Source organism: Alnus glutinosa, chromosome 8 (assembly GCF_958979055.1).
Source record: "Alnus glutinosa chromosome 8, dhAlnGlut1.1, whole genome shotgun sequence".
Taxonomy (NCBI): domain Eukaryota; kingdom Viridiplantae; phylum Streptophyta; class Magnoliopsida; order Fagales; family Betulaceae; genus Alnus; species Alnus glutinosa.
Window position 1 is genome coordinate 4,014,564 of NC_084893.1, and position 70,748 is coordinate 4,085,311.

Here is a 70,748-nt window from a genome sequence, read left to right on the forward strand (position 1 = left end):
TTGCGCTGAGCTTGTGGTTTACCAGAATGTGATGATGGTGAAGCAACTTTACTAAGCATGGCAGCAGAATTGTTGGTGAAATAGCCCACTGAAGCAGAAGCTTCACGTTGACGTTCTTCTTGGAGAACCAAGGCAAAAACCTTATTGATTGGAGGCAGAGGATCAATCAACAAAATCTGTCCGCGAATATGGGAGAAGGAATCATGCAAACCCATGAGAAATTGAAAGACATACTCATGGTGAAAATACTCATGAATGGTTTTCATGGATCCACAAGAACAGTAAGGAATGGGTCTGTAATTACTGAGTTCGTCCCATAGAGCTTTGATTTTTGTAAAATAAGCTCCAACCGAAAGATCATTCTGTGAAAGAGAGGAAATGGACTTTTGAATCTGGTAGATACGGGGGCCATTCTTCTGAGAGAAGCGTTCCTTCAAGTCAGTCCAAACATCTGCAGCATTATCAATATAAATGACGCTTGCAGCTATATCTTTAGAAACAGAATTCAAAATCCAGGAGGAGACCAAGGTGTTGCAGCGAAGCCAAGCCTGATATTCTGCACTGGATTCATCAACTGGTTTAGCAAGAGAGCCATTCAAAAAACCAAGCTTGTTCTTAGCAGTGAGTGCCATCACCATGGAACGACTCCATGTGTGATAGTTATCCCCATTGAGTAGCTGAGAAACAAGAACCGTCCCTGGACTATCGCCATGGTGGAGGTGATAAGGAGAAGAGTCTTCGATGGAGAAAGAAGAAGACATGAAGAAAATTTTCTGAAGAATTTCAGAAAGGGCTCTGATACCATAACAAGAAAACAGAGAATAATGGAGAAAAACTAATTCTCGTCGTATTGAAGCTCTAAGGCTGTGTGTGTATAAATAGGATTACAGAGGAATCAAAAATACAAACGGAAAGGAATATCTAAGCGAATATACAAGGGCCAGCGCATTCTAACAAGAAAAGAGAATATCTACAGCTCAGCTAAACGGTTGTGAGCTTCTAGAAGGGTCTAGAGAGAAAAAGAAAAATGCTTTGCTTAAGCTCCACGTAGGCTGCTTGTATGATTCTTTTTTTATCGTAGGCTTGTGATCGTAATAATAGACATGCTTCCTGAGATTGAGAAGGATCATAAGGTACTCAAAGCTAGTTGTGGAACAAAACCTTCTCAATTTGATTCATTGTCTTCTTGATTTATGTTCATTGACGGTGTAGTCTAATAGTTATTTTGCTTTAATGAAAGGAAATCATGTTAACGTTTGCTGTTGTTGAGGCAATAATTTATCTGAAAATTTGGAATCAATTTGTTGTTTGCAGCAGAAAGAGAGGTTGCTGAATAAAAGCAACATAGACAAGCTTGTTAAAGTATTTTCAAAATTAATATGTATATATATTTATTTTGTGTCTTGGGAATGATTTAAAAGGAAGGTGTTAAAGAGCATTAAATGAAGATAGTCCCACATGGGAAAAAGAGAAACTGAAGTTGGCATTTATAAGGACCAACACACTTTAAGCATTTAAAGTAATGCTTGGGTGTATACTCTAGTACGGTGCGAAGCACCGGACGCACACGCGCGCGCGCGCGTGTGGCAGTGGGCTGTAGGGCGCTAGTGGCGCTTTGATGGCGCACTTGGCACTTGGCACGAAGCATCGGAGCTCGGAGCGATCTAATCATGACCTTTCGATTATGGATGGTCCTGATCAATCGATCTAGTGGTTTAATTTAAACCATAGGATGCTTCTTAGGTAAACCCAGTGGTTGGATTTACTGGACAATCAAATAAATAAATTGTAAGGTCAAATCACATTTGATCTAATGGTTGAGATTAATAAATAACGATCTAATGGTTATTATTAATCAATCATAGACAATTATTTGATCTGATGGTCAGATTTAAGTGTCTGTTAAAACAACAGTTTATGACTGTTACTTAAGCAGTTATGGACGGTTGAATTAGCAGTTATTTCAATATTATACAGAAGTAACTGCTGTCCAGTTATCAGAAATATACAGAAATAACTGCTGTACAATGTTTAATAAAAGAAATAATAAAATTTCTTTTATCTTCAATGCCTTTTTTCTGATACCTTTTGTATTTAAAATTAAAAAAGTCTCTGTCTGTCTCTTGATATAATAGAAAAATCTGAAAGTGTTCGGTTATAATTTTTCGTAAGTGCAAAACGAGATTAAAACAAACAGAGTTTTCTGGGCTCCATTGTATCCTGGAGAAATATTTGCTGTAACTTTTTTTTTTTTGCATACCTTTCTGGTGGGGGCAAATAATTTCTTAAGGAAAGCGACGTTGTAACGCGCCTTACGAGCATTTCGTTTTTCTGCTTTCGATTATATTTTCTTACAAAGCTCTCCTTCTTGATAATTTTTTGACTGTGGATGGGCTTGGTCCAGGACGCTCCCTTCGTGACAGAAAACCTGTCACCTATACCTTTGGTAAGAGCATACTGTTCATACATTTTTCTTATTTAATTTGGGTCTTTTTCTAACCACTAGTGACTCTTTTGTGGGGCAGAATATGATACCTTGCATAGTTTTAAATCTAACTAATGACAGCATAAAATTATTGATGAAGCAAACGCAGAAATTTTGTTTCAACCTAGCCATTCTCTTAATTGTTTTCTTAATGAACATAACCATAGGTTTGCTGTATCCCATAATAGAGGATTGTTTGTCATTAGGAACTTTGCGAGGACATTGGTCTCCCAGAAGTTTTCTGCCTTTTTTCTTTTGCATAACTATTTTCCTTCTCCTTTCCTTTCTGTTTCTTTGCATCTTTGAACAATTGGATGGATGCGATCAATGCTTTGGGCAGACAGCATACCCCTGCTATGTTTTTGATGGGGCAGCTTCTCATGGTGGGCATGTATCTGGATTACCTGTTTCTGTCTCTATATCATTTAATCGGATGAACATATGTTATTGGACTTCCTCTAGCCCAAAATGCAGTTCAATCTCATTACCGCATGTACTGCCTATATGCAATTCAATTCAACAAAACCTTAAATTCAAGTTGGAGGGGTCATCTAGATGTATCTTTATTTTTTTGGTCAATCAGCTCTACCTTAAACCATATTCTATGTAATTATTGGAATATATGTTCCTCCCCACACACGCATCATTAGAGCCCTTATGTTATGGGCTTGTGAGTAAGGTATCTAGTATGAGAGGGAATTATGAAAAGAAAAAAGGGGGCCCGGGAGTGGACACTACTTTCTTTGGACGAAGCTTGCAAGGTGACCATGTCATGACAGAAAGATGTTTGTACTGCTTGTTGCTACTCTCATGTGATGGATGTATGAAATCTGATTGTTTGCCATGGTCTTGCAGATGATTATGACCGGTCCATCAACGAGGCTATCAAGATAACCAAGTATGGTATTTATTACGTAGGCATATAGTCGTATTGATTTACTATTTCCCTCCGTGTCTCTCTGATTTATGTTTCTTCATACCAATACGATAAACTCTTGACTTGTGTTATCATTCTTGCTTTTGTCTCAGACGAAAACAAGACAATTTCACATGCTTCACATGCTTCTCAACATGACAATTTCAGTGCCCCATCTCCCACATCACCTGATTTGGATGATGCTCAGGAAGAGGATAAAGCAGAAGCATTGGATAGAAGGTGTTTTTTTTTTTTTTTTTCCCTGATTTTATTTTTATGTGTTAAAACTCATCCCTGCATTGAGTAATCTGTATTGACTGTAGCAATCGGCGGAGACAGAGACCGCAACGGTATTCCGCAAAAGAGTTTGTTGAAGCAGTTTCAGATAATGAGGCAGACTATGACAGTGATGACGAGATAGTAGGCCAGGGGAAGCTGTTTATGATGAGGAATGTCTGAGGAAACGTAAAGAGAGGAGGAAGCTGTCTAGTAGTTCTGAAGGAGATGAGGAGTATCGTTGGGAGTTCGTTAGTCATCCAATCAATGTACAATAACCATTAACTAATATTGTAACTGATAAAATTTGCCCCATCAAATTTTCGAGCCATGTAGTTTTTATCTCGTGTTCATGACAATGATGTGCCATTGAGGCTGAGCATTTGGGTTGGTTGGGTCTGTTGATAAAGCATCAGGTTAGAAACTGTTGTGTTTATTGTAATGGACCATCCTCCCTCTTAAAGGTAACTAATTTGCATCTTTTTTTTCTTTCTTTTTTCAGTTTCACTTTCTTATTCTCTGCACTCTTCAATTGTTTTTGTTTTCTTCTCACGTTTGACGAATTCATTGTGTTAGAGATGCTGCTTGTCAGGGATTTCTGCATGTTGTTTTGGCGCAAAATGCAAATTATATTCGTATTTCTTACAAGCGATTAACCATAACCCCATCATATTGGCACTTGGCCACAGGAATATTTTACACGAAAATTGTTTCCAAATTGTGCTATTTCTAATTCACAATTGTTATTTAGCTTCTTCGTTCACTTGAGATTCAACAGCATCTTCCACGGTCGTATCTTTCTCTTTCCCGTCTTCGTGTTCCTTCTCTGCTGCTTTTTCCTTCTTTGCTCCCTTTTCCTTCGCTTCCTCGAGAGCCTGTACTAAATTAGATAGGCATGTCTCTGCATCATCCGTTGGATTGTTTTTCAGCTTCTTCGTCCAATTGAGATTGAACAGCATCTTCCACGGTCGTATCTTTCTCTTTCCCGTCTTCGTGTTTCTTCTTTGCTGCTTTTTCCTTCTTTGCCCCATCTTCCTTCGCTTCCTCGAGAGCCTGTACTAAATTCGATAGACATGTCTCTGCATCATCCAGTGAGGACTTTGGCATAAGGTTCTCCGCAACATCAGCAGGAGTGATCCTGGTCTCCCCCATCAACCTCTCAACAGCATCAAACATGGGATGCATTTCAAAATCCAAGTAATTCTTTGCAAGCACCTTGAACCCCTCAAAACTACAGTAGGAGAGCTCAATATGCTTGTCCATTCTACCCCTTCTTATGAGTGCCGGATCCAGCTTCTCCACATAATTGGTAGTGAAAACAATCAGCCTCTCTCCTCCGCAAGCAGACCACAGCCCATCAATAAAGCTCAACAGCCCTGAAAGAGTGACTTTGCTGCCGTCTTCCTTCGCTTTTTTCTTGGCAATTTCTTTATTCAACTTCTCGTTCTCATCATCTGAAAATTTCTCTGTATTCTTCTTCCTCTGACCAGTAAGATCAAGTGAGCAATCAATGTCCTCAATCACAATGATAGACTTACTGGTCGTCTCGATCAAAAGCCTCCTCAGCTCCGTGTTGTCCTTCACTGCCGTGAGCTCAAGATCGTAGACATCATAGTTCAACAAATTAGCCATTGCTGCAATCATCGTCGACTTCCCAGTCCCCGGGGGCCCATAAAGTAGATAACCCCTCTTCCACGCCTTCCCAACCTTTGCGTAGAAGTCCTTACTCTTGCTGAAAGTCAACAAATCTTCAACGATCTCCCGCTTCTTCTCCGGCTCCATCGCCATCGATTCAAAGGTTGCCGGATGCTCAAACACGACATCACTCCACATGGCTTGCTTGTGGATGGGAATCCTGTCATTAGAAGTATTTGTGTAGAGCTTCCTCTGCCTTTTACTTGATATAATCTCCTTCCCCTTGCTCAGAACATGCTCCAAGTATGACTCGGTGATTATCTCACGGTACTTCTTATGAAACGTGATCGCGTAGAGCCATTTCTCTGACAGCCACCAGACTTTAGCGCCTTGAAACTCGTCGGTGACTGTCTCGTACTCGTCCATACTCAACACCAGGCTTCTTATATCTTTTCCCATCTCGCCTTTGAGCCTTTTAGCGTTCTTGGTAGAGTTGGCGCTGAGGTAGGCCTTAATAGCCGCATAAGCTTCGCTACTCCTGAACCTTCCTCCCCTGAACTTGTGGAAGGAAATCTGAAGATAGGGATAGAAGTAGGCCATAAGTCTGCGTGTATATTTTTCAAAGAAGCCGTTAAGCATAAGGGGACAATATTGGCGGATGATCGTCCACGCAAACATGAAGGTGGCTATGGTAGAGCCCATATTTGCCCACATCCCTGATAGTGCACTCCTTCCTTTTCTCTGCTTGTTAGTCATGATCCCCATCATGGTTGCCCCTGCCGCCGGCAACATGTTTGTATGATTCTTGTTCTTGATGTTTTTTTTCGTTCAGGGTAATGAAGGTTTTCCTCGGCTTTATATGAGAGAAGTCAACAAGGGGGTCTTCGGGTGTTTCCTTTTTATTTCTTCTCCCTTATGTAATAAGAGCCAAACTTTTTGACCTTTCTTTCAAGGAGTCGGCTTTGCCTCCGGTCGGCGAATAATATATTGGTGGATGACTAGTGCTGTTGGCCACTATTAAGGTCTTTCTTTGTTATTTCTTCTTTCTTCTTTCACCTAACCATTATATATAGTTGAATGCAATTGGGATGTATTACAGTCATCCTGGCCTGTCCATAACTTTGGATTGAGACAGGCATTCCACCGGATGCAATTTATTTTATCAGGCTGTTCATTTAAAATTGAACACTTAATTAGATTGTGACAGCCAAAAAAAAACTTGCCAACGTCAAATTTGGGGGTGGCTGAATCATTGGCGTGGCCACATGATGGTTTAACCATTCTCTTTGGCCAGTTTGGAGGTGATCAAATCATCTCCTTTAACCATCGGGGTGATTCAACCGCACCCATCAACCAGTTTGAAGGTAACCGAACCACTCTCTTTTGGCTAAAAGGTGGTTCGACCAATGTTTCATTGGCCATGTTTGAGGGATGCATGACTGAGCCATCTATGCGGATAAAGAATGATTCGGCCACTTTCGAACTACTTTGCGTGACTAAAAAGGTGGTTCGACCACCTCGATAGCTAAATCTGAACCGCTTTTTTATTTTATATTTTGTGTACTCACTGTCACGTGCAATCTCTATCGTCCATTTTAATTAAGGTCAAGAGTACCCTAAGACTTAAGACTGCTTTTTTTTTTTTTTTTTTTAATAAAAAAATTACCACATTGAATCTCAATCTGAAGTATTCTACACGAGAGGTGACCAATCCACTGTACAAGGCAGAGCAAAGGTCGAGAAATGGCGCACGAAGTGTTGGCCCATGGGTTTAGATGTGTTTTTTTCTTTTTTATTTTTTTATTAAGTAAACTTTTTTGAGATTATTTATTTATTTTTTTGTCTGAGATATATCCGAGAACAACATGAAGGAAATCAAGGTGGGTTTTTTATACTCTTTATTCTTACTACCAAAAAAAAAAAAAAAAAAAAAAAAAAAAAAAAAAAAAACACTTTATCCCCCGAAGTATCCATCCATTTGTATTTTGGCGTCCAATATTCAAGAAAGGGCAAATGAACTCCCAATTTAGCCAACTTTGATAAATATTACCTTCTGTTCGCACGTGACCTTTTTAAGCCCGCATCCTACCACTTTTGCCCCTCCTCCATTCAGTGGAGTGAGAAGTGGCCCATTTGGTAACAAAATGTGACTAGCTTTTTTTGAAACTTTAGTTGCATACCAAAAGAAAAAAATAATAATAAAAAAAAAAGAATGAAAAAGAACATCAATAATAGCTGCAGAAGACCAATCAACACAAAGGCTGGAATTGTTTAAAGCTTAAAGCCAGAATGGTAGCTATTAGCTAAGGAATCTCCTTCAAGCAAAATCTGAGAAGAAGACGAGAGGGAGGCATGTTGGCAAAGAAGCTAGATGACAAATTTTGGAACGACTGTGGTGCATATTATATTATATTATATTATTTTTTTTATCTTTAAATTATCTTTCATTTTTTAGGCATTCTCAAATTATATTTTAAAGAAAGACATAATTACAAACAACAGATAAAAATATCACAAAACTCATAATTACAAATTTAGGCCATGTGACGACTATGCCCATATATATACCAATTTAAGATTGTTAACCACGCATGGTTGTCCAATGCCTCTTGATTTGGGTGTACATACGGATGTGATTATTTGTAATATTCGCATATATATATTCAAAAAATGTGAATTTCATTTTTATATATATGTATCCGTGTAATGTTTTTACTAATCGTATCTGCGTGGTTATTAGGATTATAAAATTAGGTTATTATTCGATTTCCGCATATTAATTAATGAGCTTATTTTAGTCTTTTGGGCATTCTTTGAGTCTATTAGGACATATTTTAAACTATTTCGAAAATAATTTAAGCTGGTTTTTAGTGTTTTGGGGTCGTTTTAATTTTTTTTTTAAACCTTAATCTTTTAAAAATATATTAATTTCACATTACTTTTATCTTTTTGCTCAAGTGTTACATGAGAAAGCAATACAACCAACAAAGCAATGTAAACATAACCTATACCTACTCTAAAACCAGTGGCGGAGATAAAGGAGGGCTGGCAGGGGCGCTTGCCCGGCCTAAATGTTTGAAAAAAAAAATCATCTAATTTTTTAACCCAAACTCTATTCTGCCCCTACAAGGCTACAAAACCCTAGAAATTAAATCAAAATATCTATTCCCCTGTATTTGCTCAAAAAAAAAAAAAAAATCAAGACAGTTTAGCCTAACGGTAACAGCAATCTTAAAAAATGGAAGTTACTCTCAAATTTGGTCTGATATTAAACTAAGAAAATCTAACCCAAAACAAAAATTAGACATCATGAATGATTGACTCGTCTCAAATCTTCCTCTACACGCTACTACAATACTAGCAAATCTTCCTCTACACGTCTTAATTCCGCCTCTACTAAGATAGATTCTTAGCTCCGCTACTGTCTAAAACAACGTCATTTTGGTATGAAACACTAAAATAATGTCATTTTGGTGAATTTATTAAATATAATATTTGTTATATATAAAGAGTATGTGGAAGCGATAATAATTGTATCCGCATACCTCTTTAAAATCGTTATTCGCGTCTGCATATGCGGATAGTGATTTTTGTTAACTACATCCGCATGTGCGGATAGAGGATGCGGCGGTTAATATTCGCTCGCGTTTACACCCCCTAGTCTCACTACAAAAAATTAGGTATTTAGGGTCTTTTTTTTTTTCACTACCTTTTGCGAAAAGGATGTTAATTGCATAGTATCACTGCCTTTTGCAAAAATGGCTCCTTTAGCTAAGGATAAAGTTATATATTAATGAAGCCTTTGAAATTAGAGTGTTTAGGTCTTTTTTCCTACTACCCTCCAAAGCCTAAAAGCTGGCTCTGCCCCTGGATGTAATGTAATGTACAGAGTTTGAACTACTTTTTTATGAATATTACATTGCCTTATTAGAAAGGTCTCATAATTCTCTTGAATTTCGTCATTTAAAAATATTATGCAGTTTACTCATTGAAGAGATAGGTCACTTTAATTTGAAATCCATTTTCGTGAATAACTTCTTCTTTTTTGTCTTAAACAAAAGAAATTTAAAAAGAATAAATCCTAGCTAGCCATCTGATACGGTCAAGAAAGTTTGAATTCAATCTTGACCGTTCATTGGAGCAATATACGGTATATACCTTATATCTAGTGCCCTGAAGAATAAGAAGAAGAAAAAAAAATGGACAGTAATGCACTAAAACTGACGTATTTTATGATATGGTACTATTTTTAGCTTTGTTATTAGCTCTATTATGCAAGTGAAGTTTGGAAAAGAAAATTATTATGTATGCAAGTTAGAAAATAATAAAAGTTTTTTATATTACAATATTTTCGGCTCTATTATACCTGTTGGAAGAAAACTCTCTCTACGTTTCAAGAAAGGAGAATTCTATTTTACCATTTCAAACAAAAGTGAAAGTAGTTTTGTTTAGGAAGTTTTCTTGTGGCAAGCTATTATGATAAATGAGAATGGGGTGAAATATTGACACAATTGATAATTTGGAGAATTTGGAAGGGGGACATTAACACTATGGTAGTAATTTGAGGGAGTAGAGTATGTGTACTTTTTCCAAATAAATTTCTTGTTCTTCTCTATTGTGAATGACACATCGTTTAGGTGAGTTCAACAGAGTTAAACGATACGTCGTTTATCTAATGAAAAAAAAATGGTTTAGAAAGAAAGAGGTCAAGTTGGATATATTTGGTTTATGTGGCCTATCTTTCGGCCTAATTATTTGGTCATTGTTGGTCTTGTTTGACAACTCGGGCCCATTTAAGGCTCATAGTTGGCACGAATATTTGGCCCAAGTTGTTCGGCCTATTTTGTGGCCATTTTTGGCTCATTGTTGTTAAAGGCTCATCTCCGACTACCGTTGCCAATTGCCTCCGGCTGCTACCAATTTCGACAATTTTTCCGGCCACCAACTCCGGTCACCGTTTCCAGTTACCACCATCTCTGGCTATCACCTCTTGCTAGCCAATGTCGCCAGCTGACTCTATCTCCTTTCCTGACTTTCATGATTTATTATTAGGAATGATTGAATCAATTACTTGTGCATTTCTAATAATTCATAATGGTTTTTCACGAAAACTATTTTAGGCGAAAATTATTATTTCCAAATTGAGCATTTCTAATTTACAGTGGTTTTTCAGTTTCTTCGTCCACTTGAGACTGGACAGCATCTTCCATGGATGCATCTTTCTCTTTCACGACTTCATCTTTCTTCTTCGCCTCTTCTTCCTTCGCTTCCTCAAGAGCCTGTATCAAGCTCGATAGACATTTCTCTGCATCATCCATTGGGGACTTTGGCATAAGGTTCTCCGCAACATCAGCAGGGGTGATCTTGGTCTCCCCCATCAACCTCTCAACAGCATCAAACATGGGATGGATTTCAAGATCCAGGTAGTTCTTTGCAAACACCTTGAACCCCTCAAAACTGCAGTAGGAGAGCTCAATATGCTTGTCCATTCTACCCCTTCTAATGAGTGCCGGATCCAGCTTCTCCACATAATTAGTAGTGAAAACAATCAGCCTTTCTCCCCCGCAAGCAGACCACAGCCCATCAATGAAGTTCAACAGCCCTGAAAGAGTGACTTTGCTCCCGCTGCCCTCTTCCTTTGCTTCTTTCTTGGCAATTTCCTTTCCCAACTTCTCGTTCTCATCATCTGAAGATTTCTCTGTTTTCTTCTTCCTCTGACCAGTAAGATCAAGTGAGCAATCAATGTCCTCAATCACAACGATAGACTTACTGGTCGTCTCGATCAAAAGCCTCCTCAGCTCCGTGTTGTCCTTCACTGCCGTGAGCTCAAGATCGTAGACATCATAGTTCAACAAATTAGCCATTGCTGCAATCATCGTCGACTTCCCTGTCCCCGGTGGCCCATAGAGTAGATAACCCCTCTTCCACGCCTTCCCAATCTTTGCGTAGAAGTCCTTACTCTTGCTGAAAGTCAACAAATCTTCAACGATCTCCCGCTTCTTCTCCGGCTCCATCGCCATCGATTCAAAGGTTGCCGGGTGCTCAAACACGATATGACTCCACATGGTTTGCTTGTGGCTGGGAAAGTACCTGTGAGCAGGAGTATTTGTGTAGAGCTTCCTCTGCCTATTCCTTACTCGAATCTCCTTCCCCCTACTCAGAACATGCTCCAAGTATGACTCAGTGATAATCTCACGGTACTTGTTATGAAACGTGAGCTTGTAGACCCTCTTCTCCGGCTCAGGGTAATATGGCGTGGACCTCGTTGCTGAGGACGCAACGACTTTGGTTGACAGCCACCAGACTTTGGCGCCTTGAAACTCGTCGGTGACTCTCTCATGCTCGTCCATACTCAACATCAGGCTGCTACTATCTTTGCCCATCTCAGCTTTGAGCCTTTTAGCGCTCTTGGAAGTGTTGGCGCTAAGGTATGCCTCAACAGCTGCATAGGCTTCGCTACGCCTGAGCCTTTCTCGTCTGAACTCGTGGAAGGAAATCCGAATATAGGGATAGAAGTAGCCCGTAAGTCTGCGTGTGTATTTTTCAAAGAAGCGGCGAAGCTCGTAAGGACAATATTGGCGAATGATCATCCACACAAACATGAAGCTGGCTATGGTAGAGCCGATATTTGCGCCCCACATACCTGTTAGTGCACTACTTCCGATCATCGTTGCCGGCAACATTTTTGGATTGGTGATGTTCTTTTTTGTTTAGGCTAATGGAAGGCTTCGATCCCTCGGCTTTATCTTGGGAGAAGTCGACCAGAGTTGGTAGGTGTGAGTTGTGAGTTGTGAGTTGCTTTTGTGACGTAAAGAGCCCAACTTTAATTTTACCTTTACCAATTTTTTATTTTATTTATTTATTTTTCAAAAATTAATTCTCAAATGATATGTTAATCATGATGAGATTAACATTTTTTAAAAATGTGTCAGGATGGTGACTTATCATTTGAAAACCACTTTTGGGGATGAAAATTTGAGAAGTAGAGCATTTCCATTCTTTTGAAGCATCAGACACGCATCTTCAGCGATATTGGTTATTTTAGGCTTTAACTATTTAAAATACACATTTTTCTATTTTAGATACTAATTTTTTAATGTAAACTCCAATAAATTATCTATCTCACTCTTTATTTTCTTTAAATATTATTTTTCAATGTATTTTTTATTGTTGTTACAAGAAATTTGTGCATTGGCTTCTAAAGTGACTCTATTATGAGCCGGCCATACGAAGAGTCTGCTGAAGATACTCTTAACCATTTTTTTCAAGTAGCCAACAAGGAGTATGTCGCTTCTCTCTGGTCGGCAGAGACGAAGGTAAAAAATCATATTTATGGCCTTATTTGATAGAATACAGAACAGAACAGTACTGTTTATGCGTTTTTTTTATTATTATTTTATATTTTTCACCACCAATCAACATAAAAACATTCCTACTTTTTTCACTTTTTATATCACATCAATAATTTTTTATTACTATTCAAATAAAAAAATTCACTACAATATAAATTTTTTTCACTTTTTTATACAAATTCTTTTTATTTTATATCATATCATTACTTTTTACTAATTTCAAAACTAACAACACACTACTCTGTTCTGTTCTGTTCTGTTCTGTACATGTATTTATCAAACAAGGCCTATATTACAATTTTTCTGTTCTAATCAACTTTTGATTATTTATTTTTGATTATTTATTTTTATAACAAAAGCCAAAAGAAAACGAGCCACGGGACAACAATACATATATTTGTTAATAGAGACAACAGCCTCGAACAAAAGAAAAAGGACAGTTTAATCACGTTAAAAAAACAGTATCAACTTAATCAGATAACACCTAGCTAAGCTAAGATTGCCTTAGCTACCCATCCTCTATTAGCATGCATGAAAGAAGACCACCCAGCAGGGAAAAAAAAAGAAAAAAAAAAAAAGTGATTTTTTTAACTAAAATTTAGTTAAAATTTGCTTACACATTTGAGTGTGAGAATCGAAGAAATTAAAATAAAGAAAAATATGAAATACTGTCATTTTGAAGGATTTATTGAGAGTGTCGAATCCTCACAAGGTGAGAGAATCGTTTCTTTTTCTTGTTCTATTGTGTTGAGTTATTATTTTCTCTAGGTCAGAGTGTGGGTGAGTGTTCTTAGGTTGTTAATACTTAGGTTGTTAATTTAGAGCGTTGTATATATAGGAATAGTTTTACCGTTTCTTCCGTTAAGAACACAATTTTTTATCTGATTGAAAGGACAAGATGCAACCCCACAATGGAAACAAGCACAGTAAAACAATAATTATACAAATATAAAAATTATGGGTAATTATTATGAGTGTACATGCGGATACGGTTATTTGCAATATTCACATCCGCAAAATGCGGATATCACTTTTAGATATCCGCATCTGCGTTTTTGACCGCATCTGCGTAGTTATTGTGGTTATTATCCACTATTCGCAAATAGATATTGAGCCTATTTTAAACGCTTCTAAAAATAATTTTTATTGATTTGTACATTTTTGGGTGTGTTTTGAAAATATAGTGTAACCCCAAAAATATGTAGAACCTTGAACCAAAAAAAAATAGAAGGGATGATGGATACGACCTTAAAATAATCATAGTAATCAATGTTCACAATAAACACTCTTATATTTTTTTTTATCCATGATTCAAAGAACATAACAATCGAACCAGTAAATATAAAAAATCATAAATTACAAATCCAACATAAAAAAATAAAAAATCCAAATTCAAATTAATAACATAAAAAACATAAATTGTTTATTTATATATTATAATTAATATATTCAATACAACACAACACCATCAACATCAACTCATGAATGTATTATATTTATACAATTTACATATATATATAAAATCGATATTCGCATATGCATGTGCGTATAGCGGATAGCGGATGTGGGCGGTTAATATCCGTCCGCATGTACATCTCTAGTAATTACCTTTTACCCCTATGAACTACCACTCATTTACAACATGGCTCAATGAACAGACACTAGTGACATTCTGCGGCATTGAACTACCATTTTGTTACCAAACCCCCTTCTTCCCCCCCCCCCCCCCTTCCCGATTAGTCAATCTCCTTAAAAAACTTGAAATGATGCAAATTCCCTAAGTTTAGAAATAAAATTTACATAAAATAACCTTAAAATTAAATAAAAAAGTATCAAAATACCAACAAAAGAAAAGAAAAGTTTCAGGGGTGATGGTTGGACCACTTCTAAGTGTTGTTTTGGGGTGGTCGATCCACCCCATGGAGGATGGTTCGACCACTCCGAAATGAGCCTCCCCCAAGAATTTTTTGGGGTAGTTCAAGTAACGCTTAGTGGTGGCTCAATCAGCCGCTCCCTATGAAGGGGATGGGTGGATCAGCCACCCATAGGATCTGGTATATATATATATATATTTATTAATTTAAAAGTTTATTTTTTGTGTTTTTTCTTTTTTGAAAAAAAAAATTAACTCTTAAGTTTTACTTTTTTTTATTTAGTTTTTAATGGTAAGTTTTCTATGTTTTTAATGTTTATATTTTTTTATTCCATGGTATTTCCGTCTTTTAACGAGATTTAACGTCTAAAAAACAAAATATTCAGTTTGATTTAACGAGATTTTTCAACGGCGAGGGTTTTTCATAACAAAATAGCAATTCAATACGGCCAAGTGTCACAAGTGTTAGTTCCTGGCTGGGGTCATGTTATAAATGAGTGGTAATTTATGAGGGCAAAATGTAATAACCCTAAAAATTATTGAAAAAGCACAAAGTACATAAAAATCACAACTACAAATTAAGACAAATTTAGGTTACAAAGTGAAAACTTTTTAAACACCTAAAATGTAAAATCACAATGGGATAATCAAATCCAAGAGATCACTAAAGCGTAGAAGATTAAAATACAGGCAAAGTAAACTTCCGATCCATATAAAATACTTTGACCATGTATATGTATGAACAACAAGCTCCTCACTTGACTCTACCCAGCTCCCCGCTTGCCAATCTTATATAAGTGTTTCTCCTTACAGATCTACCGATAGACTCCTTTGCGGTGAAGGTGGTATATGGTGTAGAAGAATGCTAGAGCATCTTCTGGTGTTCTTCTAGTGTTCTCTTGGGATGACATAAATGTAATTTTTTTTATTCAAAAATTACATTTATGCCATCCAAAAGGACATAGATATAATTTTTTAATTACATCTATGTCATGCTAGGAGAATACAAAGAGATGTTCTAGCATTTCCCATATGATGTACGTGGTTTGGAAGAAAAGCTCCGACAGAGAGAAAGCAACAAGAGGTGGTACTGTATGGTGCGGTTCCCTTTATTTTGTTCTCGGGCCTATGATCGCTCAGCTGTACGTTAGCAGCCGCGATTGTATAAGGGAGAGCTCAATCCCCCTGCCGACGTAGCTCGATCTAATTGGTTCGTACTTCATAGTTGCAACCTCAACAAGTGTTTGATCAATAGCTTGTCCTCCTCCTACATGTTCTTGACTTTTTAATTTGATTAGATTTTTTTTTAATAGAAAATGATTGGTTTAATTATAACACTTTTCCTTAATAAGTGAAATCCAACATTTAAAATATTAGACAAAGACTCGAACTCAAGGTTGTAGCTTTAATTCAATATCATCACTTATTCCAAGTAAATTATTAATTAATTAATATTCTATCACTCTCTTTGACTAGAATTGTACCTGATGATTTTAGGCCAGCTATAGATATTATTGAGATTGTAGTTAATATTTTATCTCTGTCAATGATCTGCCTGTTGATAAAGCAGTCAGGTTAGAACTGTTCGTTGGGTCTATTGTAATGGAAGTTGGAACCATCCTCCCTCAAAAGGTAACTAATTCTATCTTTATGTATGCTTCGCTTTCTTATTGTTCTTGAATTTCAGCATCTTTGAATTATTTTTCTTTGTTCTCATGCTTGATGAATAAATATATTTCTGTGTTGAAGATGGATGCCCATATAAAACTGCTTGTGTTACTTGTTAATTTTCTCTTTCGAATTTTGGAATGCAAATAGTTGGTAATTTCTACAAGAAAGTGATCCCCCATCATCTGGGCACTTGGCCGCAGAAACCTTTTACATGAAAATTATTTCAAAAAACATGGTTGCATCTTTGATTTACGAAGGTTTCTCAGTTTCTTTCTCGACTTAATGAGACTGATCAACAGCATCTTCCACGGTTGTCTCTTGCACGTCTTCATCTTTCTTCTTTGCCGCTTCTTCCTTCGCTTCCTCAAGAGCCTGTATCAAGCTCGATATACATTTCTCTGCATCATCCGTTGGGGACTTTGGCATAAGATTCTCTGCAACATCAGCAGGGGTGATCTTGGTCTCCCCCATCAACCTCTCAACAGCATCAAACATGGGATGCATTTCAAAATCCAAGTAATTCTTTGCAAGCACCTTGAACCCCTCAAAACTACAGTAGGACAGCTCAATATGCTTGTCCATTCTACCCCTTCTTATGAGTGCCGGATCCAGCTTCTCCACATAATTGGTAGTGAAAACAATCAGCCTCTCTCCCCCGCAAGCAGACCACAGCCCATCAATGAAATTCAGCAGCCCTGAAAGAGTGACTTTGCTGCCGCTGCCCTCTTCCTTCGCTTCTTTCTTGGCAATTTCTTTATTCAACTTCTCGTTCTCATCATCTGAAGATTTCTCTGTTTTCTTCTTCCTCTGACCAGTAAGATCAAGTGAGCAATCAATGTCCTCAATCACAATGATAGACTTACTGGTTGTCTCGATCAAAAGCTTCCTCAGCTCCGTGTTGTCCTTCACTGCCGTGAGCTCAAGATCGTAGACATCATAGTTCAACAAATTAGCCATTGCTGCAATCATCGTCGACTTCCCAGTCCCCGGGGGCCCATAAAGTAGATAACCCCTCTTCCACGCCTTCCCAATCTTTGCATAGAAGTCTTTACTCTTGCTGAAAGTCAACAAATCTTCAATGATCTCCCGCTTCTTCTCCGGCTCCATCGCCATTGTTTCAAAGGTTGCTGGATGCTCAAACACAATATGACTCCACATGGTTTGCTTGTAGCTCGGCCACTTGTAACCGGGGCTATTCGTGTACAGCTTCCTCTGCCTATTCCTTACTCTAATCTCCTTCCCTTCCTTCACAACATGCTCCAAGTACGCTTCAGTGATTACATCACGGTACTTGTTATGAAACGTGAGCTTGTACAGCCTCTTCTCCTGCTCAGGATAATACGCCATAGACCTCGTCGTCTGCGACGCAACTTTGCTCGACATCCACCAGACTTTCGCCCCACGAAACTCATCCGTCACTCTCTCGTGCTCGTCCATACTCAACACCAGGTTGCTGCTATCTTTGCCCATCTCTGCTTTAAGCCTTTTGGCGCTCTTGGAAGAGTTGGCGCTAAGGTACGCCTCAACAGCCGCGTAGGCTTCGCTGCGCTTCAGCCTATCTCCCGTGTACTCGTGGAACGAAATTCGGATGTAGGGATAAAAGAAGCCCGTGAGCCTGTGGGTGTACTTTTCAAGGAAGCGGCGAAGCTCATATGGGCAGTATTGCCGTATGATCGCCCACAGAAACATGAAGCTGGCTATGGTAGAGCCCATTGTTGCCCACATCTCCGTCATCGTTGCCGGCAACATGGTGGGTTTTTGCATTGGCGGAATAAGAATTGAAGGCAGCTAGCTTTTCTTTGGGTTTGTGTTTGAAGCGAACAAAGAGAAAGAGTAGGTAGGTAATGAGGAACGGAACGGCTGGTGTTTATATATATGCAGATGGGATTTTATTTTTATGATTTAGAAAGACAAAACAATTTAAATACTAATTCTTTTTGCTTATGGTTTAATCCGATTGGATTTGAATACTAATACTTTTTGGGTGGCACCATTGATGCCTTGATGGCGATCATTGTGATGGAAGGACTACGTGGACGGTGCTCCACAACTTTCAAAATAATGTAGAGCAGTGACCAATCGACCCACGAAAGTGTCCTTATGGGGGATACGTGTCATGCACATGAGACACCCAAAGCCATGAAATGGGCTTAGTGTTGGCCCTTGGAAATGGAGTTGGATTTTTTATTTTTTATTTTATTTTTTATTTTTTATTTTTTTATGTGGGAAGTGAAAATTTGGGTGATGTTGATTGACAAAGAAGATGACAAATTTTGGAAGGACCGTGGATCCTTCCTAGGGCTGTTTTTTAAATCTTCAAATCATGCTTGACCTTTTAATTAATGATTCTCAACTTACATTATGTTTGTTAATCATTCCTAATAACTCTTGTGGAAAATTTCAAAGTGGATCCCAAATTGACTGTTAGCGTGAACTTATCCATCTGGTTATTGCACTCTTCGAATAAGAACTCATTTTCTTAAAGATTGTTACTTCCGTGTTTTGGTGGGTCTCTGAGATCTTTTGGATGACCTATGTTATATTTATTTGAAAATGATTTTAATGTAGTGAGAAGTGTATTTAATTTAATGGGACCCACATTTGAGAAAATATTATTTATAGAGTATACGTGCTTATTTTGTGAAAATCCAAATAGACGTAAAGTCATACTAAAAAAATAAAAATAAAGAGAGTGATTGTGCATCAGATAGAGTTTTTTTTCAAATTGTGTTGGATGAATAAGGTTGGAGGAAATTCTTATCGTTTGTGCATCCGCCCCTCTCCTTCCCTTTAGGATATCCGCACTATATCTTTTCTTTCTTTCTTTTTTTCTTTTTTTTACACATTTTTTATCAAAATATTCTTACAATAAGGTAGGAATACAATTTTATAAAAAGTATTTTTCATCTTGAAAAGTGTTTTATATTTTGAATGTTTGTTAATATATATATATTTAAAAAAAAGTGAAAATTAAAATTGATTAGAAAAAATAATAATGGTCGTTATGTTTTTTTTTTTTTCTTAAAAAAAAGGATGATATGGATAATTACAGAAGACTTGAAAGCAACGTTACAGAACCCACATCATGCCCAGATGCAAATTTAAAATTGAAATAAAGTGTGTGAGATATTTAGTGACACGAAGAATCTAAGAGGTCATCTCATGCCTCTTGACGGGAGGGAAAAGTTTGGTCATGCTTTTTTTTTCTTTTTCTTTTTTTTTTCTTTTTTTTTTTAAGTAAAAGTAAGGATTAGGATGCTTTACTATTGTAGATTCTTAAATTACGTAATTTTAGTAATTTTTAAATATCGAAATGTTTAAAAAATGTCACATATTAAAAATATAGTATGCTACAATTGAGGATTGAGTATATTTTCATCATGTTCTTACTTGCTCTCGATATTGTAAAAAATAATTTGAATGAAAAATTATATTTTGATTTTATAAAGGAAAAAGGTTTATGTAAAAGTGAAGATGAACCTTTTGGAAGGAAAATTTGTTATGGTTGCCTCGACAACATGCTACATTTTTAATAGATTGCATTTAGCAAATGTTTCGATGCCTAAAAATAGCCTAAATTGCATAATTTGAGAATTTGGAATTAATTGTAGATTCACATGTGAATTAAATGCATAGCAAAAATTAAAGTTTATTTAGTGGGATTGGATACCACCACCATACTTGATAGTTAGTTTATGAAATAGTTAGCACAAAGCTTACTAGTGTAGGTGTTAGCTAAAGCTAGAAGACAACATGAAAGCTTGAATCGAAACATCCCCATCTTCTCAAAAGTGGAAAAATCTCTGTCATCAAAGCTCTATCAGTGATTAGGTTGTCTGAATTTTATAAAAATTTGAACGATTTAAAAAAGAGGGCGGTTGTAGAACTTATTTATTTTGAGTAGATGAATCTTGCATTTTACGTTGCCAGACCATATAGGTCTTACAACCCCTTCTATTTAAGTTATCTGAATTTCTATCTTATAACAATTTACATGTGTTCCTTAGCATATGTGATTCTCATTTTTTTTTTTTTTTTAATAGCATTAATAAGAAAACAAATGCTTCTCACATGCTTAAAGGTCACGTATCACTTTTTAAAAGTTGTGTTGTAAGAACTCATACAATCCAATTTTTAGGAAAATTTTGTCAAATTTGAATGAAAATGTTGTTGCATCTAGCTACTTTAATCAAAAAAATTGGGGAGTCGTTACAATTTTTACGAGTTTTTCGTTAAAATAGAGAGAAAAATTGTTGAGTCGAATGTGAGTGTTAATTGAGCGATACTATTTAATAGACTGTTATATGCATGCCATACAACTTGATGATACGACATTGAATATCAGCCTTTGAATCAAGACTCATAAAAAAGTAAAATTTAAATATTAATTTTTAGTGTCACATTATTTTAATTGTACGACAATCCTATAGGTAAATACCATTATACTCGTGCTAATCATTCACATTGAAGTTAAAGAAACTTGTTAAAAGCAAATTACAAGAAGGGTTAATATAATTAAAAATTGTTGTTCCAAGATTTCCGAGATCCTGAAAAGGCCAAAAGACAGCTCAAATGGGGGACATTCTTGCATAAAGATTCTCATGTAATTTGAAACTTGAAACTAAGCAGGAGCAGAGAGCAGCTGTTCCTAGCTAGCTCTCTTTGTTTTGATCTAATCCTCTTCCATATATGATTCCATCCATCTTTTTCCTTTCCCTCCTGTGGAACACTTTCTATTAAAGTATCTTCAAATACGTGGCCACCTGCAGACTAACCATCCTATACAGGACGAGTTTCCCTGAGTTGGCCACTTCAATTTGGAAAGAAGACAAAGGATCCAGTCATGTCACTCACGTGGCCATCAACGTTTTCTAAGTACATTGAGAGCGACTTCGGAGGAATCATTTTTCCCCCGCCCACTTTCTCCTTCATCATTTTATGATCAACTAGCTAGGGGGAACGTCAAGGGAGACTCTCTCTCTCTCTCTCTCTGTGTCTGTTTCTATGCATAATGCATGTCATATCATCACGTGTACAACTGATCGATTATCCATTCACCAAACATTTTCTGAGATTAATGTTTGATATGAATCTAACGTTAATCAAACATGTTTCTCCACACAATTCTGAATGAAAAGCAGGACTACTAGGTAGGGATTCATTGGTTGTAAGATTATAATCTTACCCATTTAGTTAAACTAGCCAAATCGCTTAACCCTAACATGACAAGAAAATTCTATGCATATATCAGATAAATACAAGGGGAGATTTTTCCTTTTGAAGTGGGCAAGTAGAACTGACAACCAATGGAACCCACGCAACCGCAACCTCCATGCCTTATTTATGAGAGAGGAGATAGTAATAGCCAATACAAAAACCATTGACTCCATAATAGTATAAAATCATCATCACCACCGACGACTATTTTTATTTTTTATTTTTTTTGCTTTGTTTTAGGGGGCCAATGCCAATCAACTTCTTAGTACATTGACATCTCACCCAACGAATGAAGCTCCGTTTGCTAACTTGTTCAGGAGGGTAACTTGTTCATGAGGAGGGTGTTTTTATTTTTAGTTTGAAAAAGGGGGTTTGATATGATATAAAGGTAAAAGGTAAAAATAATTGTAAGTGTTTGTGAATGTTTTATGTTTTTTGAAAACAAAAGTGAAAAGGAAAAAGCTTTATCTAACGAAGTCGTAATTTGAAACAAAACGATAAGCACAAACCCTAAAAATGATTTGGGTGGAATGTATGATTGGGAGTTGAAACATGTGAATCTAATGTGTATAGAGACAAGGGAAATTGCGTCAAAATCTTCGGGTTTTGCCTCCGAAATAGAAAAGGGATTGAGTTCTTAATTTTGACAACTAAAATTTTGAGTTTTGCTCTAGTGACAAATTTTTCGTCTAAGTCTTTAACAAAAGAGAAATGCTAGACCTTATTTTAGTGTTCTTCTGGAGTTCTTCTATGCTGACATGGTATCCCGATTTTAATAAAAAAAAACTACAACTTGATTTCTCTTTCATTTTTTATTAAAAAAATACAATGTGACATGTCATCATAAAAAAACCCCCAAAAAATCACTAGAAAGAATTCTAGCATTTATCTTAACAAAAAGCTTGTCGCTTGTCATATTGTCTACGTCGGACCAATAAAAATGTGACATGTGTATCTAAATATATGTAAACTTTCTACAAAGGCATTTATGCCAAAAAAATATAATAATAAAAGTATAAAAATAAAAGGAGAGATAGAGATCCACCCCACCGTCGAGATCCACCCCCTACAGAAAGTCGGTATAGGGTGTTGCCTTCCCCCCACCACAAAGAGACAATAGGGGTGGTTCCACCCTCACCCACCTCACAAAAGGGGTGGTGGGAGTAGAGATCCACCCCACAAAAGTGTTTAGGGTGGCCACAAAGGGGGTGGGGGTGGAGATCCATTCATCCACCCCATCCACCCTCTGTGGGGTGAATCTCCACCCCCACCACCTCTTTGGGGGGTGGACCGTGGAACCATCCTCTACCACTTCCTTATTTGGGTGGAGGGTGGTGATTGGAGGACTTCCAATTATTTTATTATTATTATTATTATTATTATTATTTACATAATTACTTCTATGGCAAGTTTAGATACACATGTTACATTTTTATTGGTTTGACATGAACGATATGAGAGGTTCCAAGTGTTCCGTTAAAGACTGGACAAATTAAAAATATGACAGCGGGTTTTATTTGTTGTTCAAGCAAAACTAAAAACTTAATCTTCAAAATTAAAAACTCAAGTCCTTATCTATCGCATCATAAAAGCAAAACGGGAAAATAAATTTTGGGACAATTTCACTAAAATTTATTAAAAAAAAAAAAAAAGAGGAAAGTTTTTGTACTTGATTTTGCTAGTTCGGTTAATGAAAAGGTTGCAAAACAGAAAATGGCATAGCTTCGAGTTGTGTAGAGGAGCTAGCTTAGGTCAAAGCACATCCTATGATGCATCCTATTTGCATCATAACAAATACTGTAGCACTGCCCAAGAGATAAATTACCATGATTTGGCATGCCTTCATTTGAATGGAGTCCAAAATGGATAATTGCGTGCTCTAATTGTTACCAATTTAAGTAGGTAATGCGGAAGATTTCAATTTCATATGAAACTTTATTCAGATAAATTTTGAACTGACTGGACACTTATTCGGACATGTGAGTCTCTTACAGGGTTTCTCACATTACCAGCGCGCCCAAATTAGTAGTGTTGATGCAATGAATATCAATAGTGACTTCAAGCCGTCTTTTATGGAGGAACTCTACCTGCATCTGCAAAATAAGGGACGGGGTGGTTAGAAGACTGGAAGCATTTCGACACCTAAGTCAGTAAAATAACAGAGTTTTACTAAAAGGAATAGTCAAGATAGTAAAAGCTTGTAAAAAAAAAAAAAAAAAAGGAAGAGAAAGTACCCTTTGGGTTTGTAGGGTGTATATATATATATAGGGGAGTGCTTGAAACCCTAGGCCAAAGAAAGGTTTGTATGTGGTGTATCTCACGGGAGTATTGGTGCATCCTGTTATTAGTCTTGGGCCAGGGGGCCAGGTGTAGACTCAACCATATGTACATATTTTTAGGCTTCTTTGGACTCTTTTAACAGTCGAGCATGTTTGTATGTAATATGGTCCTGTAAGTAGCCATTCGAACTGATAATTACGAAGAGCACCATACAAGACAAGGAACAAAACAATGAATAGGCCAAAGGGGCCATGACCCCCTTGATTTTCATTCTTTTTTCTTTTTCTTTTTTGAAGATTTTTTTATTAAGTTAAATATATATAGATATATACGTATACGTGTGTGTTTTAAGGCTTAAAAAATAAGTTTAACCTCCATCAAAATTAAGTTAACCTTTCATTCTTACTTTGAAAAGACCTCCAAAATGAGAAATCTAAGAATTACAACACAACTTGGCATTTACACATAAAAGAATACAATCATCATGACCAACGAGAATCAATTACACAATTTGGTCAGCATTTAAGAGGTTACAAACTTCTGATCAAACTCCTAGACAGAAATTACAAATTGAAACTCAAAAACTTCTCTACAAATTGTGTAAATAATAGCACAAACGCATCTTCACAAAAGGAAATTTTGAGGGCACAAACACATGCCCTTTGCCTTTCAAAGTCCGAGGCTTGTATTCTTGTAGACAAGCAATGTAGAGGCAAGCAGCCATAATTGCTTCTTGATTTCATCCTCCATGAGGTTTTTGATATTCTACTTTCTTATATATCTCATGGGCTGGATCCTAAGAAGAAAGAAAACTCAAAGGAACTTCCCATTCTCCTATTGTAAGCCTTTGTGCAAACAAAATTGAAAAATTGTGTGCTATTCTATTGATTCAATAATTGTTCGTTTCTTTCATTTAAAGACTCATACAACCTCAAATTGGCATTATCACGTATAGTCTTATACCCATGCTTCGACATGATTCGAATACGACATAAGAAATTTAGGAAGAGAAAAGATAAACGAAAAAAGTCTATCAAAATTTTAATTCATTATACGCTACTTAATACAATAGAAAATTAGGTTTAAATAGATTAGGCATTAAACCCTAACCCTAATCCTACGCGTACTTAGGCCAATGTTCCTCTAAAATAACATAAAGCCCAAAATAAAATAATACAACCTGTCTTAAAAAATAAAAAATAAAACAAAAATGCAAACTAATATAAAAATCTCAATAACGATCCAGCTCTCAATCATCCAACCACAAGGCTATGGGTGTGATATATGGCTCGTGTTTTGTACCCCACATCGTTGACAATTTTTGACATTATCTGCGAACTCAACGTGAAATTAGTCGATTAAGATTGATGGGTTTGACCCATTTAATTAAATTAATTTTGTTAAGATTAACCTATATAATATTACACCAATACTTCAACCCAAATCCAACTTGCAAATACAAATTGCCGTCCCATAAAGGACTGATCATGGCTATAAACAAGTAGCCATACAAACAAATTATCCCCCCCCCCCCCCCCCCCCCCCAAACAAAAAAAAAAAACAAAAACAAACAAACAAACAAATTATTCCAATTTTTTGAACATTTCTAATCATACTGATTAATGGTAAGATGAGAGGATTCTTCATTGCCCAACACCTGGTTGGTACATATAATTGGTATTAGATTGTTGCAATTCAATGAAAGATTAGAGATTAATGATCAATGTGAAAAGACCAAATTGCCAGAGCCAGAAAGGACCATCTATACTTGAGAGGCTTAAAAGTATGAACAAGCACACAAGTTTTGAATCTAAATGATAATCATTTCCATCTGCTGTGGTTCGAACGTAAATTACAGAGTTTGGATTGGTATGAATTTGTTCCCTGCACATCTAATCTCATCATCTTCCGGCATCAAAGGCCCCAAAAAGGAAGTGGGGGAAAGAAAGGAAACGAGGAGCTAGAAATAATGAAAGAATTTGGAAGGTATAGATGGCCGGAGATGACTAACCCAATTCCACAAAATGTACAATACCTGATGCTGACTGCAAAACTTGTTTCTCTGTGTTTTCTCTGTCAGATTCTGAAGGCATTGCAACCTCCTCCCCATCCGCCGCCAGAAAGCGAAGGCAGCATTATAAACATGAAGCAGGCCAAGAATCATCATCTCATGTTGCAGCACTGAGGCCTTCCCCGCGATTGCAATTTGCCCCACAAACAGATCATCTGCCTTGGAGACTGGTAATGAGCTGTATAATAATCTTCTATGCACCCAAACTGGCAGAAATTCAAGCTATGCACATACTCAACTGGTTTTGAGCTATTGAACTGCTCCACCCACATTCCCATACTCACATCTTCCATTTTAAACAGCTACACAAAGTTGTAATGATATCAATAATGAGCATAAACAAATAAAAGATATGGAAAAGTACAATCATTGACATGCTTGTGCTCACAAACACGCTGGGACGGAACCACGACTTCTCATCAAGGAGGGCCAAACATATAATTTTTATAGGGTCCAAACTTAATTTATAGGCCAACAAATAATACAAAATATATGTTTCTCAAACTCAGTGTCACTTACCCTTAATTTATGTTTCTCAAACTCAGATACGATGAAGTGTGCTACGTCAGATGACAAAATATAGCCTGGTCCATTTGCATAGGGTGGGTAATCTTCTTCTGGCCACTCCTGAAACCACCACAAAATGGCAGATTTGGCAAGAGAATCAATATCTAGAATGCATCTCTAAAATCCCAACAAACAGATAACGTAGCATAACAACAGTTACAAAAGTAATGGAGGGGAGTTCCTTTTAAGTAACAATAACACCAAATAAAAGATACTCACAACTCAAAACTACAAATGTGAACAATACTGATTTATGTGAAGCTTCATCGATATCTTCTTTTCACAAGCAAAATCCAGCCCATAAATTGTTCTTCATTGTGCTTCTTTTATTTTTTTTAAAGTAATCGAAAAATCCTTTTTTTCTTTTGATAAGTAAAATATATTCAAAAGGAGCAAAGGGGCGTAACCCATAAGTAATCTAAATATCCTTAAAAGCGCAACCCAAGTACACAATAAGCTTTTTTTTAAAATAAAAAATAAATGCAATGTTTGAAGTAAGACCTATCATCATCAACTCCACCCTTTTACCACCTAAGCCAATCCACAGTAGCTCCAGTCTGAGAATACTTAATGACAAGATGGTCCACCAAATCCACCAGTCGGTAAACTTATTTGATATTTCACGTTAAATTTTTTTTTTTTTTTGAAAAAAAAAAAAAAACTGCTATTAAACACGGAAACACCCCGAAGTAAAAAAAATAAAAACAACAAAAAATCAAAGTCATCAATCATCCCCATCTCTAACCAGTTCTATGACAAAAGGCAAGTCAGGAAACAATTGGACGGTAATAACCAGTAGAAGAGCTGACTACATCAGAGAGAGAGTTTTGACTTGATTCTTTTTTCTTTTCTTTTTTTTTGTAAGTAATACAGTGGACTTGATTGAAATAAGTAATATCATCTAAAAACAAGCATACATTGAGACAACAAACAAAGTTAAATTATATAGATACAATAAACTAGTTAATAATACTAGTGGTATCAGAATCAATAGGTTCTTCCATACCTCATATGTTACTGCCCATTTGCCAAAGCGCAGGGGCTTATGGTAGTAATTTATGTTCCCAATGTACAAGCTCCTACCCTTGGGCACTTTCTTTGCTTCATCAAAAACTGCATCCACTCTCACAAATGTGTCATCATCACACTTCATAATATACTTGGAAGATGCTGTGCGAACCTGTGAACAAAGAACAAAAGACATTAAGTGCAATGATCTTTGTAGAATAACCTACAAGTTAATATTAATTTCTTCAATTTGTATTTATTCCAAAACTCACCCCATATTCACAGATGGCAACAGTTTTCAAGACAACGAGATCATAGTTATCAATGTAAGGCACAATAACAATATCTCCAAAAAACTCTGCTTCTTTCTTCAATTCAACATTCACTTCCTTTCTTGCATGCTGTCCAAATATCAATTCAAAAGGTATTTAATAATCTCCAAGTAGAATTCCGTATTTTAGCCTACAACCATCAAAACTGCTAAACTGCAAGTTTTCCAAATTTGTTTTCACATACCAATGCTACAAAGAAACGAGCTACCACATTTGAAGACTTGATAAGCTTATGCTGCATCCAAGACTTCCTTACAGCCATCCGCTCGGCAAAATGGTTGCCAGCAGAGAGAATACCAATGAAAAGCTCCACATCCCCATCCGGAAGTGGCGGGGCCTTCCATCTGCTTGAAAACTCAAGATGTCGCTGTGGAGAAAAACTAGGATGTGATGCAGGTAACGAGGCAGCAAAGACAGAGTGGACATCAACATCCCCACTCACTGCTAGCCCAGTGGCATCCTCCAAAGTAAATCCCTGTTGACATTAATAAACAATCTTAAAAGAGATCCACATTCGAATTGAGAAAAAATGTTGCAGATAATAATACTCACAGTGCGATAAGGGAAAGAGGTGACATGCCTCCCATCAACATTAACATGATAACCCTCAAATCCAGCACTAATAGTTAGAACAAACAGCTTGCCTTCTGCAAATGCATATGGCCAGTCAACAGTAACCCTTTTTGTTCGGCCTATTAGTCGGTTCAACCACCATGTTGCCTTAGACTCCTCTGAGCCATTGTCATCATCTCGAATCCACTTCTCACACTTCACCTGACCATCAACTGCAGCCAGTCAAAGGAAATGCTCAATTTGTTGCTACTACAGTAAAAATGGATGAAGGAAGCCACGAGAAAATATTCCAATATAAAGTATGTTTTTTGGAACACTTTTATATGTGAGGGGGATAATGCAGATTTGAGAAGAACAAATGCCTAATGATGATAACAAATCAAAATAGAAACATGAGCGGGGAAGAGAGCAACCCACAAGATCCTCTATTTGGAATCTTTTTTCCCATTATGATACTTTAGAGTCGCTATGAGGATGGAAAGAGATGTTTCAAATCTTATAACTACCATGCCAATCCAGAACAGTTTTAAGATGCCATATAACCGATTCTTTTCTCCATAAGCACTACGAGCACCATATTTCAGTGACACTATGTTTCTGCATCAATTCAATCATCAACATGAACTCAAGTGAAAATATTTCACCTGCCTTCTCGGGGGTGATTATTATGAAGGCCACTTGGGCATAAGGGCCACAAACCAGGTTGCCCTTCCCCATCCCAAGTGAGGGTAAAGTGAGATAAAATCACTTCCTGTCAAGGGAATTTACTAGTAATGTCGATCCTTGAAGAAATTTAAACTCCTAATGTTCTAAACCCCCGAGACATCAAGAAAATCTCAAGCAATTACGACCTAGAAGTAGTTTTTGTAAATCCATCATGAATACTCGTCTCCTACACATTAAGCACCAAAATACTAAAACATCCTAATGAAACAGCAAGACACATTACACCGTGCTGCTGAGATAGAATACTTCCCCAAAAAACATTCAGTACATCTGCTTCAATTTTCTATGCCAAGTTTCAAAACCTCAACAAGAAGCACTTCGTTTTTTGATATCTAATCACCCTGTGAATAAAATGAAAGTTTCTTTACCATCCATAAACTCTTCACCAGTGATAGGTAACCTTTTCACAAGCTTTTAGCCCACAATAAAACTCTACCATTTCAAAACTACTTCATTTCATTTACCCAATAACTCAAACAGATGAAGCAAAGAAATCCCAACAAAAAGCAGTCCCATTTCAACAAAATCTTAGTCGACTCACCTGTTTCTTCATCAGCCTTAGACTTCCATCCCTCGCACCTCAACGCCGACCCCCACTGCATCCTATAGCATGTATTGAGCTCAATCACGGGCTTCCCACTCCAGTCCCCTTTCAACCTCGGATTGAAATGCAAAACTCTAGGTGGGTCCTCGCCCTCCACGGTCTTCAAGCCCTGCAACTCCACCATGAACTGCGACACCATCACCGAGTCCTCATCCTCCCTCATCAGCGCTATCTTCGGGTCGTGCTCGGCATGTGCCGGCCTCGGCTTCCCGACCAAAGTCACGTGCGAACCCAGCGTGAGCCCGCAAGGTAGAACCATGACTTGCTTGCGGGCCAAGAAATCCGACCCGGATACCGAAACCGAATGCGGGCACGCCTCCACCGACCGGTTTATTTGGACGATAAACTTAGCTTTCCCAGATTCAATCTCTTGCCAGAACTTGGTCCCCACTTCCCAGGCCATCCTCACCGACTTGTAAAGCTCCGAAGCCCCGTTCCCGCGACCCGAATCGAAAGTCTTAGGGTCGAAGGCCAAGCCGGACAAAATCTTGTACTCGGTGGGTCGAGACTGAGCCGGCTGGGGCGAGTGTAAGGAAATGAGCTTGTTGGGGCGAGTTGGGGCCTCTCGTTCTTCCAAGTCCTCCTCGGACTCAAGCCTAGGTGGCCGAGATAGAGCCTCCTGGGACAAAGCGCTGAACCCAGTCCTTAACACGAAGGGGATTTCTAGGGTTATCAGAAGTACATACAGAAGCCCAACTCCGATCAGAATCTGAATCGATCTTTGCCTGCTCAGAGACACGAAGAAGTCGAATTTTTCCAACTTCGCCCTCTTCATCCCCAATTTTAAAAACTAATAATCCCTGGAAACGCAATCAAAATCCCCAACTCTTCACGCAATTCACTGCGTTGGGTTTCAAATTTGAACACGAGAAAACTCTAGAATGATATATAGAGCCAGAGGGGAAGAGAGTTAGGTCAGCACGAATGGCCACAAGCGCGTAGAGCAAGGGAAACAGAGAGAACAAATTCGAAGCGGTTTGGGATTTTGGAAAACGAGGTCGGTGACGGAAGCAATTTCCAGGAAATGGAGAATTCTTTTTCTTTTCAAATTGAACAATTAAGAGCTTTTTGAAACGGAATTTGGGTGCTTTGAATATTTGAAAACGACGACAATTTAAATATATCTCAAGTGGTGTGGTGGGGTTCGAGCAGGGACTAGGGAGTGTTACTCGCGTCAAGTGGGGTCCCTTTCTTAACTGTGATTAGATGTATAAAACGACAGTGCCCAATGGGTAACGACTGCTGTCTAACCAACCTATTGGAACGACAAAGATGTGTAATTATGGGAAAATCAAGAGAGAGAGAGAGAGAGAGAGAGAGAGAGAGAGAGAGAGAGAGAGAGAGAGAGCAAATCGCAAGAAAGACAAACCTACCTCTTGTTGAGGTCTTTTTGGGTTGTTTATGGTTGTTAGATTTAAATGCTTGCGTCAGATGAATCTATGAATTTTAATATACTCTATCAATATAAGACTGTTGTTAAGATACTATAATTTATATTCTCATTAATGTTAGGGTTGATAATTTTTCGCACGATTCACGAACTTAATATGAAATTAGCAGGATTAGGGTTGAACGGTTTGGCCCGTTTAATTAAACATGTCATGTTAAGGTTAATTTTTATAGTCTTATGATCATGACTCGTGTAATGCAATAAGACAGTTCGTGTGAGCTTTTTTCCAATCAGGTGGAGCCTATTCTAGCTCTCACATGAGACTGTCAGCCTCTATTACTGGATCCCAATCAATAATTTTTTTTACAACTCTTGCAAATTATTTCGGTGATAAATGTGATGTAAACATGGTAAGTCCCATTAGTTGTTTGTTAACGGATATTATTTATATTTTACGAGTCACACTCTCTATGATTTTTAATCATGCACATAGGCTATGTTCAAAATGGTAAGAGTAAAATTTGGATTGGGCAGACCTCAATTTTATTTTAAATTTCTAAAAAATTTAAAAATTCTTCGTCTTGATCTATAACTGGATATAATTGTACCCAATTAAATTCACAAATCGTTTAAAAAATTATTACTTTATCATACACACCACAACCCCATTCAATAACTATAATATATTAATAATAACAGCGACGTAGCGAGTAGCGAGTAGCAAGTACGTACTTTTTGCTTTCCTCTAGCGAGTGGGATTGAAAATATTATTATTCATATTTATTTCCTATCGAAAGCTTCGCCTCTGCGCCTGAAACCAAAATGTATACGTATTTTCCTCTCTCTCTCTCTCTCTCTATCTCTCTCATATTTATTGCCGCATATATAAATTGTAATTTTAATTTTCTTGTTTATTTTACATCGGACGGTAGAAACAACCCATTAATTAGATCATAACCTTTTTTCTTTTTTTCTTTTTATAAACGGACGTAATTATCATAATTGTTGAATTGATTAAGTAAGAAAATTAATTTAATTTAATTAATTAGTGACAAATTTATCAATTATATTTTACACTTGGTTTGTAGAGACTTTGAGGCTCTACTAAAAACATCATAGTCTACTTACATTGATACGTAGTTACATGTATATCATATTTTTCTTTCCACTTATAACCTTAATTATACACCATATTCTACCGACTTATATGTACATTAATTATATTTATATAAAAAAAAATGCTAGAAATTATGTTTATTTTTTTAAAAAAAAAATAATAATCTTTGTCAGATTAAATTTTTATAAAATAATATTTTACAAGTAAAAAAATGAGTCAATAATTCAATAAGTAAACAATATTCATAACAAGTGTATGATTATTACATGTGAGAATCACACTTTCTATTAAAATTTAGATGTAACTTTTAAAAATATTTATAAAAATCACATGATAATTTTTTTAATTTAATTAAAAGAAAATTTTCAATTCAATTTAAAACAAAACTTTATTCCACTTAACGTCGTATCACTTTCTTCCTCCCTCAATTGTTTCGAAAAGTACAGCCAAAAAAAAAAAAAAAAAAAAACTGTTACAAAAAGTAATTCCTCCTAAAGTGTAACAAATTATTTATTTATTTTTTATTTTTTGTCGTCGTCGTCGGCTTCCACTTTGGAGTGGGGAACTACCGAACTAGTTCCACGACCTTATGGAGCCTCACTTTCCCAATTGCTCACTGGTTGCTCTTAATTTTTGTTTTCTCTTTTTTGTCCTTTTTTTTCTTTTTTTAATTTCTCAAAGTTGGTCACGGGTGACTTCTACCAAGAAATGATTTTTGCACATCACTTGTACATCCTTTGTACATCAGTTTTTTAAATCAATCATTGAATTTATAGGACCCACAAAGATTCACATGTAGGTCATACAGATTTAATGGTTAATTTAAAAAATTGATGTACAAAAAATGTACAATTGATGTGCATGTAACATGTCTCGACTTCTACCTTGGTTTATTTAGCAAATTTAGTCGGAAAGTTAATGATAACATGAGAATCAATTAGTCATATTGTCTAACATTTTTTAAATTGTCTGAGCCGAAACAATCGAAAGAAAAGATAATGATATAGAAATATAAAATAAAAAGTGGAATAAAGAAAATACGATTAAGAGATTTTATATGGATAAAGTCCAAAGGATTACGTTGTACTTTTATTTCTTTTTTTTGACATGTTATACTTTTATTTCTGGATGAGTATACAATACAAAATTAAGGTTCTATTTATAGAGCTTACAGATAAAATATATTCATAATCAAATCCCTTAATTAAGAGTGATTCAATATTATCAAATTCCTAAATTCAAGATAATCTAATCTTTATCAAAGGCAATACAATTCTCCTCAAATCCCTAACTTCAAGGTAATCCAAATATACTCTAATAACAAATAATTTGAAGAATAAGAAAGAGGATCATGTTCCATTTGTTAAAATTTTTATTTTTATTTTTATTTTAAATAAAAAAAAAAACATTAACAAACAATTCAAATATAAATACTCATAAAAATATAAAAATAATTTTTCATTTTTATATTATGGTAGAACATTTTTTTTTTTAAAAAAAAAATTCCAAAACACATTATATATATATAAAAACATGTCACCCAAAAAAGTCAAGACGGCTTTACTATTTGTTTAGCTACTATGAATATTCTGGTAATAATTTTCTAATTATTAAATGGTCTATTAAAAACAAAAAATTCGAAAATCTTTAGACTTTAGACACGAAGTCCCCCACCAGAAAAGAAAAGAAGACAAATTATTATTTTGCTACGAAGAGATTGATTGGTAAGAGCACTCCCAATGGATTATCTATTTGTAACTTTAAGCTAGAATAGATAATAAAAGTGTTAAAAAGAGACTCCATCAGCTTATGTATTCCAACTCTATAATAGATTTTCCTTAATTCCATAAATAGTGGAACTCTACATGTAGAGTTATACTATTCACTTATCTATTTTTTTTATTCTTTATCTCCACTTTTTTAGCTTTGCTTTTTTCCTTTTTCCCTCCACCACTCCACGTTCTTTTTTTTTTTTTCTTCCTTTATAGTGGAGATTTAAGAGAAAGTGTGCAAAGTAGTGGAGTTATAAAGCGGGACCCACGTGAAAAAAAAAATACTATAATAAAATAAATAAATTAAAAATAATAAAAAAAATAATATAGAGTTAAGAATAGATAATCGGATGTATAGTGCATTTAAAATTCATTAGCTAAACTAGACAAAATAGATTTTGATTAGCTATTATAGATTGAAAAATACATAAACCATTGGGAATGCTCTAAGAGCACTCCCATTGGATTATCTATTTGCAACTTTAAGCTAGAATAGATAATAAAAGTGTTAAAAAGAGACTCCATCAGCTTATGTATTCCAACTCTATAATAGATTTTCCTTAATTCCATAAATAATGGAACTCTACATGTAGAGTTATATTATTCACTTATCTATTTTTTTTATTCTTTATCTCCACTTTTTTAGCTTTGTTTTTTTCCTTTTTCCCTCCACCACTCCACGTTCTTTTTTTTTTTTTTTTTTTTTTCTTCCTTTATAGTGGAGATTTAAGAGAAAGTGTGTAAAGTAGTGGAGTTATAAAGCGGGACCCACGTGAAAAAAATACTATAATGAAATAAATAAATTAAAAATAATAAAAAAATAATATAGAGTTAAAAATAGATAATCGGATGTATAGTGCATTTAAAATTCATTAACTAAACTAGATAAAATAAATTTTGATTAGCTATTCTAGATTGAAAAATACATAAACCATTGTGAATGCTCTAAGTAACCCTGCATATCTTTAAGCACAGGGTGGCATAAAAATAGGATAGTTGATATTAATTTCATTAAACTTTTAATAGAAATTACGGAGGAATGAAATGGAGAGGGCCCGGTTAGGCAATGAAGTGTTAAAATTGCGACAAAATTGTCCAACTTTTTTGCTTAACCAAGCAACACGGTAGAGGAGTTCGCTCCGCCGCGTAAGATCATCAAACCTACCACGACCACCATTCACGATAACATATATCCACTTAACTTTGGAATTCAACATTTTTACATGGACTTAATCTATTAACACCGATACGAGGGTACGTAACTATATTGTTTCTTTTTGGGGTCTCACTCAACTTTCAATATTCAATGATTTAACACTGTATGCAATATCAAAACATTTTAACCCAATCTATGGTCGCCCGCCTTCAAACCCATGATGCAATGCCTTTTTATTTATTTTAAAAAAAAGTTTTGGTAAAGCATCTCCTATGGCCGGCGGACTAATCTTGGACAGCATATTGTAAAGACCATCACAATTTATGCTCCGACTTGATCGTTTGTCTTGTTTCTTAGGTTGTAGCAAATGCTTGTCATCTAACTAATGACTCTATCTTTGCCCATTGATCATATTGGTCACGTGAACAAAACAACTCACTTTTAACTTTTTGTATCACTTGATGTCCAAAATTCTATGTAACTATTTATTTTCTTCGGCAATAACGCTATTAATTATCTTTTCAAATCGGTGTTCCCAAAGGGCAGCCATTCGTGATACAATTAAGAAAATTATGATTCTTTAAGAATAGGGATATGTACGACTTGTTTAGAATATATGATATGATATATATTCTTATCTTATAGGATTGGTTATCACAAGATTGGATGGTAATCAATTTTGATTTGATTCTCATATTTATCTTTATTTTCACTTATTTTAATTTTTTATTATTATTATTATTTTTTAAATATGAGTTTTTTTTTTTTTAACTAAAGAATAAAAGTAAGATATAGCCCTTTCTTAATTGTGGATGTAGTTAATTCTTATTGTTCTCGTAGTTAATTTATTTTGCTCGGTATAATTTGAAATCATTAAAAATGTTAATTTTAATGATTAAATTCACAATTCTTTAGGAGGTGGGGATTGATTATATGTATAGGTGCATGTCATGTATATGCACTGAGACACCACTAACTTAATTTGAACCTTACGTTGGAAAGCAACAACTTTACTTAGTGCTAATCCCTTTAATCCCAAAAGTGATAGTAACTTTTATTATATATCGTAGTAAATTCTTCGTGTAAACAAAACTCAGTTCATATTTTATTGAGTTAATTAATTACTTTTATATAAATTTATACAAAAGGACTGGTTGAAAGTATCATTATATATGAATAAATTAAAGAAATTATAGTTTGGTCGGTTATACCTGTCGCTTACTCTGGAAAGTTCAAATTAAATGTATAATTTGAGGCTTAAAACTTGTATAGTTGTGCGTGCATGCCCACATGCTGGCCGATGTTCTTTTTTCAAAAAGAACATAACACAAGAATAAAAAAGAAATCCTATTTCCGATCCTTTATGTGACATATGCATACATAGCTTTATGTAATTATTATATATATATATATATATATATATATATATATATATATGCCTATAATACTTTTATAGTTTAATCCTTAATTAGTTGGCATTTGGCATAAGCTTCTTAATTATTCTTGACCTCATTATGACCATGCAGTTAGTTTGCGTTGGAGTTTTAATTACTACATGTAATTAAGAATTAAATGATGTTTCAACTGAAAATACTTTTGATGCTTAAGTCAATAATATATATGTAGTTTTGAATCTTAAGGCCATTTGGGAGTGATCGCAACCCACCCATGACTTTGGAGGTGGTTCAGTCACCTTCTATTTGGCTACCTCGGCTCTTCTTCTTCTTCTTCTTCTTTTTTTTCTTTGGATATAATCAAAATGCTTGAGTTTTTATATTTTATATTTTTGTGGTGTTAATTAAGTTTATGAGATGTAAGTGAAACAGATTATTTCAAAAGCTAGCATGTAATTGGTTAAATAGCAATGGCAAATATATTTTAACTGTCCCTTGCTTAATCTTACATATTAGTAGGGTTGTAAATGAGTATCAAGCATTGTTTATAAACAATTTTAGTTCGATTCGTATAAACTCGTCTCGAACTCAGTTCAATTAATAAATAAATCGAACTTGAACAATAATTATGGATCGAATTTTAACTAAGCCGAACTTAGATAAACTTAGCTTAGTTCGATTTAAGCACACGAACAATGCTGATATAACCGCAATTGACTTGACACACACACACACATACACACCTTATACCACCTTTTTGCCATCAAATTGGATATAATATATTCACACACTCTGAATCAGTCGGCTAATCTTATTAGGTGGCTTTGATACCATTTGTAACGTTTATGTACTATAACTTCAAAAAAACAAGTTAAGTTACAATTAGAACTCTCTAAAATCCCTTTTAAAATTCAATTTTAACTAGTAGGAAATCAATGTAAAACTTAATTAACCCCATAAACTTCTTATAGATTGAGGTGTTACATATAGCCTTGTCAGAGCACTTATAATTGTTTATGCATTTTTATATGCAAAATGGCTAACCAAAATCTACTTTATCTATTTTATGTTGAGAGAAAAGTATTATATTGAATCACACGTTAGCTGTACATGAGAGGCCTATATATATAGGCTAGTAATGAAAGAAATATACATAACAATAAACCATGTAGGACAATATATATATATATATATATACATAATCTAACACCCCCCCCCCCCCCTTCTCAAACTCAAGGTGGAGTGTAAGAGATCATCTTGAGGTTGAACACAAGATCGCGGAAACGCCTTAGAGGATGAGACTTGGTGAAGAGGTCCGCGAGTTGATCATGAGACGTGACAGAATGAAGTTGTAGAGAGCCCTGAAGAAGATGATGACAAACAAAATGACAATCAATCTCAATATATTTGGTCCGTTCATGAAAAACATCATTATGGGCAATCTGAATAGCGCTTCTATTGTCACAGTAGACAGGAGTGGCTGAAGAAAAAGAGACACCCATATCTTGTAGAAGCCATCGCAACCAAAGGAGCTCCGAGGTAGTGTCAGCTAAAGCACGATATTCTGTCTCAGTACTGGAGCGAGCAACAACAGACTATTTCTTACTGCGTCAAGAAATAAGAGAGGTGCTAAGTAGGAAACAATAACCGGTGGTGGAGCGACGGTCTGTAGGATCACCTACCCAATCTGCATCAGTATAAGCATGCAACTCAAGAGGAAACTGAGAGGAGAAGTGAAGCCTATGAAATAATGTCCCCTTGAGGTAGCGAAGGATGTGAAGGACAGCAGAAAAGTGAGTAGAACGGGAAGTAGCCATAAACTGACTCACCTGATGGACAGCATATGAGATATCAGGCCTAGTAACGGTAAGATAGACAAGGCTACCAACCAAATGCCGATAAAGAGTGGGATCACGGAGAGGCTCGCCATCCTGTAGAGTAAGACGAGCATTGAGCTCAGTCGATGTGTCGACGATCTTACAGTCTGTGAGATTGGCCCGTGAAAGTAGATCAGATATATATTTGGCTAGTGTCAAATAGAAACCATCAGAAGAAGAAGAAATCTCAAGGCCAAGAAAATAGCTGAGATTGCCAAGATCCTTCATCTCAAAATGCTGATTGAGAAACTGCTTGAGCTCCAGAATACCAATCGCCAATGATAATCATGTCATCAACATATAACAACAGAAGAATGATGCATCGATCTGTGCGGCGAATAAACAAGGCAGAGTCATACGAGCTGATGGAGTAGTCAAGACGAGAGACAGAGTGGCGCTAAATTTAGCAAACCATGCCCGTGGAGCTTGCTTTAGACCATAGAGAGCTCGACGAAGACGACATACCTTGTTTTGAGGAGAAGAGAGGCCAGAAGGTGGCTGCATATAGACTTCCTCACTGAGATCGCCATTAAGGAAGGCATTTTTGACATCCATTTGAGAAAGGGACCAATGTCGAGAGGCAGCAACAGCCAATAGTGCACGCACAGAAAATAGGCGAGCAACAGGAGCAAAGGTCTCCTCATAATTCACACCACACTCTTGAGTAAAACCTCTGGCCACAAGGCGAGACTTATATCTGTCAACAGTACCATCAGAACAAGTCTTGATTTTGTAGACCCACTTACACCCAACAATAGACTTCCCTTGAGGCAAGTCAACCAGATCCTAGGTATGGTTCTTGTGTAAAGCATCAAGTCCCTCTTTCATTGCGTCCTGCCAAAAAGTGTTAGTGGAAGCCTCACGATAGGAGTGAGGTTCATGTAAAGCAGCATGAAAACAATGAAAGTCTTTGAGATGAGATGGAAGAGACTTTACCCGAGTGGATCGGCGAAGAGCAGGTGGGGAGGTATGAGTTGGAGCCTCGGATGGAGCAGAATCTGGGAACTCAAGCGTAGCGACATCATGAGCATTTGAAGATTGCGGCTCAAGTGAGAAAGACTCAGGACAAATATCACCAGTGGTAGAATGAGAAAGAGGCGACTCTAGGAGTGTGGTAAAGGGAGGGAAATAGGGCATGCAAAATTTCCCTCCTTCGTGAAATAATTTATGCTCCCAGAAGACCACATGACGGGAGATGCGGAGACGGTGTGACACGGGATCATAACACCGATAACCTTTTTGTTCCACCCCATACCCAAGAAAGCAACATAACCGAGAATGAGGCTCGAGTTTGGTGCGTTCATGATGCGTTCATGAGGTTGGAGCAAAACAAAACAAGCAGAACCAAAAACACGAAGTTGATGGTAAGTGGGAGAAGAGCCAAACAACCGCTCGTGAGAGGTGCAATGGGCAAGAATAGGTGTAGGCAACCTGTTGATAGTGTAGACAGCTGTGAGAGTGGCTTCACCCCAAAAAGGAGTAGGAACCAAAGAGAAAAGGAGAAGAGCACGAACAGTGTCTAGAATATGCCTAAGTTTACGTTCAGCTCTTACATTTTGTTGAGAGGTGCCTGGACAAGACAAGTGAGGAGAAATGCCATAGTGTTTTAAGATATTTTGAAAAGCCTATTGAGTATATTCTAAGGCATTATCAGAACAAAAGGCTTTAATGCGTTTTGAAAACTGGGTCTCAACCATTTTTACAAAATTATGATAGATATCTAATAATTCAGAACGTGATTTCATTAAAAACACCCAGGTGTAACAGGAAAAATCATCAACAAAAATCACAAAATAACGTGAGCCACTCATATTAGGAACATGGGAAGGCTCTCAAACATCATAACGAATTTTATCAAAAGAAGCAGATGCAATAGACTCACTATTATTAAAAGGCAAAGCTGGTTGTTTCCCAAGTTGACAAGAAATACAATCAAAAGACTTATTGGACACTGAACCTAATAAACCCTTAGAAGCTAAAACTTGTACTCGAGACACAGATGCATGACCAAGACACGAATGTCAAAGAGCAAGAGATGGTGGTGATGAAGCGGTAGCAGTAGAGACACCAGGGGTGGAAAGGTGTAAGGATGAAAGCTCAAACAGTCGCCCAACTCTACGCCCGGTCCCAAGTGTTTGGCCCGTCCGAGGATCCTGCACATACACATCAGAGGAGTCAAAAATAAGTCTATAACCCAATTCACACAGTTGTCCAATAGATAGAAGGTTAAAGGACAATTTAAGCACATGAAAGACAGAAAGAGACAGAAAGAGACGGGGTATGGACAGTGCCTATGGTTTGAACAGTCATAGAAGAGCCATCTGCTGTGTGAATTAAAGATGTATGTGATGGAAGGGTAGAAGTGGTAAATGAGGAGGCATATGGCGTCATATAATTGCAGCAGGCGGAGTCAAAAAGCCAAGATGAAGATTTACCTGGCAAAATGGAGAGGACAGAGGAAATGCATTACCAGAACGAGCGAGGACCTGGTTGATAATTGCCTCAAAGTCAGCTGGATATAAGGTGAGAGTAGATCCTATAGAATCGCCAGAGGAAGCAGCTGGAGCAGCTGAAGAAGAAGCACTCTTAGTAGTGGTAATGACTGCGGCAGATGCAGAAGATTTGGCCTTGCGACAACACTTGTCAATAGTATGCCCACGACGGCGACAATAGCGACAAAAAGGATTGTCACGGTTCTTGGAAAGTCCACGGCCAGACCTGTCAGACTTGTTAGAGTGCTCGGTCTGAGGCGATGGGCAGCTAATACTGAATGAGTATGCAGAGTGTGCTGAGAGCGCAAGGTAGACAATCGGGTCTCCTCTCGAACAAGCTCACAGACAGCCTGGCCCAAAGTAAGAAGAGGAGGGCGGTGCAAAAGTTGCCCTCGAACAGGCTCAAAATCATCCCGCAGAGCCATCAGAAACTGATAGAGACGATGTTGGTCCCTACGATCAGCATACATCTGAGCATCAGTAGCATCATTCCAAGCAGGATCAGAAAAAGCCAACTGGTCCCATAAGAACTGCATGCGAGCAAAAAAATCAGTAATAGACTGGTTAGATTCTTGCTTCAGACGAAAGAGATCAAGAATAATCTGGTACTCCCAAGAACCATCAATCGAGGAGTAGCGAGAAGCAAGCATATCCCAAGCACCCTGAGCATCATCAAAACTGCCAAATAATGACGCAATAGAAGGAATAGTGGTGTTACGAAACCACGTAAGAATCTGATGATGTTTGCTGTCCCAATCAAAAAGACGAGTGTGGAAAGCATCATCGCTTTCAGCAGTGACTTTAGTCGGCTTGGGGATATCCCCAGTCACATAGAGTTATAGCTTGCGGCCTTTAAGAAAACTCCTCATAGATTGGGACCAAACAGTGTAGTTGGTGCCATCCAACGTAACATAAATATGAACAAGAACCTCGTTTTGCGCCATCTGGAGATGCCAAAAGCAGAAACAGACCAGAAAAATGAAATCAGAACGAAAAAAAAAGTAGAAAACACCTGGTCAACTGATGCAGAAGTCAACGGTCAATAGTCAACGGTCAACGGGCTGACGTGGCGCTAGGGATGACGTGGCACAACATAGGTTTGGCGTGTGAGATGGATGGGCGAAGGGTGGCAGCGTGTGGGCCCGTGAAACAAAGGGCCAAATCTTTGACCTGCGCGTGGAGGCACGTCCCCCTTCTGATGGAGACGTTCTCGGTGGCCCTGAGCAGCTAGGAGGCTGGGCTATCGATTTGGGCGGCAATGAGAGTGATCGGACGGTGGTATCGGCGGCAGAACGACAGAAACCACTGGTGGCGGCAGAATCTTCAATCAGCGCGTGTGGGAGCGTGGAGACTTCGATTTGGCTGTTCTCGACGGCTCTGGCATGGTTATCTCCCAAGGTTTCGATTGGTATATGAACCAGCTCGAAACAAGGACTGGGAGAAGGAGAACCGAGGAAGACAGAGCGATGAGGAATGGCGGAAGCAACGGCGGCGTCAGAAAAGTTCTAGGAAAAGGCTGAAAAAAAAAATAAAATAAAATATAGAGGTGATTCAGAACCTGTGCTCTGATACCATGTTAAGAGAAAAGTATTATATTGAATCACACGTTAGCTGTACATAAGAGGCCTATATATATAGGCTAGTTATGAAATAAATATACATAACAATAACCCATGTGGGACAATATATATATACATAATCTAACATTTTAACTAATGAGTTTTAAAAGATACCATACATCCGATTATCTATTATTTCACTATATCATTTAAATATTTTTTTTTTATTATTATTTCTTTATCTTTTTTTATTTTAAGTCTAAGATATTTTTTCAACGATAAATCATTTTTTTTTTGGATAATTATTTGCTATAAAGTCATCAATTTTGTTGTTCTCATCTGAAGTGGTTCGCATGAGTGTGACCTTAAGATGACAAACATAGATTTTGTCATATAGACATACTCTGAAATACAATTTCTCATATTCGGAAATATGTTAGAATATTGTTATGGCGTAAATGAGTTTTGATGAGAGAGAGAGAGAGAGAGAGCGCGTAAAAAGAAAGAGAAATAAATGAAAAATGAGATGCATGTGTGAATAGTGCAACTCTACATGTGAATATATAGTGCATCACAAATGCATTTTGTATTTGATTTACATAATGGAATAGAATGACTTTTTAATGAATTGGTCTAATCATTTTAACCTAAAAATAAAAATAAATAAGCCATGGAGAATGATCAGCTGTTTATATAAGCATGTGGTAAGCAATATGCACAGCATGGGGATTGCCATCTTGCATATACGTCCAGGAAAGCCAACGTGGCTGTGGAAGGTGGGCTTGTGCATGCGGGGTGTGTGAGTAAGCCAAAATATAGGCGGGCGGCGGCGGTACTTGCTGGAGGGTTTGACAAGCAGCTCATGCATGCAAGAGGTGGCATTGACATGACTCATGAGCCAAGCGCGCCCTCCACTCGGGCGTGAGTCCAAGGCATGAACATGGACAAGTGTTGGGCTACTACTAGTAGGGTAGAAATTGATCAGCCAAGTTGTGTGTGTGCAAGCAGATGAAGCACGGGCCTAGCCCTCCAAAGTTTGACTGACCACCACGGGCTGGTTTGGCAAGCATCAGATAAGCTACTCCATAAGTACTCCTCAACAACAGATGCAGCTAAGTACGTGGTGCCTTATTGCCTTATTGTTTTTATTCTTTATTGGTAAGCTACATGCTCATCCGCTAAAACTTGAACCCACGACCTTGTTACGAAGGGAGGAAGTACCCTTCGAACGATATCTCACTCAAATTTACAATATCTACTCTTAAAAAATTAATTTAAATAATTAAGTCTATAATTTCCTATAAATTTAAACTTTTAGAATAAGTGATCGATGATTCAGTATGGTATTATAACTCTTTTTCATAAACTTAAACTTTAGGATAAGTACCGATGACTTAATAACTATGTTAATTATCTCAACAGAAAAGCGAATTTATATTAGACTTTTCTTCGTGACTAGTTGATGAATTGAAGTATCCAATTCCAGTCAAATTCAAAGGCCTATTTGGAAATGAAAGGAAACTCTTAGAAAAAAGAAAATTCGGGAAATCTTATCTCTTGCCCTAGATGACAATAATGATGATGACAAGTATTTTTTTTTTTTTTCGGCAGGACAAACTTTCTCCAGTTTTCACATATGTCTTCCTTTAATTTCTAATTACTTCCATACATTATTTTCTTTTAATGTTTCCACAAATAGCCCATCCAGAAAATACAAATTGCCCAAATTGGCAAGATTAATTGTATTTGTATTGCTGTTTTTCATACATGGAATCATGGATGCCAATTCCTACAATTTGTTTGTTAATAAGTTCGGCCTATTGGCCTTGCTCTAGGTGGTGCCTTATTGCCTTATTGTTAGGCTACGTACGTGGAGTCTGGTTTTGTATCTGATTCGGTTTACATGCATAGGCATGGCCAATAGGCGGAAGCCGGAATTTTTTGATCTGTTTTAGCGTTTTGACCTAATAGATGTTCATATTTATATGTGCTTATGCTTTTAGGGTTATTTGTTGTACGTATAAACGCCTACTTAAATTGTTTCTCAAGAAATAGTGAAACTTCTCTGCAATTTGGTGGACATAATCCTTTGTGGTGAACCACGTATATAAATTTTTTGCTTCTCACTGAATCTGAAAAATAAGATTTATTTCTAGCTAGCACCTGGCCGGCCTTGCTCTAAATACATGGTGAAGATATATAGAGTGATTGTGGGGGAAAACAACGTGTGTGTGTGTGTGTGGGTAAAAGCGTTATTGATTTGCATTTAACTCAAATTTCTGAACACTTTCGCAATAGCTAAGCTCATCGATCGATCGATCACTCTGTATTAATTTCTAGCAATATTCTACCTTAAGTTTGCTTTATTTATACACATGCAAGTTTTGCACATCTGGATTACATTTCTCTTCTCTTGTTGTGCTCCTCGGCCGTACGTGGTTTATCAGCCCATACGCTTAGAGATGACCTTCCGGCCCAGTGGCGGAGGCAGTGGGGTGGGGGGCCATGGCCTGCTAAACCCCCCCAAAACAAGTGTTTTAACATGGGTTGGCCTCCAAATTTTTTTAAAAAGATATCTACCTTCTTCAGCCAATAAATAAATAAATAAATAAATTTATATAGTAATTCATTCCCCCATAAAAATAATATAGAAAAGGTCTCTCACGAGATAATTTTGAAATAAAAATATTTATGAATTTTTTAAATCCAAACCCGAAAGTTCGAAAGGAAGCCACCAAAATTTTAAAAATAATAAATAAATAAATAAATAAATAATTTGGTCTTTCAAAACATGATATTACAAGTTTTTAACTTTTTTCGCCTACGGCCTACCCATTATTGTTATTAATTCAAAGATTCATTCTCTTTTCAGCCCTATTCCCATTTTTTTTAGTTTTCTCTTTTCGTGCTCCTACTTTTTTCGTTTTCTGCAAAGAATGCAAAAGCCTAGAAGAGACTCGGTATTTAATAAATCATCTTCCTCTTCTTCTATTTCTAATATTCTTCCTCTTCTTCCTCCTCTTCCTTTTCTCCTACCGAATCTCATTGTATTGTGTTATTTTGACCAGGTTAATAAAGTTAACTACTTTAATTACTAGCCTATGGCTGTTACGCTCCCACATAGGCCACACCTACTGTGACGTCCCACATCGCCTGGGAATGAGGATGTGCTTATATGTATAAATGCACCCTATATGACACAACGCGTTTTAAAGCCGTAATGGCAATGAACCTATCAGAACTCCGCAGTTAAGCGAGCCGCTGCGAAAGCAATCCTAGGATGGGTGACCTCCTAGGAAGTCTGGTATGGGGAGCCAAAAGCAGACAGTATTGTGTCATTGGGGGTGGGTCGTTACAAATGGTATCAGAGCCATTGCCCAGCCTGAGATGGTGGGAGCGTGCACAAGACCAAGAGGGTTGCCGGCGGGCACTCGCTGGGATGCCAAGAATGGGGTGATCCCATGAGGGTCGCCAGCGAGGACGCTGGGTCCCAAGGGGGGTGATTGTGACGTCCCACATCGCCTGGGAATGAGGATGTGCTTATATGTATAAATGCACCCTATATGACACAACGCGTTTTAAAGCCGTGATGGCAATGAACCTATCAGAACTCCGCAGTTAAGCGAGCCGCTGCGAGAGCAATCCTAGGATGGGTAACCTCTTGGGAAGTCTGGTATGGGGAGCCAAAAGCGGACAGTATTGTGTCATTGGGGGTGAGTCGTTACACCTACATTGACAAACAACAAAGAAAACTTGGTAAAGTGCTAAGTTGTCTAGGTGTTTTATTGTTTTGGTGTAGGCATGTTATTATAAGTGAAAGCGAATGCCAAGTAGTCTCTCGTTCATTATGTTGATTTTGTTTTTTTCTTTCTTTTTTCACATTAATTATAGGATATTGATGCTTCACTAGTGAAAATAATGAAGGAAGAGCTCAAATATTATATGGATTCTAAACAGTTTATATTCACGCAAGCACAGTACATTGTTTTCCTTGTTGCAAGACCCTTAAAGGGTTTTCAATATCATTTCTGATTATCTTCAAAAAGTTTCTCTAGCTTATCAAGCTTGTGATTATTAGAAACTAAACCAGAAGTCATTTCCTTTACACAAGGAACTAATAAATATAAACAAATCCATAGTTTATTCTACGTTTAACCAAATATTTCACCCAATTCGAACCTGACTGAAATGCTCTTGAAGCCAAGCATGTGAGTATGGTGGAGTTAGAGAGAGAGAGAGAGAGAGAGAGAGAGAGAGAGAGAGAGTAATCTTTATTTCCATCTCAAACCGTTGATGCGAAGATGCCATACATCATGCAGATTATGTTAAATGGGAGCTAAGCCCCATGCTTTTCTTGCTTCCACACTTGTTATACCTTTAATCCCTTCTCCTTCATCCTCTCTTTCCTCTCAAAGAGCATTTCATTTACAAAGGGAAGTTGTTTCAAGTCTCATTACTATCATCGTTCGTCGACCCCTATTGATCTTATCTTTACTTTTTGTTTCCTGCTTTGTTTTTGATTTTCGATGGTAAGGCCTCCTTGCTGCGACAAGCTGAACCTTAAAAGGGGTCTCTGGACTGAAGAGGAAGATGCAAAGATACTTGCATATGTCTCAAAGCATGGCACAGGAAACTGGACTGCTGTTCCTAAAAAAGCAGGTTGGTTCAATCTCGATTCGATATGGAGTATATATATATAGAGGACCAGAATTAATCCACTTTTACTAACAATTTATATAATACTCTATGTGAGGATCTTCTCCAGGACTTAAGAGATGTGGGAAGAGCTGCAGACTAAGGTGGACTAACTACCTGAGGCCTGATCTTAAGCATGACAACTTCACACCTCAAGAAGAAGAGATGATTGTTAGGCTTCATGCAGCCATAGGTAGCAGGTGGAACTTCTATACACTTTCTTTCTTTCCAAATGCCTTCCTTTTGCTGTTTTTGTTTTTGTTTTGCTTTCCCATGCGTTATGTTGCCATGCATATAACATTATAATAATTGCTGTTATCTCTCATAATTCTAATTGATTTGAAAGCAATAGAAGTCTGTGTCAAAGCAGAGTCATTCTAGCTGATCTTGTCTTGTTGTCTCCACCATCTGCTCTAAATTGGTTTGAAGTAAAGGATCCCGGCTTTCTCCCCAATCCCAATCCATCATCCTTCTTCCTAGTATATATTTCTAACGAACCAAAACGTGTGAAGCTCATAATAAACATAACTGCCAACTGTTTTAATGGTGTGTTTTCTGTTACAAGTGCAAGTATAATGCCTCGTCTCTCTCTCTCTCTCTCTCATGGTTTTTGTCGCTCAGGTGGTCCATCATAGCCCAACAACTTCCTGGGAGAACAGACAATGATGTCAAAAACTACTGGAACACCAAGTTGAGAAAGAGGCTTTCTGAAATGGGAATCGATCCCGTTACTCATAGGCCCTTCTCTCAAATACTTGCTGACTATGGAAACATTGGTGGCCTCCGAAAACCCGGGACAAGAATTGGATCTCTCAACAAAGATTTGAAGAGTGCAGTTATGTTTAAATCTGAACTATATCCAGCCCCATTTCAAGCATTCCAAAACATCAACAGCCAATTGATGCCTGCAATAATGGCAACCCAAGATACCCTTCTGAATTACAATCATACTGACTGCCGCTCATTGGATCTTCTGGCCGAGCTCCAGGCTATAAAACTGGTCACAGAGGCCTCAATTTGGACCAAAAACAAGACTATCCCACCGCCGATAATCTTTGTTGAAGACTCGTTGCCGTCGCCCTCGCCCTCGTCGTCTTCGTCATCATCTTCTCCTACTTGTTCCACTGCAGCTCAAGAAAAGTCACCCCTAGACTTCAGCTGGCATGACTTTCTTCTTGACGAAGAATTTCTACCAGCTGATCCACAAGAAGAAGAAATCATGGCTGAGAATTCATCAAAGGAATTGAAGAGCCAAAAACAAAACGTGATACCTCAATGTGAGACCAACAATGAGGCTGCTATCCAAGAATCAGTTAAAGCTACAGGAATAGAACGTGCAGTCCTAAGCAATGACTGTCAAACTTCATCACTCTCTGGCATTTCTTTTGTGGAAGCCATGCTAGATCAAGAACCAGAAATGTTCTTAGACTTCCCAAACCTTTTGGAGGAATCACTCTACTACTGAATTCCCCTCCAAGTTTGCAGAGGGCATAGATATATGTAATGGGCTGAGCATATGGACTTTTTTTACTGTTTCTTTTAAACCTCTTCTGCATTTATGGGTTCATTGTGCTTTTAACCATCGATTTCTAATACTTTATTCCTAATATAATGCTATATTTCATGTAATTGAATGGATCACACTACCTGCTCTTTTTCCAGCGGATCATCCTCTAATTGAAATTGTATTTGTTTCGAAGTTTGATCTTCCTTCGCATGCATAGATCTTGTCGATCGGTCAAATTTTTGTTATGTTACATCTAACAGTTCTACGTAGTGTTATGTTCATTTAAAATTTAAATAATGTGAGAATATATTCACTATATGACATATATATATCGTTAAATGTGTAGAATTTAATCTATACCATAAAATAAATCATTTTCATTTCTTTCCTTGCGCGCCCCATAAGAGAGTTTAGCATTAACATCTCATTGTTAATTCAAAATTTCTATTGGAAATTTAGTCTGATTTATCTAAATCAAGATCTCCATGTAAAGCTAATTTCACTGTAAATTTCTTAATTTTTTATTTTTATAAGTACGAGAAATTTTATTAAAAAATGCAAAACGCAGTCAAGTACACAAGGAGTATATAAGAGAAGTGTCTAAGACGGGGAAGAAAAAAAAAAAGAAAATCATAAAAGTTAATCTCTAAGGGAGTTAGGAACGCAGCAGTCCAATTAAGAGAACCTGCGCTATGTGTGGATTTTTCATTATAATTTAGTTTTAAAAATCTTTTTACGAAAGCATCTTAAAAAAATAACAAAAAATATAAATAATAATAATGAAAATATAAGTTATAGAAGAATTCATTAAATTTAACAACAGTTAATTTTTGCCTTATGGTGACGGTTGGATAGATCGAATTAAACAGACATTAAACAATAAAAAAACCAGTCATAAAATGCTACTTATCATAGATTTAACCACATTCAAATCATTTTAAATATTAAAATTTTTAAAAGAATTCTTAGATTTTTCTTAATTCATATGTATCTTACTAAGTTGTATATTACATATTAAAACCTGAATCATAATGGAGGATTATGATCCAAATATTCTTTTTTTGTGCCAATAAACGACTTGTCGCACGTAGTTAGAATCTCGTATTTTAGAATTAGAAGCAGAGAGAAGAAAACGATAATTCACGGGAATCGGAAAAATGGTGGCCATATCGCTGTACAGAGGAACCCTTCACAGAGTCCCCGACGTCGCTCGTCGATGGCTTATGCCAACCCCTAAAATCTCCCTCAGAGATTTCAGATCCCTCCTACACCGTCGCTCCAAAGCCCTCTCTCGCCTCCACTCCCCCACCGCCACCTCCTCTAACCCTAACCCTAGCTCCTATTCGAACCAACAAAATGGAGCCCCGAAAGAGAACCCGTCATTTTTCGAGCCTAAATTGGAAGCGGAGAAGCTCGGTGATTGCGGAGAAGGGCCGTCGGGTGAGGAAAAAGATCAGAGAGGATCGGACGGCGGAGGTGATTGCCCGATGAAATTGGTTGATGCTTCCGATCCGTTGCCCGAGAAAGCTTCTGGTGCGATTGATGGCGTTGCCGATGAGCAAGCTTTGCCGGTCGAAACAAAACCGGCTGACCTGGCAAACCTTAATTCGGAGGTACTCTTGCAAATTGTAATGGAAAATGTGGTTGTTATAAACAGATTGTTTCAAATCGTCCATAAAGTTCAGGGTTTTTGTGAATGATCGATAGCTGGTGGTGATTTTGGTAATGAGGAAATATGCGCTGAAAAAACAGTTACACATTGGTCACCAATTCATAAGCAACTAGTAATGAAATAATAGTCATTTAGAAGCAGTTAAGTAGATAAACATTATCGGAGGAGGTGATGAATTTCAAATCATATTCCTTAAGAAGCTTAGCTTATTCGAGAATCATAACGTTTTCCTTTACGATTAACCTGGAACACATTTTACATTTCTCATCAAGTACTAACTAACATGGATTTTAATTCCCAAATTACGTGTTTATAATTCTTCACCCCCGCTCTTCAGCTATGCTTGTTAACTGTTCTTATTTGTCTTACTTGCTAGGTAAGCAACAAAGTTGATGTGTTAAATGGTAGAGAGAAGAGGAAAAGGGAAGTTGAGGATAAGTTGCAAACTTTGAATGCAAAGAAACATAATCTAGTACAAGCGCTGAAGCAGGTAAGCTTTGGTTTTATGCAGCTCTAGTGTGGGATGAGAGATGTTTTGAAGTTTCGGGCTTGCCTCATAGCTATATTTTGTTTTAAGGCTTAAGTTCTATATTCTTTTTATTGCTCTGACAATGATTTTGATATTATATAGAAACAATTGATGGTGGTTGTCAGATCTTGAATGCAGAGGAGGAATTAAAAAGGCGAAATAGTATGCAAGGAATGGCAATTCGCCCATCTGTTCCACTTCAAGTGGATACCACAAATGATACTGGATCATTGACTAGGCATGTTACTCCTAGGACAGGCTCGGAGGCAAACCTTGGTGGTGATATGGAAGGGGGAGAAGCTGATGATCCTTTAAACCATAACATTCATTCTCGCCATATGCTTCGGACGAGCAGTATGTCACCATCTTCAGAGTCTCCACTTAGAAGGCCTGCCTATAATCAACACAACATGGTAATGTTTCATAATTGCTACAACTTTTATCATGCAGATAAGTATCTAAGTATGTTTCTTTTTATAAGTTTGAATTTCCTCCACTTTGAAGGCCTGCCTCTTTTCACATTTGCTTGACTTCTGATTGTCACGATAGTTTTGTCATTGTGTTTTTGGTGAGAACTTATAAATTTAAGTAGACATATTTTTTGTCTAGAGTTTAAGGTAGGACTGTCAATTGGGCCAGGCTGAGCTGGTCCCATGCGAATACCGACTCATCTCAATAAATTAAGCACTCATTTTAGGCTCAGCTCATAAAACCTTTAGCAACATATGGAAGGTCCAGGTTTTAGGCTGTTGTAAGATATGAGCTGTGGGCCAAGTTCTGTCTGGTCTGATTTAAAGAATGGAAACAATAACAGAACAAAATGATATATCTTAAGAGGAGCCATTGAGATGTAGCTCAAGCTTCACTTCCTCCAAATCTAGGAATAGAGAGGAGGGTAAAGTTATGAGTGCAAAACCCATTGGGTGCTTGTGTAAAGTACCAATAAAACAAATGGTATCTGGTGAAGGGATAACTTGAAACTAGACCTGAGGTTTATGTTTCATGTTATCTACCATATTGTTCTTAAACAAATCTTATGTGGTCTACAACATAGAGACATAATGCAAACGTCTGGTGTATTGGACATGTATATAGATTTAAAAACGTGGCTAAATGTGAAAGCTGGGCACCTTAGATAAAAATCAGAGAAAAATAGTAGAATTTCAGAATTGACATTAGTTCTTCATCTAGCACCTTAAGAAGTCAACTTGTGAGTACTTAATTGCCAGGTTTGTAATGGGCAACGAGGAGGGGATCTTGAACAGTAATTAGCAAGATATTCACATCTAGTAAGTGTAATATATGGCTTCTCTAGAAATAGTATTATTTCTCACTGGCTAGCTACTATCAAACACAAACTTTGTTGAGTGCACAAATGTTTTGGGTTGGAGCTTGACAAACCATATAACTTGAAGAAAGAGGAAGAAAGGGTTTTTCAGTTAGTCCCTTTAAGTTTGATTATATCCCCTTAAAGGTCCATGCATGATTAGGACCCATATTTTTCTGTGTAGTGGTATGACACGCTGGATAACTAGAAAGGGCTTGCTAGAATTCCTTGCTTTGGTTACTTATGATGAAGTACAGCAGCATATTCATTTTTGGATGTCACATTTTTATGAAGGTTTCACACCCCTCGCGAGCAACTATTGGGGTTACCGGTAGTCCATCACGGTTTGCTCTCGCAGGGCACCAGGGGAATCCTGCAAACCTGCCCACGTTATCTGTATCAGGAACAAATTATGTTGTATCCTCTCCTTCTCCCGCAGCATCTGGTGGTACATCTGCCTTTAGAGATACTCGGCTGCCTAGTCCGTGGAATTAGAAATGCTATCATCATTCTTAATGTTTTATCAGGCTCTGTTTTCTGTTCCTGCCAAGGTATGTAATCATCTGATCGAGCAATGCTACAATGAGTTGAGCACCTCTTTGTGTTGATTACCCTGAGCCACTGATGTAGTCTCTGATCACAAATATATAAATCTTGGTTTATTTGCCATGTCAGCATATGTGATCTAAGAAAATCAGAAACTTGTTCTTTGTATCATCCATTCCAATTCGAATCAGAGGACGACGTATATTATTGGCCATGTCTCGGCACTGAAATGTTGTTAACAAAAAAATTCTTACAGATTTGATCTGTACAAAATAATTTTTTAAAACAATTGAAAAAACTAGACTGACGTTTTATTTTCATTTCTTATGGTCTTCAGATTTTACACTGTTGTCTACCCTTTGATGATTTTGCTCTGGTAATCTCTGAGTTATGAGAGAGATCTATATATTTATATTTGATATGCAATCTCAGAAACAAATGTGCTTGTAACGGTGTTGAGATGTCCTTGCATGAGATCGAATCTGTATTTCTTAAATAGTTTGTTCTCTTCTCTCAAAGAATCATTTCCCAACCATTGAGCACTCTGATAAAGCCTCATGTTGCCATTTTAAATAAATGAGATAGATTTTACTTAAAAGCATATGTACTTTGATCTGAAATTGTGTAAACTGCAATATTAAGGTAAAGTTAAGTTCGATTGTTTAGGTTCATCAGAGTTCCGGAAAAACCTATCATGTTAACAGTAAGATCTATCAAGATTTGCTATTTAATAGGTCTTATTTAGTAAGTTGAACTTGAAAAACCCAAATGATGATATTAACATATTATTTAACCATTCTTTATTTACTTGAATCTGAAGCTTATCAAAATGTCTTGATGGAGAAGAGTTGAGATCAAATATTGGAATAGTTTTGGTAAACTTATTGGACTCGTTGATACCTGTGAATGATGGCCATATGTTCTTACTTTGATCCAAACTTTGGCCCATATGCAGAAAAACTGTCAGTTCGGACCAATGTCGCAATGGCATTGCTGGAATGTGTGCCAAAAAATAAATACAGAGAGAGAAGAAAAGATTTTCGAAATATCTTTTCCCGAGGCATTAAATTCTTCCCTTTTTTCCCTGCCTTTTAAAATTTTCTTTTATTTGATAAGAAATTAAAAATGGCATGGCATCCTAGAATACTTTCTGTTTGCTTTGTGGCATCTAAAAAATTTGTCTGGATGGGAAGATCGTAGAGGTGACAGAGCATGTTCTTGATTAAAAAAATAGAAAATTGTTTTTGTTTCTTATGATGCATGTGCTTTTGTTTCATATTTGCTTGGTACCTCTTTGATTCATACATCTTTCCAATTTTATAATGTAGTTCCCCGAAATGGCCTAAAAATTCGGTGTGAGCAAGATAGCCATGTGCTTCTGTAGAAAACGAAATATAATGGTTGATGGACATGAGTTCCATCTTAGCCTGTCCCATTCTGTCTCTACTGTAGTTGTACTATTGTCTAAGTACGAAAAATTGTCCCCGTTATCAATGAATCATTGGGTTCTAGGGGCCCATAAATCAGGTATTTTTACGTGTAAAGTTATATAGTTCAGTCATTCTTAGTAAAAATGTGATATTGTTGCATCATCCTAGTAAAATGTGAGTGCAATAGAAATATAGTATTTAACATTTCTCCATGTAATAAGAATCAAACATGGGTCATCTAGTCACCAATTCGGGTTTGGCTTGTTTTCGATTATTAAATAGTTAGAGATTTTTGTAATATTGGAGAAGAAATTATTAACAATGATAAAGGCCAAAGTTTGTCTTGCAATTCAAATTGTCCCAAGAGATCTCCAATTATTTAATCTCCGGGGTGAGCCAAAGTCTATAAAAAGTAGACCTCGATCATGTATTTCTATTTCTGAAATTTTGTCATTCATGGATAGACATATGATCTTGATCTAAAGTTAAATGAATCGCAATAGGTAAAATTCTTAATTAGTCTATTAAATAATCTCTTTTAATATTAACCATTGTTATGAAATTAAATGATTTAGATTTTTATCATATTAGTTTATTGCCGTATTTTATTTTAATTACTTAGCTAAAATATGAAAAATGTGATAAATACCAAGTCGTCAAAAATAAATATGATAAAATCTGGATTACGATACTGAGTAAATAGCACCCTAATTTTTTTTATTTGTCTAAATTGTTAATAATTTAAATGGTAAATATAAGAGAGTTGTAAAGATTTAGGGCAGCCCACTCCCTTTTGAGCAGGTAAACCCTGTAAAAAAAATCTCTTTAGAATTATTAGTAATTTAAATTATGGTAATTATGACAAAATCATTGACAAATTTATACTAAAATATCTCGCATGAATGCAATATAAAAAGTTAAAAACAGATCAGTCAATGGTCAAACACATCACAGACCTCCCATGTCCTCCGCCCCCGGCGCATGTTAGAACAAAGCCGCATTAGATCTCGTCACTCACCGCACAAGTCCCTATCCAATGAACCCCACCACTGAGTACTGCCCATCCCCCACCCCCACAACACAATAAACTCCCCTCGCTCCCTCCATTTTCTTCCAATTATCCCCACCAACACCCCACAAAATGGCTCACCATACCACGCAACGGCGCAACTTAGCAAACCCAGAACCAGAACCCAAGCCATCGTCCATGGATCCCACTCTCAAAAAGCACCCCAAACCCACCACCACCACCAAGACCACCCACCACCAGATGAGAGCAAAACCAGATCCCTCTAAACCCTCTTTCATGTCCCACCATCACAAAGTCCGTACACCCCAAAAGCCTACTAATCCAACTTTTGTAGACACCCATTTGCAGGCCAAAGCCATGACAGTTTCTATGGTTGATTCCTCCAAGTTTTCCCTACCCAGACCAAAGCTAGAAAGAGATAGTAGAGCGACAAAGGATGTTTCTAAAGGCAAGTTCGAGAGATCGTCCAAGGAATTGGATAAGAAGCTTCATGTAGTGAAGGTGAATGAGAAAAAGAAAGAACTTGATGAAGGGCTTGATTTTGAGGGACTATCAGAGAAACTGAAGGATATAGAACTGGAGGATCTTCAAGATGGGCGTGATGGTAAGAGACCGTCGGTTTCATTGGCTATGAGAGGAGGCAGAAGGAGGTCTTTCTGTGGCTCACGGGTGGAGCTAGCAGATGTCTTTGCAATCACTGGTGTGAAAGTGGTTTCAGTTGATATGCCACCGTTTATGCAGATCCATGCTGCAGAATGTGCAAGAAAGACTTGCGACAGTATGGAAAAGTTATCTTCCAAGACCCTTGCCTTAACTATGAAGAAGGTAATCTAATTAGGTCCTGTTTTGGTCAAAACTCCTCATTTAATTAAGGTTGTTGATTTTGTTATGTGGGTATGTGAATTTGCGATTGACTGGTGAACCATTTTTATGGGGTGGCTGTGATTTTGCAGGAATTTGATGGGGTGTATGGGCCAGCATGGCACTGTATTGTGGGGACAAGCTTTGGGTCTTTTGTGACACATTCAGTTGGTGGGTTTATGTATTTTTCAATGGATCAAAAGTTGTACATCCTCATGTTCAAGACCACTGTACAAAGAGCAGATTGATTTAGATGAATAGGAACACTTGGCAGATAAACTATTATTAGAATAGGTAGTTTTGGAAGGCTAAGGGTAGTTACCCTCCTGAATGCACTGTGATTGTACATGGCTTTTGTTCAGGAAAACAGATGGAAGTTTCTCTTTTCTTTTTGTTCAATGACCTTTTTTAAGTGGTCTAAGATAGTACTTACTTTGTAATTGTTGGGTTTTAGTAATAGAGAATCCCTTTTTACTATGTTCTGCTTCAAATTTCTTAGTAATTTCCTTCTTCTTCTTCTTTTTTATCTATTTTTCATCGGAGGAAATTTCATCTCATGTAAATGTCCAACCTTTCGTGCTCTACTTTGGTTTCACTCGGTGCAATGTAATGTGGCATGGCTTTCATTCAGTTATCAGTTACTTACACGTTACCCTCCTGAGTCCTGAGTCTCCTGACCATAGCTGCCTGCAGTCAGCAGAAGCATTTATTTTAAGATGATGATAATTTTAGTGCCTGGTCCACAGCAATAAAAAGGGTTCAGATGCACATTCTTCGTTTGACTTCTGTTCTACTTGATACCGTAGGACATTTACATGACAAAGGTGGAGGGTTTGTCATGGCTTCCCTTTGCTTCACGTTCTTCCCGCTATCAAAGCTTTTGAAATAGATGGTGACTTAATCGTACGATTTATGCAGGAATTTAAAGCCATTAAAAGCATAGTCTCCGGTCTAACTTGAGGTGCTTTTAATGGCTGTACAAGCATGAAAACAGCTCCTGCATTAGTCTAGTGCTTGTGTGATATTTCGTAGAATAAGAATTGACTCAGTTTTCATGTCTAAAAAGAACTTGTAACCATTCAGTTCATTATGCTTACAGTTTCTTTTCAATTAATTGATCTTTCTGTTTCTGAAACTCAAGTGGGATCCAATATCAATATCATTGATGGGTGGCGGAAGGACCCTACGAAGTAACCTTTTAACAGTCCCAACGTCCCCAAATTGTTTATCTTTTGTTGGGCGATTGGGGCCTTTGTGTTCAAGGGAAGTCCATCACGAAGTGGGGGGAAAGTGCAGCTCTATTGCAGAGGGTGCTGTAGGATATATATGTGAATGAGAGCTTCTACACATCCTCCATTCATCCCTCCCTTATCACCCTTTTATAATAAAAAAATTGATTTTTATTAAAAAGTTGTCTCTGATGTGACATTAGAGACAACTTTTTAATAAAAACCAATTTTTTTAAGGAAAAGAGGGTGACAAAGGGGGGATGAGAGTCTCCTCTTTAGCATTTCCCTATGTGAATAGGTCCCCCCCTATGTTGACAGAGAAATGAGAAATCCACCTCTCATGAATGAATTTATGCATTTGGTGTAAATTTGTGCATGTAAAATAGGTCTCACATGCATGAATATAACAACATTATGAATGTCTGTACAAACTACGATGTGTATACAAATATCATTAGCCATTTTAAATTTAGTGTAGGCCTCATTTTGTTGGTCCCATCGTAGCCCAGGGCAGGCTCTATTTAGAAAAAAAAAATAGGCGGTCACCTAAGGCCTCCAATTAATAAATATTAATAAGATTTTTTTTTATTTTATAAAAAATATTTGAAGGCTTAATTATAGTTAATATTCTTATAGTAAGGGAAATGCTACACATCCCAAAAATTTTCTCCAAAATTTGGTTCCTAAATAATGTGTCACAATCTCATTTGGAAAATGTGTCACAATCTCATGGAATTGTAATACATCATTTGATAACAAAATTTTGGAAGAAAATTTTGAGAAGTCTAGCATTTCTCTTATAGTAGCAAGTAATTAAAAAGGCATTAATATTATTTAATTCTCCAACATTTCATTCTTGAAATAAGTGATAATATTAAATAAAATAATAAAATAATATTAAACACATTTTTAAATAAAATTCATTTTCTAACTTTAAACATTCTATTCTTAAAAATAACAATACTATTTAATTATATTGTGGGTAGAAATTTTTCGAGCCTTATGATGAGCATTGAGCAGCCAAAAGTCTAATCAAAATTTAAAAGGACAAAAATTTTACATCCCAAAAAGTGAGAAAATTAATTTTTAAATAAAAATATAATATTTAATAAATTTTTTATTTTCCTTTTAATAAAAATGTTTTACTTTACCTTGTCACTTTAGGCTTCAAAATGTATCGAGCCGGCCCTATCATAGCTAGCCCACACTACATTTCCTGGAGTTCAAAAAGTGATAAATCCCTCCCAGTGGTATGCTCTGTGAAACAAATGACTCTTTCTGTACATATTCTAACCATTTTTTTTTTATTGGAGTCATTGCAAATTACACATTTATACATTCATCTGTAAAAGATTATAAAAGAAAAAAAGAAAAATGGTGTTGGGTCGGCCACCCCACTTGACCATTCATTTATGAAACAAAGGTGTCTTTCCACCCTAGCTCAGCCAATCTCTAGCCAGGTCCCAGGCTATCAATGGTACCCTCTAATTTAAAGCATATAACCATGTCAAAATTTAAGGAGAAATAAGGTCACAATTCTTTGTTTTTTTTCATTTGAAATTTAAGTTAGCAGTTTTAAATTTGATAAATTTAAAACCTGCGTTTATGCTTATTCTAAATTTTAGATCTATCTCAGCATTTTCATTATAAAGGACTATGAAAATACAATTATGCTCCTTAGATAATATCCTTTAAAAATAATAATAATAAAAAAAAAAAAAAAAAACCCACCCACGGCAGTGGCCATATTTGGTAGACTTTTAGAAAATTGTTTTCGTTTTTTAAACACTGATTTTTTTTTTTTCATGCAATAGATATCTAAACGGGTTTTTATATAGGACAGAGTTTTCATCCAAACTAAGTTAAATGAAGATTATTAAACCTAATCTATACAAATGTCATTTGTCATTTTACATGTGACAAAATAAACCAAAAAATATTTTTCAAAAATCAAAGCACAAATAGTTTTAGAAAAAAGGAAAAAGTATACATACCCTATTCAAACTATCACCTCATTGTCAATATCTCTTCCAAACTGTCAATTATGTCAATGTCCCCCCTCAAGATCAACAAAGAGATAAAAATGACCAAATTTTTTTCTTTCAATAAGATAAAAATTTTAAAAAAAAAAAAAATCCTTATAAATTCGAGGAAAAAAATTAAAACAAAATTAATTGTTTTAAAAATAATAAAAAATAAAATGATCGCCTTGGGTTTTTTTTTTTTTTTTTTTTTGCTTTTTTTTTTAAATAATAATTTCTTCAATTTTTAGGAAAAAAAAATCGAAAAAAAAAAATAATTATCTTGGCTTTTTATTTTTTATTTTATTTATTTTCTATTTTTGTTATTTTTATAGTTTTAGTTATTTTTTATAATTTTATGAAATGTATTTTTGCCATTTGGGGGACATTGGCATTGTTTTGGTAGTTTAAAGGAAAAATTGACACGATTGATAGTTTATGATGACATTGAAAAATGAGTGATAGTTTAAAAAGAGTATGTATACTTTTCTCTAGAAAAATTCATCCACCCTATATATGTATATGTAAGAATATTTTGAAAAGAGAGCCCCTTCTATAAGGATGAACTGTAAAAATAATGTTTTACGGCATCTAATAAAGAGTTGATACATCATTAAAAAACTAAAATACATTAAGCATGAAAAACACCCAATATTTTCCCATTTAAAGAGCCCAACCGGTTTTAAACCCACCACCTGTTCAGCCCCAACCGCCGCCGGATTCGGCCAACGGCCATCGCCAAATCCAGCCACAAAGATCCTGCCGAAAACCATCGACGTCGGCATAGATCCGGCCACAGAGAGCCAAATTTCTCTTTGTCCAGAAACCCATGCACACCAGCGTGGGTTTCTGGCTGGACCCACCCAAACCCATGCCGGTGTGCGTGGGTTTCGGCCAGATCTCGCTTTCGAGTGATCTTAGATCTGGCAAAAGCTTCGATTGGAGAGGTGGGTCCGGTGGATATTAGAGAGAACAATGATGAGTAAGAGATTTGGTGTTTTCAGGTTTATAGTATTTTTGTTGTAATTTTTGATTTTTTATGAGTTGTTAACTTATAATTGGATACCATAAAATGGGGATTTTACGGCCTATCGTAATTGAAGGTAAATTCTTTTGAAAACATTTGCTTACTTTTCAAGTGTGGAGACTATCCTTATTATTTATTAAAAAAATTATTATTTTTTTTAATAAAAAAAATAAGTGGAGGCTGGCCTTTAATGTCTACTCCCAAGGGGAGAGATGAAGACTCACCCCCTTTGCGCCACTTGTAGAGGTGATGAGTGGTTTGTTCACCCCTTAGAGTTCACCCCTTAGAGAGAGAGAGAGAGGAGAGGGGGGGGAGGGGTGGGGTGTTCATCTTTAGGGTGGAGAGCCAACCCTCCGTGTTTATCACATAGACCCGAGGTGAGTGTCCACCCCTACCGCCCCCCTCTACTTGGTGGGGGTACATACCTATCCCATGCATGTCCCTCCCAATGAAAGGGTGGTGAACGCCACTAATTGAGGTTAACCTTCATCATTTCCTCTTTTTTTTTTTCTTTTTTTTTTTTTCTTTTTTTTTTTTTGTTTTTTTTAATGTTTTAAAAACGCTACTCAATTTTTTGTTTTTCAAAAATGCTTTTCAATTTATCCAACAAATTTTGTTTTACAGACTCTACAAAAAGAATAATGATTCAATGCCACCTAAATATACAACTTTTCACCACCCTGCCTATGTGGCAAGGTGGTCCCCTACAACTTTTTGAGTTTTTTAATTTTTTTAAAATAAATTAAAGTAGGGGACCACCTTGCCACATAGACAAGGTGGTAAAAAGTTGTATATTTAGGTGGTAGTGAATCACTACTCCTACAAAAATTACTTTCTAAAATATGATCCCTATTGAAAGCACTTCTCAATTTTCATTTTTAAAACTTTCATTTCTAAGAATTTTTTATTTTAGTTTTGACTGGACTAACATAATAAGTAACGATGATTTTTTTTATTTTTATTTTTTTGGTAATTTTTCAATATTAGTCCAAACAGTTCCAACCATCTAATTTTTGTAATTTTTGACCAAATGTTTTCACATTTATTAAATTTTTAATTTGACACTGTTTTTCTTAACATGCATTTAAGTTAACATTTGCTTAATTACTCTGGTAAACCTTATAATGCATTGTGTCTCTAAAAGAACAACTTGGCAAACCTAATTCTAATGGACTGGAGCGTTACAATTAGTATTAGAGCCACCTAATAATGTCAGGCCATGTGGTACTGGAGTACTGCATGACGTGGTCCTGACGAAAACATCAAAGATTTAAGGGATGGAGTTTGTAATACTCCTATCACACATTGGGAATACGAGGAGTAGCTCACACTGAATTGGTAGTTTATAAAGATAGTCATGAGTGCTAAATTTCACATTGTCTAATTACTATATGAAACTAAACTTTATAAGAAATTTTATGAAAGTTTCAAATTGACTAACATTTTTTCCCCTCCGAATAGGCTGGGTGCTTCTCTCTTCCAAGTAGAGTGTAGGCTGGTGACTGACCAGGGCTCGTATATGCTGGGTGCCAACCCTCCCGAGTAGAATGAAAGTTGAGTGGCTGACCAAATCTTGTGTAGGCTAGGTGATGGACCCTCCCAAGTAGAATGCAGGCCGGGTCGTAGTTCCGTCATAGTAAAACGTCGGCTGGACCGCGGTGGGGATGTTGTGGCTTCCCTTTGTTGACACCTTGGCCAAATACTATGGCCCAATTTGAACTAGCCACGTTTGCTGCATGGGATCGCTCCATATGGAGTGGCAACATAAAATTAGCCCTCAACAAGACAAAAATTTGAAAAATGCTACACATTTCAATTTTATTTTACTTTTTTGTTAAAATTTGGTTTCCAAATAATGTGTCATAGTCTCATTTTGAAAAATGTGTTACAATCTCAAGGAATTATGACATTATTTGAGAACAAAATTTTGAAAGAAAATTTTGGAAAGTCCAGCATTTCTCTAATAATTTTGCTGTCAAGTTTCTATTTCCATTTAGAAAATAAAAAAGAAAAAGAAAAATAAAAGTCTCAGAAATTGCAAATAGAGCCGCTCTTTGTTCAATGACGGAAGGAATTTGAATTCCCTACTCTCGCCGGATGTTGATCCTGCTGCCTATATTGATTTAAAACCAAGCTATAGAGTCCGGGTAATTTTTTTTTTTTTTTGGCCAATTTTCTATTATTTGATTGTATTTTTAGCACTGTGTTTCAATTTTTCGGATTTGTTGTTAAAGAACCATCCCTTTTTCAGTTCCCTATTTACTTAGATTTTATTTATTTTTCTAAAAAAAAAAAAAAAAAAAGAATTTTACAAACAAAATAGGTAGGCAAACCTTGTCATGACTTTTCTAATATGGGGACATCCTTTGCTTTTTCTTTTTAATTTATGAGACATCGTCATCGTCTACTTGGCATACAGTATCTTAAAGGACCTTTGTACTTTCAAAAGACACTTCGAATTTTGTACTTGGGTCACACCTGTTTGTCCTATATCTTTTCTCGATCAATCAGTAATTATGGATTATGTATTTAAAATAATTACAACACAATTTAATAGATAGTTATATAACTATTATAAAGTGACATTAAAAATTAGTTATCAATTTTTTTTTTTAAGTGTTTATTCATCTGGAAAAGGGCTTTCTCTCGTGGGGGAAAGAGAAGAACCCCTTATTTAAAAGTAAGGCCAGAAGGGAGTAAAATATAAATAAAAAAAATTCCTTTCTAACCGAAGAGACTTTAGGTTTGGGTCTTATTCCATCTCACTAATTTTTACTGTTACATTATTAAGTTATATGACAATCGTATAACAATTTACGAAATAACGTTATTCTTGACATAATTCTCAAAACCTTGAGGAAAACACATCACACACGATTAGATCCCCAATCTTATTCATCAAGTGGGCATAAGTTCCACTTGGCCATAAGAGCCTGATCATAATCATGGTTATTAGGGTTAATACAACAGTTTCTGCCAAGTGGTTAATGTTGGGAAGATTTGATACAGGAAGTTTTTTTTGAGATCATAATATATAATATGTTGCGATAACACTAACCTTGCTCAAAAGATTAAGCTTATTGGTTTGAATCTAATTATGCAATATTTTCAACACGTGACTCAATTTTTTTTCATTGACACGTGTATACTAAATAAATAATTAATTTATTAATTCCATTTCAACTTTATACTAATTAAACAAAGTCAAAATTTGTACAAAAGGAAAGCAAAGAAAGAAGACACTAAACACTAACTTTATTATCATAATTAACATTGACCTTAACTGTCATTTGTCAAGGAATTCTGAAAGTAGATGGACAATTTGTATCACTCACACCTTATCACCTTCTTCCCTTTACATGTCAATAACCAGTTAATTAATACTCTTATCTAAAAAAAAAAAAAAAAAACTCTAACGTTAACAACATTTCGGTTTTACACCTCTCAACACTTGACACGTTTAAAGTTCAATTTGTGCTTTACAATTTAAACAATATATATATATATATATATATATATAATCATCTATTACCTTCTTTGTATCTCCCATATACTTTAGGACCATACCAACCTTTTACGTAACAGTAAAAAGAGGACACTTTTAAGATCTTTTTATTAAGACTATAATATAATATGTCTAGAGACATTATTCAATTCAAAAATGTAAGTTTTCAGATTTGAGCTTATATATTAACCACTCATATTTGTGAGGATTCAATTTTTTTACACTCACGCATATATTCTTAACAATTTATCTCTCGCATGTGAGTTTATTACAACATTGCTACATTCCCCTTCAAACAAAGTTTTTATCAATTAATCTTATGGACCGCCTCTAGGATTGCTTTATTACTTACATACATTGAACTTTTGCCTTTTACACCTAATTTGTCCCAACTCAGGGACCTTTCGCAGGACGGAGGGAAAGGGGGGCAGGCAGGGGCCATGGCCCCCCTTTCCAATTTTTTTTTTAAAAAAAAATATAAGGTAAAAAATAAAAATTTAGCTTACTGATCCTTACTAAATTTTTTTTTTTTTTTGCCACTAGCCACTGTCCATAAGAATTTCTGACTATGTCCTTGACCTTTAGTCCGTACTTACACCACACCACCATACTGCACACCATCATTAATTCTGATACCACTTCGACACTTCGTACAGATACTTGGAGAGCTTTTAGTGAAACCATAATATAATTAATATGTTAAAATATTACTCAATTCAAAAGCTTAAACCTAAAACTTTAAGTCTAATTACATTATCTTAATCACTCACACTTACTATAATATATTTTCAATATGAGACTCAACCTTTTTATTGTCACACGGTGTATATTCAACAAAAATTGCAATGGAGCCCGCATCCTTTTGGCGGTTAGCATGTGCAATTATTTAGAGGAGGTGGCCAAACGTGAGGATATATTTCCAAAATAAATTCTCCTGTTTGTGCCTCATAAAAAGAACTAGCAGGTTGATGGATCATTACCTTGATTATATAGCATAACAAATGGTTCTTCTATCTCGAAGATAAATCAAAGAGAAGAAATAAAATAAATAATAATAATACAAAAAACAAGATAGAATTGAACAACCAATTCTCACAGCTTGATTCCAAATCTGTAACTTTGGAGCACGTTTCCATAAAACACACAAAAAAAAAAAAAAATTATAAATTTTGATATTTCATTATTTTTGTAATTAAGTACTCAAACTTTAATAAGTGTCAATTTAGAGTATCTATCTTTCAATTTTTTTCAATTTCAACTATTCATTAGAATTTTTTATTAAATTAATCTTGTCAAAATTTCTAAAATACCCGTAATTTCTTTTAGAAAAAAAAATTGTAAAGATTTAAGTGTTTGATAGAATTTAATGGAATTTGCAAAAATATCTTTGCCTTAATTTTTGAAAATTTTGAATTTTTTTTTTAAAATAAATATAATGGTATTTTGAGAATTTTGATAGGATTTAACGAAAAATTTTAACGTACTATTGAAATGGAAAAAAAAAATAAATTGAAAATTGAAAGATGGATACACTAAGGCCTAAATTGACACATTTTAAAGTTTGAATATTTAATTACAAAAATAATAAAAAATCAGAATTTATAAATGATTTTATTTTATTATTATTATTTTAAAAAAAAAAGAAAAAGAAAAAGGAAAGAGGTTTTCAGTGGTTCTCAAGCACCCATCTGTGACAAAATGGGCTGTCAATAATTTGCAAAGGCAGGATTAGGACCACATGAATTGGAAACTATCTTAGGCATGGCAGGAAGAGACTTTTTTGGGCTTGATTACATTTGCTTAGCTGAATATCTTTCTTTTTGCTAATTAAGCTAAGCAGGTTAGGTTTTTTTAGGCCGAAACTGAAAGCCCCCCCCTCTCTCTCTCTCAAAGTATTTATCACTTGCACCAACCCCTGTCCACATGCACCAATGCCTCTTCTCTGACGCATCTTTCGGTTCCGCTTCACTCTCCAGAATAAGATGGGGAACTGCCCTTTCACATCAGTAGTAACTTCGCCGCATATCTGTGGGAGGTTTACGGGGGAAATGGAGAGGATTTTTGTCCCGTGGAAGGTGGGTTCTACGAATTTGAATGCATGCAATTAATAACAGTGACTGTGAGAGAGAGGCAGTGACGGAACCCTAAATTTAGTTTAAAAGATGGAGTTGAATGAGAATTAAAAAAAATAATATAATTAACTAAATACATAAAAAAAATTTAAAAAATTAATTATCAGTTTAAAACAGTCATATAATTTTTTTTTTTTTTTTTTCACGCTTCTCATCAATTTATTTAGTTTTTCTTAACGAGTTTTCATATCATGAAATTTAATTATCATAGTATTGTTTGCCTTTGCTTTTTAAACGAAAAAATAAAGAGAAAATGCTAAAGCTTTAAAAAATGGGCAGTGCTACGGAGAAGCAGAATTTCCGGATTTCCGGAAATTCTGCTTTACAATGGCATACTTGTAATTACTATATTTACAAGTATGCCATTGTCACTACAAAAAATTTTACATTTAGTGACGTGTCTACAGTAATGCACTTTTTGACACCTAACTAATTAGTGGCGTGTCAAAAAATAACACCTCACTAAAATAATTAGTGGCGTGTGGGACTGACATGCCACTAAATTTGTGGCGTGTCTAGTAGCCACGCCACAAATTTAGTGGCGTGTCACTCCGACACGCCACAAATTAGTGGCGTGTCTCTCCGACACGCCACTAATTAGTGGCGTGTCTCTCCGACACGCCACTAATTTAGTGGCGTGTCACTCCGACACGCCACAAATTTAGTGGCGTGTCACTCCGACACGCCACTAATTAGTGGCGTGTTACTCTGACACACGCCACTAATTTTTCGTTTTCCCCCCTTTTTTCCCCTACTCACCCCCTATTTATTTTCGTTTCCCCCCTCCCCATTTTCTCCTTCTATCTTCTCTCTTCTCTCCTACACAGGTACGCCTTTCTTTTTTCTTGTCTTCCTTTTTTTTTTGGGTCTTCCTATTATATGTGTTTACAGATAAACAAATTTTCTGTAAACAAATTTTCAGGATTTTGAATACATAAAGGAACTCCGAAGAGCTAAGAAACACGTAAAGGAGCTTTACTTTGCAAATTATTTCTGATTTTTCTCGTCAAATGGGTGAATGTGACAGTGAAGATAATTATATCTCTAAGGAAAAGAGTCAGAAAAATGCTTTTATTTGAGGAAAAGTATGGCAAAATGATGGCTTACGACGGCTAATGTCAGTTTGAAAGAAGCAATGCATACGTTCCTTTCAGTTTTCCTATAACAATTTTGGCTTCAATGACTCAGTACACAGCATATCCACACAAGTGCAAATCCAAATCTTTCGTTTCTTAGCACTTTTAACTCATCGATCGAATGAGTGTATAACAATTTTTTTTTTTGGCCACGCCAGAATTAGTGGCGTGGCTGTATAACACACAGGCCACTAATTAGTGGCGTGTCAGAACGACGCGCCACTAATATTTAGTGGCGTGCCAGAATGACACGTCACTAATTAGTGGCGTGCTGACCAGTGACACGCCACTAAATAGGAATTACTGACTCCTTGATTACTGACCTTCTAGAAAGGCCACTAATCAAAGGTCACTATTATTTAGTGACCTTTCAGACATCCTGAAAGGCCACTAAAGCTATGTCACAAAACTTATGTATTTTTGTAGTGTGTGAAGCAGAATTTCCAGATGAAATCCGGAAATTCTGCTTCTCCCAAGCATTACTCTTAAAAAATAGAGATATGAATATGAAATTATATTCCAAGTTAATAAAAAAAAGGCTGGCTTGTTTTTAGGCACTTCTGTTGCACACATTCAACCTATAAAAGAAAATAGCTAGCTAGCGAAAGACATAGGAGATATTAAATTGTCGATAACGTAGGATAAAGGTAGAGTTTTTGCGGTGATCCACCGAGCTCTTGAATCAGTCATTGCATCCGCTCTAACTCTAGATGACATTTTTTGTTTGCTCACACTCTCTCTGTCTCTCTCCATAAATGTATAAGGCAAAATAGACTTTAGGTTATTCATGATGATATGAATAAAAAATATAAATTAGAAAGCTCTAGAAAAATTTCAGAATAAATCGGGCAATATATATCTTTGTTGCCATTTTATTTGATCATATCATTGTTGTGTACAATCATTTTATTATTTGATCAAACAGAATTAATAAATCAAATATAATAAACATACTTTTATGTAGTAATCACAAGTGATAAGCAAATATTAAACAAATTAGGAGAGTCGTGTGCCCCATCTCACCCCCTGATGAGAGGGGGCTTCCTTACTCGAGTAGGATCTCCATTTAGGTGGGTTTCTTGCTCGGACAGAAAATTCTCCTCTCAGGTACCCCTGCTTAAAGAAGAAGGAAGGAATCTGTGTTCGAAGTCTACTGCTTCCCAAATGCATAGCTTGCCATATTGTTATCACACCTATACATAAACTACTAGATTTCTACTTGTTGAGGCTCAATTAAATATGATCAGCCAGTGATGAATTATTGCTTCAATAAGTCTTATAAATTCCACCTCTATTAATTTAATCATATGTTCTTAACAAGTTTATTGTTGTTTTATAATTCTGAACAACATCAAACAGAAAAAGTCAAGTGGTTTTTTTTTTTTTTTTTTTTTTTTTTTTTTTTTTTTTTTTTTCTCTGGGTTGAGATCGAGGAGTCTGAGCATTTTGTGCAAGACCCATTGTGGAATCTAAACCTTTTCAAACACAAAATTTGATATTAATTTTGTTTACTTTTTATTAATTACTCACACCTGTAAATAAAATAATTATAAAGACAGAGTATAGATATAAAATAAGAGATGACCTCTACTCTAAGATAAATTCCTAATACAAATAAGCTATTCGGAGATAAATCATACTCTAACTTAAAGATAAACTCTTACAAAGAGCAATAAAAATCTACCACTAAATGACTTCAATAAATAATAATTATTATTTAACATAATTCTATCCGAATACAATTTCTAATTTATCCGTATATTAATTCCATAACATTCATTTCTCCTTATAATTGTCCTTGTCCTCGAGGGCAAAATTGAAAAATCTTCTTTTTCATTTGCTTCCTTAGGCAGGCTTCCCAAATTAAATTGACATATGTTTAAAATTTATTTGATTTTCACGTCCGTATATATGGATTCCTTCCTTCTTTATAACCAAACAAATCCGGGACATTCCTCTCCTTTAAACCAACTTTAATTTCTTCGTCACATCCAACTACATAAATAGTAACTCATTTTTCTCTCTTTTTCCTTTTCTTTTTGTTCTCTTAACCATGTTGCACCCTAAATCTCTGCCGTCCATATAATAAATCCATGGTTACGGCAAGTGCAGCTTTGGTTGTACCCTTTGACCCCACCCCGTTGGTTCTGGAATACAATGTACTTTTTGTGGAGCTCGTCCCATATCAAAGTGATTTGTGTGTATAATATATATATAAATGAATATACAAGTAAGACGGTTAGTAATGGCTAATAATCGTTAATAATTGTTAATTGTATAATTATAAATAACTGCAATCAAATAATTGCATAATCGCATTATAGAGATTTAAAAATTCGATTAATAACTAGATAATCAGTTTATATATATTAAAAATAGTAACAATTAAAACCTAAATCTAAGTTTCTTTTCTACCGCGCACGCTCTGCTCGGTGCTCTCTAGTCCCAGTCTCCCACTTTCTTTTCTCGCTCTCCCTGTCATTATTCTCGCTCCCTGCAGGCTTCACTCTCATCTTCGGCTCATAAGTTCATGCAGTAATCTTATATTGAGTTATTAACAACTAAGTTGAATATTGGGGTTGATTTAATTGATTAATTTGTACTGTGAGCTCATTAAGCAATGGTCCATAGGTCGAGTACGTTCAAGTATTGAAAGGGTTCAATTTCAATATGTGACTTTTGTTCTCTTGTATTGAATATTGAATGGTCCAGAGACTCAGACGTCCCCTACCATTGATTTTTTTTTTATTGTCAAAATAAAAATAATAAAATAATAAAATAATATTATTTTTCACACAAATTTCACAGAGACTGTGATGGATTAAAACATACTCTATCAATTAATGTGAAAATATTGCGTGAAGATTAATATTATTTAAACGTTTTTTTCAAATGAAACAACAAAACATATCTCCCAAAAACACATTAAAAATAATACACAATTTACTGTTAAAGAAGCAGGAAGCAAAGGAATTGTCAACGTCAACACGATTTTCTAGACACCCAAAATAATCAGTCTAAAAGAAAACACCATGTTTATAGTCTAACTCTCTCTTCAGCTCTCATTCTCTATCTCTCTCTCACACAGGCTATAAAGCACAGTGGGCGCATTGCGCACCAGTACCACTTCCTTCCGAACAAAAAGACCACACCCCTGGTGGCCCTGCTTCCGCTGCCTCACACTCACCCTCAATCACACAGACGCACAGATATACCTCTCTCTCTCTTTCAGTGTGACTTAATTCGAAGTTCAAACCTCAATTCGGACTCAAATTCTGACCCGGGTCGAGCCACGTTGGATGAGTTCGGGTTCGAGACAATGGATCCTCCACTGATCATCGAGTCTTCGTTTTCAGCGGCCAACCCGTCCGCGTACAGCTTGGCGGAGATTTGGCCGTTCGGTGCGGAGCCGGGTAGCGCGGGGCTGGGGCTGCGGATGGGTAGCTTGGGTCCGAGCCTGGGCGGGGCCGGCGAGAGCTCCACGAATCGTGATGGGTCGGCCGGGGAATCGACGGTGACGGAGCAGAGTGGCGGTGATGGGAAGAAGAGGAAAGAAGTGAGCTCAGAGGACGAGTCCTCGAAGATGGTTTCCACTAGTAGTGCGAATGACTTGGTTGGTCTCTTGTTTTGAGTGTTCGGTTTGATTTTCTTGGTTCAGTTCTCTGTTTGGTTGCCAGGAAAATGGAGAAAAGTGAAAGTAATTAAGACACAGAAACTCTCAGTTTTGAGTCTTACGTTTTATGTTGTTTTGGTTTGGA

The 70,748-nt window shown here is 36.3% G+C and overlaps 8 protein-coding genes and 1 long non-coding RNA gene across 10 annotated transcripts in view; 5 read left to right on the forward strand and 4 right to left on the reverse strand.

The window, feature by feature from the left end:
- The first annotated feature begins 2,356 nt into the window (after window positions 1–2,356).
- LOC133874630 (uncharacterized) lies at window positions 2,357–4,133 on the forward strand. Of its 2 annotated transcripts, none has more exons than XR_009901335.1 (4): window positions 2,357–2,446; window positions 3,341–3,383; window positions 3,515–3,641; window positions 3,725–4,133. It is a non-coding gene; the product is annotated as an uncharacterized LOC133874630 (long non-coding RNA). The 2 variants fall into 2 exon arrangements; XR_009901336.1 differs by lacking the exon at window positions 2,357–2,446 and adding an exon at window positions 3,142–3,246.
- Window positions 4,134–4,329: 196 nt separating this feature from the next.
- Window positions 4,330–6,248, reverse strand: LOC133875293 (AAA-ATPase At3g28580-like). Its single transcript, XM_062313385.1, has 2 exons — window positions 4,632–6,248; window positions 4,330–4,552 (listed from the first exon to the last, which is right to left on the reverse strand). The coding sequence occupies exons 1-2, from the start codon at window positions 6,102–6,104 to the stop codon at window positions 4,421–4,423; spliced, it is 1,605 nt and encodes a 534-aa protein (XP_062169369.1). The 5' UTR covers window positions 6,105–6,248; the 3' UTR covers window positions 4,330–4,420.
- A 4,162-nt stretch (window positions 6,249–10,410) lies between these two features.
- On the reverse strand, window positions 10,411–12,101 carry LOC133875922 (AAA-ATPase ASD, mitochondrial-like). The gene has a single exon (XM_062314195.1). The coding sequence runs from the start codon at window positions 11,993–11,995 to the stop codon at window positions 10,469–10,471; it is 1,527 nt and encodes a 508-aa protein (XP_062170179.1). The 5' UTR covers window positions 11,996–12,101; the 3' UTR covers window positions 10,411–10,468.
- A 4,196-nt stretch (window positions 12,102–16,297) lies between these two features.
- On the reverse strand, window positions 16,298–18,069 carry LOC133875642 (AAA-ATPase ASD, mitochondrial-like). The gene has a single exon (XM_062313839.1). The coding sequence runs from the start codon at window positions 17,970–17,972 to the stop codon at window positions 16,488–16,490; it is 1,485 nt and encodes a 494-aa protein (XP_062169823.1). The 5' UTR covers window positions 17,973–18,069; the 3' UTR covers window positions 16,298–16,487.
- A 7,438-nt stretch (window positions 18,070–25,507) lies between these two features.
- LOC133874948 (hydroxyproline O-galactosyltransferase GALT6) lies at window positions 25,508–30,658 on the reverse strand. The gene is made up of 7 exons (XM_062312894.1): window positions 29,524–30,658; window positions 28,236–28,468; window positions 27,868–28,158; window positions 27,624–27,752; window positions 27,350–27,523; window positions 26,296–26,403; window positions 25,508–26,078 (listed from the first exon to the last, which is right to left on the reverse strand). The coding sequence occupies exons 1-7, from the start codon at window positions 30,359–30,361 to the stop codon at window positions 25,869–25,871; spliced, it is 1,983 nt and encodes a 660-aa protein (XP_062168878.1). The 5' UTR covers window positions 30,362–30,658; the 3' UTR covers window positions 25,508–25,868.
- A 16,172-nt stretch (window positions 30,659–46,830) lies between these two features.
- Window positions 46,831–48,626, forward strand: LOC133876424 (transcription factor MYB35-like). The gene is made up of 3 exons (XM_062314707.1): window positions 46,831–47,002; window positions 47,109–47,238; window positions 47,660–48,626. Exons 1-3 carry the CDS (start codon window positions 46,870–46,872, stop codon window positions 48,501–48,503), a joined length of 1,107 nt encoding a protein of 368 aa, XP_062170691.1. The 5' UTR covers window positions 46,831–46,869; the 3' UTR covers window positions 48,504–48,626.
- Window positions 48,627–49,649: 1,023 nt separating this feature from the next.
- LOC133876532 (uncharacterized) lies at window positions 49,650–52,747 on the forward strand. Its single transcript, XM_062314824.1, has 4 exons — window positions 49,650–50,158; window positions 50,594–50,707; window positions 50,872–51,159; window positions 52,368–52,747. The coding sequence occupies exons 1-4, from the start codon at window positions 49,703–49,705 to the stop codon at window positions 52,566–52,568; spliced, it is 1,059 nt and encodes a 352-aa protein (XP_062170808.1). The 5' UTR covers window positions 49,650–49,702; the 3' UTR covers window positions 52,569–52,747.
- Window positions 52,748–54,960: 2,213 nt separating this feature from the next.
- On the forward strand, window positions 54,961–56,417 carry LOC133875427 (uncharacterized). Its single transcript, XM_062313562.1, has 2 exons — window positions 54,961–55,904; window positions 56,033–56,417. Exons 1-2 carry the CDS (start codon window positions 55,191–55,193, stop codon window positions 56,186–56,188), a joined length of 870 nt encoding a protein of 289 aa, XP_062169546.1. The 5' UTR covers window positions 54,961–55,190; the 3' UTR covers window positions 56,189–56,417.
- A 13,604-nt stretch (window positions 56,418–70,021) lies between these two features.
- LOC133876446 (transcription factor bHLH79) overlaps window positions 70,022–70,748 on the forward strand; it is a 4,570-nt gene continuing 3,843 nt past the window's right edge. The window contains exon 1 of the mRNA XM_062314727.1: window positions 70,022–70,603. Coding sequence (XP_062170711.1) covers window positions 70,310–70,603 — 294 coding nt within the window. The 5' untranslated portion in view covers window positions 70,022–70,309. The remainder of the gene's footprint in view (window positions 70,604–70,748) is intronic.

Excerpts from the sequence above, each read along its gene's own strand:
- LOC133875427 (XM_062313562.1), top strand. The coding sequence starts at position 55,191 with ATGGCTCACCATACCACGCAACGGCGCAACTTAGCAAACCCAGAACCA. Across the intron at positions 55,905-56,032 it reads TTGCCTTAACTATGAAGAAG|GAATTTGATGGGGTGTATGG; the intron begins GTAATCTAATTA and ends GTGATTTTGCAG.
- LOC133876424 (XM_062314707.1), top strand. The coding sequence starts at position 46,870 with ATGGTAAGGCCTCCTTGCTGCGACAAGCTGAACCTTAAAAGGGGTCTC. Across the intron at positions 47,003-47,108 it reads TGCTGTTCCTAAAAAAGCAG|GACTTAAGAGATGTGGGAAG; the intron begins GTTGGTTCAATC and ends GATCTTCTCCAG. Across the intron at positions 47,239-47,659 it reads CATGCAGCCATAGGTAGCAG|GTGGTCCATCATAGCCCAAC; the intron begins GTGGAACTTCTA and ends TTTGTCGCTCAG.
- LOC133874948 (XM_062312894.1), bottom strand. The coding sequence starts at position 30,361 with ATGAAGAGGGCGAAGTTGGAAAAATTCGACTTCTTCGTGTCTCTGAGC. Across the intron at positions 28,469-29,523 it reads TAAGGCTGATGAAGAAACAG|TTGATGGTCAGGTGAAGTGT; the intron begins GTGAGTCGACTA and ends GACTGGCTGCAG. Across the intron at positions 26,404-27,349 it reads AATGGGCAGTAACATATGAG|GAGTGGCCAGAAGAAGATTA; the intron begins GTATGGAAGAAC and ends TGGTGGTTTCAG.
- LOC133875922 (XM_062314195.1), bottom strand. The coding sequence starts at position 11,995 with ATGTTGCCGGCAACGATGATCGGAAGTAGTGCACTAACAGGTATGTGG.
- LOC133875642 (XM_062313839.1), bottom strand. The coding sequence starts at position 17,972 with ATGCAAAAACCCACCATGTTGCCGGCAACGATGACGGAGATGTGGGCA.
- LOC133875293 (XM_062313385.1), bottom strand. The coding sequence starts at position 6,104 with ATGTTGCCGGCGGCAGGGGCAACCATGATGGGGATCATGACTAACAAG. Across the intron at positions 4,553-4,631 it reads ATACGACCGTGGAAGATGCT|GCTCTCGAGGAAGCGAAGGA; the intron begins GTTCAATCTCAA and ends AATTTAGTACAG.
- LOC133876532 (XM_062314824.1), top strand. The coding sequence starts at position 49,703 with ATGGTGGCCATATCGCTGTACAGAGGAACCCTTCACAGAGTCCCCGAC. Across the intron at positions 50,159-50,593 it reads TGGCAAACCTTAATTCGGAG|GTAAGCAACAAAGTTGATGT; the intron begins GTACTCTTGCAA and ends CTTACTTGCTAG. Across the intron at positions 51,160-52,367 it reads CCTATAATCAACACAACATG|GTTTCACACCCCTCGCGAGC; the intron begins GTAATGTTTCAT and ends ATTTTTATGAAG.